We start from the raw sequence: 69962 nt of genomic DNA on the forward strand, positions 1-69962 counted from the left end.
TCTGTGCCATCGAGATGTAATAGGGGAAAATAACCTCAAGCTTGTGGAGGACAGACAGTAACTGGTAGTAAAGTAGCTAGGACCGAATTGGAGCATTTGTCAGCTTTGTTTCACAACAGTTCATTCATTTGTGTGTTTCCGTAACTGTTTACTAATAGCTGTTTAACTCTTGACCCCCGAGAGCCCGGAGAAGCCAGCCCCAGTGCACCCACAGGGAGAGGCTGGACCTTGGAGGGACGCCCAGCCTGCGCCACAGAGCAAAAGGGGGCCCTGCGGGGGGCACAGGTGTGGAGTCACCCCAGCTAAGACCCTGTCCAGGCCCTAATCCTGGAACCCGAGAGCACATTCTCTCACAGGTCAAAGGGATTTAGGTGGCAGACGGAGCTGAAGTGGTTTATCCACTGGTCCGACACCCGGCAGATTGACCTGGCCGTCCAGGCAGGCCCAGGGCCCTCGCCAGGATCCTTAGGTGTGAGACGGGAGGCAGAGACCCTGAGTGCTGTGGGTGAGAGAGACTCGGCCAGCCCTCTCCCTTGGAAGGTGGAGGAGCGGCCCTGAGCCCAGAAACGAGGGCGCCTCTGGGAGCCGGGACCAACGAAAGGAAGCCTCCCCGAAGCTCCGGGTGGAACCAGCCCTGCCAACCCAGCCCAGTGAAACATGTGGCAGACTTCTGACCCCCAGAAGTGTGGGATAATCCCACTGTATTGTTTTAAACTGCTCCAGCACCACTGGTCCGTGCCTAGCCCTGGGGGATAACAGCCAGGGCCTCGGGGGCCCAACCAGGCGGTCACTTAGCTCCACTGAAGAGGAGAAAGGACCTGGATCTCCTCCGGTAGTTCTGAGGACTCGATGAGATTGAGAGTGCAGGCTGTCTTTGCTGCTGCGGGGCCGCGGCAGGGCCGGGGGCGGGAAGAGCCGGGAAGACTGGGCTCTCTTTCCGCAGAAACGACAGAGGTTGGAAGCCAGCCCGGCCCTCAGGACGAGGGCTGCTGTGCATTGTTTCACGGCAGATGTGGCTGCGGCACCCGATTCCTGACCGTGGCGTGGCCCCGGGCCAGCGAGCGTGGTGTCAATTTGCCTTTGTCCTTCAGTGGTTTGGGAGAAAGCCATTTTGAGGTGTGAAGTCCTTCAGACCGACCAGCCAGGCAGAAAATGCCCCATTTCTCCGCGCAGCTGGGCTGGGGCTACCCGCCTTCCAGCCCACATCCCGGGTTTCCAGTTGAGCGCTCACGTGGCGGCGTCGGCCTGCAGCCTGTCCCTGTTCTCACCGGGGATGTGGCGCACAGTGACGGGTCAGGTGTTTAGTGCCACGGACTGGCTGGGGCACGGACCGGAGGACCGTTTTCACAGACACACTCGCTCAGAGAAGGAGGGGTAGAGATCACACAGCAAGACTGTTGCATGGTTTTAAGGTTCCCCCACACCCCGCCTTGACAGAATTCACCCTTCACCATCCGGTCCCTCCACGTCAGAGGTGCCAGGTTGCTCCCAGGTTCAAAGCTGTGGGCTTCGGGGTCTGGAAAACCCCTAGAACGGGCTTGCTGCTACGGGGCGGACTGAGGACAGAGTGGGCAGCTGGGTGCCAGGCTCCCCTTCCTGCCCGTGCTTCCCGCCCCACCTCCTGTCTGCTCTGGTGTCCCCACCTGCTGCCTCTCCCTCTCCAGCCCCAGCGGCATCTGGGCAGACCTGGGTGGGAGGCACTGAGGACCCGGGGCCGCCGGCTGCATGCCGGCCACCCTGGGAATGGCCCTCTCCCGGGATGTCTGGGCCACAGGGAGAGGACAAGGCCCTGTCTCTGAGGCCATCGCGAGGGTTCCCATGCGGACATCAGGCCCTGGCAGCACTGCTGGAGGCCCTGGACTGTCTGAAGTCTGGGACCCTGTTTGAGGCGTGTGGACAGGACCCCGTGCACAGTGTCCACCCACAGGCACCGGGACACTGGCAGCCTCTCCTTTCTGGCTCCATCAGATTAGGAGGACGGAGGCCCAGGAAGGAGGCTGTGAGGCCTTGTCAGAGTTTCCCAAATATCCTTAGTGGTTTTCACACAGAGTTTGCTTTCATGCTGCCAACCGCAGCTGAGTGCACACGGACAACATTTCCCTGCGTGGACCTGAACCCCTGACAGGCCACTGGCCATGCCTTGGGTGCCTCTCTCCTCTCTGGACCATGGTTTCTCACTGCCCTGGAGGCGGGGGTTCCCTTCTGCCTCAGTGGCGTTTGTCCTGTGGCTTCCCGGCCCCTCTGCCGTCTGACACATCCCTGCATTGGTCTCCTGTGCCCAGGAGTAGAGGACCTGGACCGTCTTAGCATCGCTGTGGCCCCCAAACTCAGAGTCTCTCTGTGGAGACGCCCTCCCGCTCCCCTCTTGCCCGACCTCTCGGGGGCACGGCTGGAGTCTAGTCATAACCTTACAGGTGTCAACGCAGCTCCAAAGTGGGTGGCGAGGCACGTGTCAGGGAATTGCGGGTAATGTTTCACTGGAAGTTCTGCATGCTAATTTTCTCTCACTCTGAGTTTCTTGGGGGTTTGTGCTTATGTTCCTCTCTCTCTTTTTTTTTAAATTGCAAAATCCGCAGAGAGAGGGATAGAGTTAGCTGGTGAATTTTGCACTACTTGGGCACCAACTTGGTGACAAAGAAATCCCAATGGGGGGTCTGGGCTGTGGGAAAGGAAGCCCAGCTGATGGGCGTGGTCCCAGATGGGGGAGCTGAACGTGGCCTCGGAACCCGGCCTGGGTGCCACTGACCACGACTCCTTGTTGGGCCTCGGAGATCCTGAAATGGGGACGGGCACTTGCAGAGAGATGAGCGGTACAGCTCACCAGAGACAGAGGGTTTCGATCTGGTTTGTCACCTTGCAGCCAGCCCTGGGTAAATGCTTTAAACCCGGCCTGCCTGGGGCTGTTTCTGCCCAGTGCTGAAATGCCTATGTCACCATGGTTACTTGCCTGTTTGTTGTGCAGAGCTGGCAGCAATTCGGCCACTCTAGAAGCAGTATTTATAAACACCTGGAGAGATGTGTGAGACGCGATGCAGCCTGGAGGACGGAGGAAAGCTCTCCCCGACTGTACACTCCCACCAGGGCGCCTCACTTGGCTGCGGCCGAGGAGACCCCAGCTGAGACCCTGTCCCTCAGCCCAGGTCTGCCTGGGTCTCAGGGTGACTCCCCTGCTCTGTCAGGGAATCGGAACTAGAGGTGGGCAGGGGCCGGCCTCCCAGCTACCAGGACGTCCCTTCTCGAGAACTCAGGTCCTCCAGGCCGTGTCCCCGGCTTCAGGTGCAGAGCCAGGAAGCCCCAGGAGCTGAAGACTGAGGAGGCCAGGGCCAGAGTGGACGATGCACAAACCCAGGGCAGCGACCTTGAACCTGAGGCTGCCTTCTCCCCAGCCTCTATCTCATTCCCTTTCTCCCACAGGAGTGACCTGGGTGACGCCGCAGGCCCTTGGGTGAGGGAGACACCTGGCAGAGAGCACCCCACTGGTCAGGAGGCCTGGCCGTCATCCCTCACCCAGCACCCGCCTCCCTCGGGACGTGGCGTGGGAAGTGGGTGAGAGCTCAGTGCGGGTCTGAAAACCAGGCCGTCTGGGCACCTGGGCCACCCAGGAGACCCCCCACCCTGTCCTGCCACCCCTCTGGGAGGAGGGGACAGAAGGATCAGCTTCCATGGGAGCAGGCTTCGAGGAGGGCCGGGCCCTGGAGGGATGTGGGGAGCCGACCTCGGCGGGGAGCACGGGGCCAGCCCTGTGAGTGAAGAATCCCACGGGCCTTCCTGGGAAAGGGAGAGGAGGGGGTGTCCGCTGCTCCTGCCTTCCTGTCGTGGGTGGGCCAGGCCTCTGAGGAGACGGCTCGCATTGGGGACTGGACTCCGACGTGGGTGGGGAAGCCCACCCCCCGCAGGACGCTATCTAGACTGCTGTGCCCCACTCCAGTGAGGAGAGAGAAGCAGGAAGACCCCACCTTGGGCAAGAGGCCGTCCTGCCCGCAGCGAGGGCCTCAGTCATGGGTGCTGGGTGAGCCGGTTCCTTCCCAGAGGACAGGCGGGCCCTCTGCCCAGTCCGGGGGGTGACAAGAGGCTCCAGAGCATGGAGGTAGGTGTTGAGGGGAGATGGCAGGAGCCAGAGGTCGGCCACCACAGTGACTTGACTCCATAGAGGGCATGAGCAGCGAGGTTCCCCCCTTCCTTCCTCGGCCCCCCTCCTCCCTGACCAGGGCTCCCCACTGTGGTTGGGTGACTGGAGGCCCCCGGCGCCCAAATCCCAGGAGGGGTGGCCTCTGACAGCCACCAAGAGAGACCAGGGGTTGCTGCCAGGAGGGTTCCATCCCAACCCCTGAGGGGTCAGGCCAGGCGCTGACCGCCACCCCCTCCACCCTGGGGAACAGGTCCAGGGTGAGGGCAGCAAGAGGCTCACCTTTACTCAGCTCCACTGGGGTGGCCGAGTACCACGCTCGCCTGGTGTCACGTCATTACTGTTCCCCACTGTCACCCGAGTCATCGAAACTTCCGTTCCCAGAGATGGAAAGTACAGGTCAAGCCCGCTCCGTGGCTAGGCCTGCGGTGGGGGCCAGGCCACTGCCCGGGGAAGTAGCAGGGAGCTCCTGTGACAGCCCATCTGTGAGCCTTGTTTTGCTGCTTTTCTCACGTTGTTCGTACACAGACCCCCTTCTTCCTGAACACCCAGGCACACCTGGAGGGCTGGGGTTCTGCAGCCCACAATTTGGGGAACAGTGAGGAAGCCCCGGGCTCTCCCGGGTCCAGCGCCTGCACTTCCTGCATCATGGGAGGAAGGTCCTATGTCTCAGGGCCACTGTGCCCTTCCTACAGCCTTGCCTCCCAAGACGGTGGCACCAAGAAGTGGGTGACATGTGTTGGGCCCCCAGCCCTTGGGGGCTCCCAGTGAGCAGTGTACAAGCGCCTTCATCACCTGACTCGGAGGACGAGCCTCGGAGCCTGACCTGAAAGCGTGGGTAACTGCTCAGTTACCGTGGGTAACTTCCTCAGTTTAGCCGTCAAAAGCCAATCTCAAAGGAGAACTCCTGTAGCTGACCCAGGCTCCCCCAGAGAGAGCCCCTCACACACACCCAGCAACCACGGCCGGGCCCCCCTTGTCCCTGCAAATGACTGCTGAGTGGGATGGAAGCACAAACAATGCAGTGAGAAGACATCACTTGCCCACTACGAGTCTTCTCCAGGGGTTGTCTGCCGAGGTTCTATTATTCCCCCAGTTCCCAGAGAAAATCCGGGGGAATGAAGCCCACAGAGTCTGGACCCTGGCCAGCCCAGAGGGAGAAGAGAGGGGACATTGATGCAGACTCGTTCAAACTCGAGTCCTGTCCCCTCTGCTCAGGTGCCGGCCTGGGCAGTGTGAGCCAGAAACGCGGAGCCTTCTCTTTCCTGAGAGTATTTGTTTCCTGTGGCCTCCAAGTGGCTGGAACCGACAGGCGTGATGCTTCCTCTCCCCGCCCCCCACCCACGAGGAAGTGGCTCCAGGCTGGGCTTCAGCCCGGATCCCAGCAGTCAGCCAGCACAGGACACCCTCCTGGCCCCAGTGACAGGCTCAGAACTGGGGACATGACCCAGGATGCTTCAGTCGGGAGACAATCACAGCCCCTTTGATCAAGAGTGAGGGGAGACACTGTCTTTCTCCTTCTAGACATGAATGAAGGAGCATTTAGTACAGGTGACAGCTATTTGGGGGCTGCAAGGGACCTTTTGGTTGAAGCTGACACTATAGGAGAGCAAAAGATGGATACAACCAGGGCCCTTGAGAGCAGCAGGATCCAACCTCGCCAAAAGCCCACCCTGCCTGGGGCTTTTCATTTACAAGAGACCCAAACTTTTCTTCATCTTGCGTCACAGCCTGCAGGAGTGGATGTTGCCATTACTTGCAGCCCAAAGTCCCACAGTCCATGCAAGCGCCATTTCTACTTCGTGGGCAGGGAAACTGAGGCTCAGGGAGATTGGTGTCCCATGTGCAAGAGACGGTGCCTTTAACCTCCACACCACCCTGCCTCCCAGGGTCACATGCTACATTGTGGGGTGCAAACTCCAAATATTCTGCGGTTTAAGGAGCCCCCGAACGAAGTCCTTAATGTCAATCTATCGCCGTCGGAATGACTTGGGCGTCCGGGGCCTCCCAAGTGAGATCCGTAGTCCCTGATGATGAGAATGGCCCTTCCCACTGAACCAAGTTTCCACGTCCTGAGTGTGGGGGAGGGCACCCGGCGGCAGACCATGGCTTCCCTCCATGCCCTGCAGCCCCCCGCCCTGCTCAACCCTGATTCCCAGCACTCACTCCCCCTGCAGTGTCAAAGTTGGGGCCCAGCCTGAAGCACCTCCACTCGGACACAGACGCGACCTCCTCATGTCCTTGCCCAGTCTCTCCAACCTGAGGACCCTGCTGCAAGCAGCCACCGCTGTCCCCTCCCGGGGTCCTTACTCAGGGAAACTGCCACACCCACCCAGTCTTAGGGGTCCCACTGCACACAGACCCTGTTTCCTGGTGAGGCTGCCCTTTTCCTCCCAGACACAGAGAGGGAGGGGAAGGAGCCAACTCCCTGCCCCCCATGGTGGGAAGACAACGTGGGAAAGCAGAGCCCGTGCTGGCTTTGCCTGCAGCTGGTCGCACTGGCCAGAGCAACCAATAGCGCCTTGTTCTGAAAATGCCGGGCCTGATCACCTTGAACCAACCACCAGCGTCGTTGTCTGAGCTGCTTCCAGGGTACCCAGGGCCCCTAAAGCCCTGTGGAATAACTTCAAAGTCCCCTTTGTTTGCTTACAAGAGGTCAAATTGAGCAAAAGAAAATAAAAGAAACATGGCTATGGAGGGTGTGGAAACAGAGGGACCTCCTGCCCTGGTCTGCCCCTCCATCTAGTGGTCAGAATCAGGTAGTGCAGCCTGGGTTCCTGGGCAGAGAGGAACCAGGTGTTGGAATGTGACAAGTACTTCGGACACAGAAACTCAGCCACCTGAGGCCATCTGCCTTGGGGAGCACCGGACTATCTCTCCATGTCTCAGAGGTAGTCTGAGCTCTAAGGTGCTCAAAAGCCCTCCCTTCCATTCCTCGCCTGTCGAACAAGGAGGGCTTCTTAGGAGGAGCAAGAAGAGTCCAAATCGGGAGGGAGGAGTTCTGAGTTTTCCATTCTGAGCTGCTTGGACCAGTCCTTTCAACCTCTGGCCTCAGTTTGCTTGCCTGTAAAATGGGATCAGCAACTTCTCACTGTGAAGATTGTTGCAACAATTAGATGTGCGAGGGGGGAATGTTCTTGGCCATGTTCATTGTTTTGTCACGGCCTGTGGCAGGTGGCTGAGCGGGACCACAGGCTTTGCAGCCAGACAGGCTCAGCTTTCATTCTGGCTCCTCCACTTACTCACTGACACTGGGAAAGCTGCATGGCTCCATTCGACTGTGCAGTGAGAATAATTACACATGAAGGCTTGTGATGAGGAGTAAGATCATAGCTGCAAAGTACATGCACAGCTCCTACAAAATCCCCTCCCAGGCACGAGCAGGACGGCCCAGAACCCTCTCGGCCTGTGAATGAGTCTTCCAAGACTCCCAGGGCGGTCTTACAGTGGTGCCCTGCACAGTGCTAGGGTGACAGCCGCGTTGAAGAGCAGGAACACTGCCCCACCTCTACCCACGTCCAGGCCACTCCGGACACCTCCCTTCCCCCTCCTCTGTCAGCAGGCTTTGCATTTAGTTTCTTGAGCCATGCCAGCGGGACAAGTCTAGGGTTAGGGGGCTCCACCTGCAAGCAACGTGCAGACTGAGCGTGTTCCTACACGGCAGCACTAGGGCCTCCCAGAGAAGTGTTACCAGCAGGGGCGCGCATGCGCCCTAATCTGTGTCTCTCCTCCCCTTCTGCCTCCCTGTCTGTCACAGGGACTTCTCTGCAGGTGGACTTTGGATCTATAAGGGCAAGGGCTTTGCCACATTGCTTTCGTCTTCCTAATGTCAGTGTAAGAACTGGAGCTCGGTGAACGTTTGTTCGTTAGATGAGGGCATGAGCGCATGGATGGACGGATGAGTGAGAGGGTAGGTGGACGGATGGAGGGGTGGTGGATGGACGGTTGGGCAGATGCGTGCGGGGTGGGCAGAGGGCGGGGTGGGGAGGAGAGTGGTGAACGGTTGGCCGAGTGGGTGGATGGACCAGGACAGCAGCTCCTCACAGCACACTGCATTTGTCCCTCTCAGCACTCGTCCTGGCTGTCATCATCCACCGGTCTGAGTGTCTCTCCCCCAACAAGACTGTGCTGAGGGCAGGACTCAGTTGCTCCCTCACAATCTTACCAGCAGCTCTGAGTCCAAGACCTGGAGAGTGGCCTGTGCTCAGGAAATGGCTGCCAAAGAAGGGGCTGCAGCCAGCAGGTGAGGGAAGGAGAAAGAAGACCAAATTTTCATTATTATGCAAACCACAAGTAAATAAAGGTACCACACTCCTTGAGATGGGATAAAAGCTGTAGATGAAGTTTTAAAGATGGAGTTTTAAGATGCACATTGGCTGTAGAACCCAAACCCACTCAGCCTTGGGCGTGTGCCTGGGTCCATGCCTGTTTTTTGTCTCTTCTTCAGTAAAGACGAGTCCTAGCTACTGGGCGGGTGTCAGAACAAATGGACACAGCTTGGGAAGAGCCAGAGACGCCGGCTGGTCTCCCCAGACCCGATGGCCCCGCATGGCGCCCTCAGCGGGTGCTACCCGAGCGCCTGAGCCCAACAGAGCTGCCAGCACAGCCACAGTTCAATGCCGTATGCAATTTATTCTTCTCGTTCAACGTCAGTTATCCACAAGGTCGCACACTGCAGTTCTTTACTGACTGTTCTGAGAACATCCAATAAATCAAACACCTCACTTCCCCCAAATGTCTGTGTTCGTGGTAGTCCATTATATTCAACATAATTAATCTCATATATTAAAAACTAAAGAGTATGCTATACTTCTAAGGTCATCAAGGAAAAACATACTTTCAGGTGTTAACTACCAAATACAATTGCATTTGTTTTAAATGCAGTGAAAAGCATCATCGGGTAGCATGGTCTAGTGAAGAAAACACTAAACTAACATATTTAGGTTCTAGGCCCACTGCCTCAGTAATTCGTTGTGTGACCCTAAGGAAACACGTCGCCCACTGTGTCCTGGGGCACCCACTGTGTGCGGTTACACAGTACCTCCCGTGTGGCGGAGGGTGTGTGAGACGGCCGCGAGATGTCTGGAGAAGGGTAACAGAACGATACATGGCGTGTTGTTCCTACTCATGAAGATGTTCATATCAAGAGGGTACCTTTGAGTCACTGCTGTGGGAGTAACAATAATAACCTGCTGAAGCAGGAGAAAAGTTAAAGAGTCTACACAGCTGCCAAACATACCATCAACAATACACTTGTTATTGACATAGTGTTAAAAGAACTTCAAGTGCACCGTGAGATATATCTTCGAAAACTAAGACTATTATGTATTTGACAAAGCATGCTGAATGGCAGGCTGGCTGGACATGGATGATGGATGGATGGATGGATGGATGGATAAGTGGACGGACAGACGGACGGCAATGGTGAGCGAAGCCAGGAAGGGCCATTTGGACCAGACTCGGTGGTATAGGGCCTGGGAGCTCTGGGGCTGTGGAGGTGACCTGGGTGACGGTCGAGCTGTGTCCACGCCCAGGCTGAAGATCCCTGTGTCCACACCTCCAGGTGCCCCCAACACCCGGCCCACTTCTCCAGCAGCTCCTGCTTGTCTGGACCTCCAGAGTCGCCGGGCACCTGGGAGCAGGCAGAGTGACGTTTTCATGGTCTCTGGGGCTCACCCGAGGCCTGGATGTGGGGCAGATCAGGCTTCAGTCAGCGCTTGATGAATGAGGAACCGAGCTTGAGTCAGGGCTACCTGCGCAGGAAAGGGGGTCACTGGGTCAGTTTGCAGGCAGGAAAGGAGAGGCTCACATAGGAAAACCCCTGGAGTGCGGGCGGCGGAGGCTGTGGCAGGGACCTTGGATGAGGACGTGACTTCTGTGCTGGCCAGATAGGCGGCGCTCCAGGAACAGGGCCGTGACTCCAGGAGACGCAGAGGAAGCAGAACTGCGGTGCCTGGGGTCTGGCCTCTGGGGAGCGACGCGCCCCCCAGTCAGGGTCAAATGTGCCTGGTGCTCACACCTGAGCCGGACACACACATCCTCGGGGACTGTGTTTTTGTGTCATTTGTGGAGACCCCCACCCCGCCCTGTGGATGCAGATCTCCTAAGCGGAGCACCCGCCTGGTGAGGGGGGAGGGAGGGTTGTTTAACGTGCTTCAAAGAGCAGAGTTTGGCAGGAACCTGAAACCTAGTTCTAGACGTTTCCGCTGTGGGAGATGGAAGCCGGGAGAACAACAAAAGAAGAGGGAGCGATGGCCATCTGGAGTCTCCAGTTCCAGGACGGCAGCAGCGCGGCCTCAAGGCCGACGCCCCAGATGGCCTGGGGCGGTCAGGGCAAGCACTGTTGCTGGGATTCCCATTTCAAATATTGGGTAAAATCCATGGAAATTCCTGTCCGTCTCTACAAGGAATCGGCTGGCCTGGGGTGCTGGCCCTGGCCTAGCCCTTCCATCTGGGCAGGGAGGGTCCCTGAGACCCCAGATGGGGGGTCCCTAGCTGCCAGGCGTCCTCCCAGCAAAGGGCCAGGACAAATCAGAGGCGCTGTCTCTCCTGGGCCCGCAGAACCAGCTCCCTGAACAGCTCCTTCACCTCTGGGCCAGGTGAGGTGACCCGGGCAAGGGCGTGAGCTTGTGGAGATGGGTGCTGTGACTCGGCCCCGCGGTGTGACCTTGGGGGAGGCACTTGAACACTTCAGGACCGGTTTCCTCATTTCGAGGGTGCAACCGGTATCTATCGCACTTTGCTGAGCCTCAAGAGAATAAGGAGCCAACATGGGCAAGGTGTCCTTGACCGAGGAAGCTTCAGCCCCCCTGAGGAAATGGGGAGCAGTGACCAGTCACTGTGGGGCCTGTGTGCACATCAGTATCCCTGACGGGGACAAGATGGAGCAGGGTCAGTAGGCGGAAGGGTCGTGGGCCCCCAAGCAGGGACGAAGACCCCACACCGAGGCAGGCCAGATTTTACGGTGAGGGTGTCAAGGTGAACTAGAAATGTGCTGCTGCCTATGCCCTTCTTTGGGTCTCGCGGGGGGAGGGGCAGAGGACCCCAACTAGCAGAAGGCTTCAGAGACCCCCCCCGGAAGGCTCTTTCCTCCTGCCTCTGACGCCTGGTGCCCCACCTTGTGGACATCTTAGAGAACTGCTCCCAGAACGTGTCATTCTGTTTTTTACGGTGGCTTTACTCCAGGGTTTGTTGTATTAAATCATTGGCTGTTGGTGATTGGTTCGACTTCCAGGCCCTCCACCCAGCTCCATAGGTCAGGGGGTGGGACCGACATGGCCAACCCTCCAATCACAAGGTCGGTTCTCCTAGCAACCAGCCCCATCTTTGGGAGCCTAGCAGAGGCTGCTTCATAACGTAACAGAAGACACCTTTCTCGTTCCCATCACTCAGGAAACCCCAGCGTTTCGGGAGCTCTGTGTAGGAACAGTGAACAAAGACCAAATATACATTTCTCACTACAAATCAAGGGCACTAAACGCTGGCAGCCAGAAATCTACCTTTTGTCAAAGCCACCGAGACACACTAGGCAGTCCCCACAGGAGGCGGAGGCAGGACACGCATGCGCGCCAGACGCGCCTCGTGACAGCTCCTCACCCACCTTCCGGGCAGCCGGGCCGCCTAGTCCTGGAACACCTGGTAGCTGAAGTTGTCCGGCCGGCTTTTGAAGGTGTACTTCCCCGTCATTCTCTGGTAGCGCAGGATGAGAAGGGCAGCTGCCCCAGTCACCACGGCAAAGACGGCCACCACAATGAGGACGATGTAGCTGGGTCTCAGGCCCGGATGCACACCCGGAGACTCGCCTGCAGGGGGCGGGACAGGCGTAGGTAAGAGGTCTGCCCGGGGCGAGTTGCGTGTGGAACGCAGGGCGCAGGACTGAGCCTGGGTAGAGCGCGCTGCCCGAGGCAGGGGGCGGCTCTCCTTGGACAGTGACTCATTGGAAGCACCGTTGCAGTGAGGTGTGTGCCCGTGTCCCTGTGGGTCCCCGAAGGTGACGAGGACGGTGTCCCAAAGCAAGGAGAGGCCAGCAGCCGGGACAGGTCGGCCTGCCCAGCGTTTAGGATAAGCACTGGCGTGGGAGGGAGCCACAGGCCTTCTGGGTGGAAGCGGACAGCTTGCTGGGACCATCCACACGGAGACACATGGGGCGCGCACACTCCACAGCACAGAGGCGCGCTGGCCGCCACGGACCCAGGGAGGGACAAAAAAGAAACACAGGAGAGTGTGGACCCCGAAGGCTGACAACGCAAACACACATAAACCTGCGTCCATAGCAGCACTAGTCACAGTGGCCAAAGGTGGAAACAACCCAAGTGTCCATCAAAGGATGGATGGGTGAAAATAAAGTACATTGTAGCGCACCCGTGTGCTAAAGAAAAAAAGCATTGCCTGCTTTTCCTTTACGGATATAATGAATAAGGGGGGGGGATGTATAGATGGAAGAGTGGATGAGTGGATGTAAGAAGAAATGTTGGATGGATGGATGAACAGATGACTAGGTGAGCAGATGAGTGGGAGGACAGTGGGTGGATGAATGGATGGATGGATGGATCAGTGGATGGATACAATTCAGCAGACTCAGTACATTTCCTAAGACCACGTAGCTCCTAAGTATGAGAACCTACATACAGGCTCAGGTCTCCCAACTCCAAGCCCATTGCTTTCTCCACGCTGGTTTTTACACCGTCCGCAGGGTCTGTGAATAAAGAGAGGGTGTGCGCCTAGAAATGGACATTCGACCTCCTCTGTTCTATTGCATATCAGGGCCCGGTTCTCCTGGGCAGTTTAAGAAGGTGTAGAGGGTAAGCAGAGCATGTTGTTGTCCTGGGGCACAGGCCTACAGCCGCCCGAGGTCCAGCGTGCATACCAGGGCCAGGCACCCAGCTCCAAGGACCCTGCCCTGCACTGGGGTGTGGCCTGGGGCCTGAGATGGGTTACATTTCCCACACGCTCTGGACGAGAACCAGCCGCCAAGCATCCCTGGCCAAGTCCGGACCAGCATTCACATCCCGGCTCAGACCCTGCACCCCAGACACAGGCGTTCCTGTGCCGGAAAACACCGAGAGGAAGCCAGGCCGTCCCCGTGAGAAGGAAGAACAGCAGAGAAAGAAAAGCCAGGAGGACTAGGTGCAGCTGCAAAGAAAGAGGAAACCCCAGAATGGCAGTGATGAGGAACATGGAAATCTCTAACTTTCTCGCATAAACACTGGTTAAGTCAGAACCCAGGCCAGGCTTGGCTCTTCTGCTCAGCAGTGTCCTCGGGCCCTGGCTCTCCCAGCCCCTGTCCCTGCAGGCCTCCTGGCCCGGGATGGCGGCTGGCAGCAGCGGTCTCTGGGTCAGGTCGGGCGGCAGGATGGGGAAATGGGAAAGGAGACCGGGGGGCATGGGTGCGGGTGTTTCCATGGAGGGCAGCCCTGGAAGTTGCTGCTGACAATCCCACCCGCATTTCTTTGGCCAGAACTTACTCAGAGGGCCCCACCTGTCTACCAGGTTGGTCATATACTTAAAAAGTATAGTTCTTTATTCCCGGCTAAAAACTGGGGGTTCATTACTATGCTAGAAGAGGAGAACAGAGATGGGGCGGGCAGCTAGCAGCTTTGGTCTTCCTAACCCAAAGCACACAATTTCCCCAAACTATTTTTTTACACGGGATAGATAACAAAGAAAGGAAATGTCCCGGAAAAACTAGTGGCGAGTTTCAGAAATACGGGGAACATCATCGGCTGAGGGAAGGTTCTCACTGGGAGAGGATAGCAGCACCAGTTTCGCTTTGCGTCCTGTGATCCGGCCAAGCTTGAAATGCAGCCGCGTCCCCATTCACGGCGTGTGTGCACGTGTGTGCACACACACAGAACCCGACCTGCCTGGAGCCTGCGCTCCTTCCTGACACAACCCACTACCTGCTGATTCAGGGCCAGGACCCTTTGCCTCCTGTCCAGGTCAAACACACATTATCTAACCCCCCGACTCCCAGAAGCCTTGGTCTTTTCACCTGCCAAGAGGAGACCCGACCTCATGGAAGTGCATTCTGCACCCAAAAAAGGTACGCAGCGCTGGGGGTCAGGGCTCTCCGGGGTGTGCGCTGCCATTGTTACTGCTGTTAGGAGTCTTTCCGGAAACCCTTAAGAGCTCCATGTTCCAAGGGATCGATCGCTTTTTGGTCTGCATGCTGGTGAAACGGCATTGGCCACACCTTTTCTTTAACTGTCAAAACCAAGTCACCAACTCACCATTAGAGCGGATGAGGGGTCCCCAGGACATCTGGTGTGTTTCGGATGAGTCACCACTTCTCAGAGACCGGAAGTCATTGCAATTCTGTATTTTGTTTTGTTTTTTAAGGAAGGAGAGAAACTTCAAATTAGTTGAACAATGTTCGTGAGGAATTTACCCACTCTCTGGGATCCTATTCTGATTCATGGATTTTTTTTTCCTGCCAGAGACACGAAATCATGATAAATGAGCTCAGATGGGAGAAGGGGGCACACGGAGGCCTGGACCGCTTACCTGGACTGTGGGCTCTGCCCAGTGTGACGGAGGGCCGGCTACAAAGAGGTGCGCAAGAGCAGAGAGAGGCAGCAGCGCCCTGAGCGGCCTCCAGCTCCCAGCACTTGTCCCTCTGCTCCGTCGTGGCAGCGGGAGCTTTGCTGAGAGTCACCTCTGCGCTTCCCACAGTGTGGTGCTGCACAGCCACTTGCTCTGTGCAATGCCTTTGCCTCACAGAAAGGTTTGGTGGTGGGATGGCATCCGCTTCCTACACACCCGCCACGGGTTGCCTGTGTCCCCCAGACGGCATCAAAGCCCTAACCCCCAGAAGGGGTGCCTGGGGCTTCACTGGGAGACAGGGTCCTTGCAGACGTTCCAGGTAAGGCGAGCTCACCAGGGTGGGCCCTGTTCCAATACGACTGTGTCCTCAGACAGAGGGGACGCTTGAACACAGACAGGCATGGAGACAAGACTTGGGAAGACCCAGGGAGAAGAGGGGCATCTGCCAGCCCAGGAGACCGACCCAGAGGCGACTCTCCCTCACAGCCTCAGAAGGACCTGCCACGGCCAACACCCCGGTCTTGGACTCCCAGCCCCCAGACGGTGAGACGACAAGTGTCTGTGGCTGAAGCTAACTCCTTCCATGGTGCAGTGTCACAGTAGCCACAGGAAAGCACTTCAACACCCCTCCTAAGGGGACTTGGAAAGAAGTGTGTGGCACATAAAGAGCTGGGAACTGGCAGCCCCCTGCAGAGGCGAAGGGTCCCTGTGGCTATTACTGCCCTTAGCGTCTCTGAGGGGCCCGTGGAACCAGGTGAGGCTCCTAGGTGCCCTTAGCTGGCAGCCACCAGGGGTCTGTGTTCCTTTCTCCCAGAAAATTAACTGAACAAAAGTGACATCAGCAAAACTGACTGTCATTGGGCTTCTCTCATCTGTGACCTACTGATGCTCAGAGGCGGATAACCCAGGAAAGCCTCGGGAGTTCAGAAGGAACAAACAGACGGGCTTATCCCCCAAAGGACAGAGGGACACACAGGGGCCGAGCCAACAGCCAGCAGGGCCCTCTACACTGTCCTTGGCCAAAGACAACATGTGACAGTCACTTCTCATCCTTGTCACTGGCATGAAGAAGAGCTTTCAGATTTCAGGACCGCAAAGCACACTTCGAATTCACAGGTGTAAGGAAATGAGAATGTAAAATTATTCATAATCTCAGCCGGAATGCCGCACATAGGGAAAGAACAAAACCTGATTAAATATCACAGCGGCTGTGACTCAGTGGTGTTCCACCAATGTAGCTAAAAACAGCACTAAATTAAAATAGATTTTTAACCCTGAATATACACTAAGTTGCCTTGGGGAGAAGCACAATCGCATCGTGACAAGGCAGCTGTGATGTGACGGTCAGCGAAGGGCGTGGCCTCAAGAAGGACTTAGGGAACCTTCCATCTCCATCTGTCCTCTACCCAAGGGCCGCCCGCTGTTGAGATGTCATTTCCTGCCATTTGGGGGCCATGTCTGCAGAGCCCAGCACCTCTCCCCAGAAGCCAGGCCCCAGAGTCACCCACGCCCCGGGCATCCCCAAAACGACGAGAAGAGAGGGCCCAGGTAGAGGCTGAGAACACCCAGCACCTACGATTTTGCAGGTGGTCCCGGCGGTCTCCATGCAGATGCGAAGCTTGCAGTGAAGGTAGACTATGGAGTTGTTGATGAAGGAGAAGATTTTCAGCTTGAACTGGGCCTTGTTGGAATCCCCATTCTCAATCACATTGGTGTATGTGTTGGGTATGGGGCAGCTGGGAGGAGAGCGGAGGTGGCTCATCAGTTATAAACCGGCCCCCCTGTCCTCGTTCCCAGAGGATCAAGTCACAGTACACCTGACTGCACATGGAGCGTCCCCACCCAGCTCTGTGGGAGGCAAGGACAGTTGGCCTGCCAGTTCCTGAGAGGAGAAGGTCTCCTGTGGGGTGTCACCTAAAATGCAGGTCCAGACCTGTACCAGTCTGGAATCTCCAAGGGCCCCAAGCAGGCCCCAAGTGGGGCGGGGGGGGTGCAATGGAGCCCAGGGCCCACCCACGCTCCTACCTGTTGTTGATGAACCCGAACGTGACGGGGTCGCGGGCGTTGCTGGACGGTGTGGCCCAGCACTCGGTCAGGACCACCTTGAGATTGCTTTTCTGTTTGTAAAGCCCCACTTCGATCTTGATGTCGTCGCTGGCCGACACGCTGTAGTTCTGCGGTATGGGAGAGTCTCCGATAAATAACTGCATTTCCGTGACGAAATTTCCAGCGCCGTGGAGGTCTTCAATGATGGTATAAACCCTGCAAGACGGAGCGGTTTGCAGGAGTCTGCCTCCTATCACCCCCCTCGTTCTTGTTCCTCCCTTTCAAGGAAGTGTGTGCACAAGGAAAGAATACCCCAGTGAGCACAAAGGAAGTCTGTTTGTCTCCAGCTGGCTGCAGCAGGGGCTCAGCCCCTGTCCCCTGCACTGTGAGGCACTTAAAGGACGGTGGAGGGGAGGGGCAGCTTCCTAGTGGAAAAGGGGGTCTCAGGGGTGCCCTGATGGGAGTGTCTTCCTGGGGAAGCTGGGGGTGGGCTCTCTAGAGGAGGGGTGTCCCATGTGGTTGACTAGGGAAACACACATATGGCTTTCTGTGATTGGTCCTGAGTCAGAAGTGGGAACAAAAATTAGGGGAGCTATCGGTCATGAGTCGAGTCCTGGCCATCGTCCGTTTGCATATTCAGCCTCTCGGATGGATCCTCAGGGGAGGGCACCTGAGCTGTGGAGGTGGGAGAGGGGGCTCTCCACTCACCCCCACTCTGGAGTGTAGCCCGACGAGGTCAGGAGGTCGTTCTGGAAGGCGCAGTGGATGGGGCTCAGGACCTTCGGGTGGTGGATGATGCCCTCGGGGGACAGGTCGTTCCTCAGCGTGGTCCTGACCACGGTGTTCGTCACATTCTGAACACAAACCAAGCAGGGTGTGAGTGGGACCCCAGCGTGGCTGCGGACCATGGCTCTGGGTGCTGGGGAGGGGACTTTTTGCAAAATTTCCCCCCAAAACATGAAAACCCTAATGATTTTTTTCCATCATAAGTAGTGAAAAAGAGGGTGAAGTCCTAATGCCACCGGAGTCCGTTTTCTGTGCCGGTTTCTTCCCTGGAAGGAACCAAGACAGCCCAGGTAGGGGGGCCACACGCATTTCTGAAAACGAGGGTGCAAGCCCCTCACCAGAGGGATCCGGAGCCAGGCTGGCCGAGTCGGGGGCGGAGCGAGCCAGCACTCCCTCTCAATTCTCAAGCCTGCGGAAGTGACAAGGAAGAAGCAACCTGGAGGCGGGGGCGGGGGGGGGGGCTCGGGCATGAGCCCTGGGCTAACGCTGTGCACCCGAGTCTTCTGGGGTCAGGAGAAGCCCCTTGGTGTTCATGGAGCGAAACCCTAAACCAAGGTGCGGAGCAAACCGGTTTTGAGCACCAAGACAAATCGTCCAGTGTCAGCTGGTATATTATGGTCTGGTTGCTGGGACCGTGGAAGTTAAGCAGAAAGGAGAGAAGGTTGCAGACATACGGACTAGGCCGAGAAGACAGGCCTTCCTGAGAGAAGGCCGCGGCAGGCAGCAACAGGGAGACCCCCAGATGGGCCACCCCCCGGTGTGCTTCCTGGGGAAGGGGTCCAGGAGAAGACAGGCCTGTCTGTGAAAACTCCCGTCCTTACACTGAAGGCTGTTGTTTGACAAAACACCTGAAGTGCCAACTCTTCGTGTGCAGCGCTCTGCTGGTCAGCAGCTTGGAGTCTGGCCACCGTGGTGGTGGACTTTCCAAGGCCTCTTCACTGCCACTCCCTAAGCTGTCACCAGAACAGAGCCCAGGGCCCAACGGGGGCAGCTCGGGGGCCCCCCCGCGGTGGGGCGCGCAGGGCGGGTGGTTAGCCGTGGGCGCTGCAGGACTTTCGCCTCGCCGGCCCCACCCCTTCGGAACTCCAGAAGGGAAACTGTGGGGTGGGGGGCGGCAGGCCAGAGCCAGGGAATGAGGAGGAAGCGAGGGGCAGGGTTAGAAATGGACGACAGTGGAGAAGGCGGGGCGGAGATGCTGAAAGTGGGAGTCCGGCGCAGGACACGCTGCTGGGCTTCTCGGGGGACGGGAGGGCGAGGCGGGTGGACGGTGGATGTCAGAGAAAACGTCTGACCCTGATAAGGGTCAGTTCAGCGTTTGCTGACAGTGAAAATGCTGCGTCTAACTTTATCCAGGGGACCCACAAATCTGACAGACGAGGAGTCCAGGGGCCCAGCAGGCTCCGACTAGAGGGTTTGAGAACAAAACACGGCGTGGGGGCGGGGCTTCCAGGGGTGTGAGGGGCGTGGCAGCTCTCCGGGCTTCCGCAGTCTCTTTCCCTCCTGCTTTGCTCGCTGCTTTATGTGAAATTACATAACGGGTGTACCCTCCTTGTGAATTAAACAGACCTGGACAAACTGGTGAAGCTGACTGCACGGGGCCACGAGATTATCTTTAGAAGCCGTTAGATATTATCGGTTTGGGTTTTTATAAAAATAGCACCACTTTAATGATGGAAAACCGTGTTCGTTTTTATGGTTTTTAATTGGTTTTGAGATAGAGGAAGGGGGTAGAGAGAGAAATGCCAATGTGAGAGAGAAACATCGATGTGCTGTCTCTGGTACACTGGGGCTTGAACCTGCCACCTACGTAAGAGCCCTGACTAGGAATCAAACCTGCCACCTTTTGGTACACGGGTCCATGCTCCAGCCAACTGAGCCCACCAACCAGGGCCCCATCCGTGATCATTTTTAGAAATCACTTTCCTTTGTACAGACTGGTGATACATTCGCTTCTATGAACAAACTGGTATAACTCTTCACTGATTTGTCCTCACAGCAGCCTTTACACACTTCTGAGTTCCTGCCCCTCTTTGTGTTTCCGTCTTTTCAGAAATGGCTTGTACTTGTATCTCCGTGCTTTGGAGTGACCATTGGCCTGGCCTGCACGGGCCCTGTGTCTTCTCAGCTGAGGAGCAGACCCTCACTCCAAATCGTTTAGTATCATTCTAACAGGCATGTGGCCAAGTCTCCGACGGGCCGTCCATCGCAGGCACACCAGGTCCAGTTTGTGAATTCACTGTGGTGCGGGGGTGGGGGGGGCACCTTGAATGGCTGTGCACAGTGTCTCAGAAGAACTGGAGAACCCCTCTCTGTCTTCAGAAGGATTTCTCAGGGACTTGTGATAGTGACTCTGTGCTCCAGCGAGACTTTGGGGGCAGGGATGCATTTCTGCCTCTTCCTGTCACGAGTCATTGAACAGAGATGCGACTGTAAATTTAACTTTCGTTTTCAACCCGGAGGCCAGTAAAACATAAACTTCTTAACCACGAAAACAGGGAGGTGGAACCTGCCAACTGTATGTAATCCGCTGTCTGTATAAAGAAGTCTTCAAGGCAAAAGGGTTGTGGGCAAACGTCAAAGAAGACCAAGACCTTGTGCGGATTCCAGGGCTGGCACGACTCTTGTGAGACAAAGTTCCCTTTGCTCCACCAGTTCCTGGACCGACTGAGTGTAATTGCTACACCAGGCGTTTGCCCAGCTCAGGGAAACAAAGGCAGCAAGTTGATGCCTGCGGCTTCCACTCAGGTCCTGGCCCTCCATGCTGGCACTCCCCCTGGGGAGCCGCCTGTGGGAACAGCCCAGGCAGGAGCCGGACAGCTCTGCCCACGCCCAGCCTGCACCAACACATGCCCCCCACACACACCACCACACTCACACGCACACACATCCACGTTCTCACACCTGTGCACATAGACAGCCACGTTCCCACACAGGCTCCAGGGTTCCTGCCCCTCTTCCTCCCCCAGCGGCCCTGCCTGTGCGTCAGACTCACTGAGAGGACACTTTGACCCCTGACTCTCAGACCTTCCCCAGGCCCTTTGCCCTGGGACCCGTGCAGGGCTGGGCTCTCAGCCCTAACCCCTCGCCCCCTGTTCTAGTATGTAGCCCACTCTCCAGTGAGACTGTGGCTTTATCCGGACTCCTTGGCTGGGTCCCTCACCCAGAGTCAGAGACCTCAGGGTGCAGAGTCTTCCCTGGGCCCCTCCGCACATTGGGGTGCAGATGGCTTGGACACCCCCCGCACCCAGGACTTACACTCTGCACCAGGGTTCCGCACTCGTTCCATCCGGCCACCAGGAACACATGTGTGCTGTTGCTGTCACTCACGTTGCAGGACGGGTGTCCCAGGTACAGGGAGGACTCGGGGATGGACTCCTGCTGCAGGAAGCGCCTCTCGATGGCGATGGCCACCTTCTCGATCTCGCAGAGCACCCTGACCGCGCCAGTCAGGTTCAGCCTCGGGGGCAGGCCCTGGGCGGCCGGGCGGTCGCCTTGCACGGAGGCAGCCCTAGTTTCTGCTGTGGCGGGGGGCTGCTCTAGGCTGGGGGCCAAAGGAGAATCGGGGGCCTGGGTTGTGTTGAGAGAAGAGTCACCTGCGAGGCATGAGGAGATGAAAGCAAAGTGTGGCTCTGTGTTTGGGGCTGTTATGGGAGCCTGGACAGCGAGGCAGGCACGGGGGGCAACAGGTGAAGAGCAGCTGGGGAACCGCCTGCTCTCTGCAGGAGCACCCCTGGGCACTGCACAGTCCAGCCGCGCCACACGCACACACGTGCTGCTCACGTCTGCAAGCCCAGGCAGCTGGGCTTGGCTCAACTCCCCATGGGCCCCTGTGGGCCAGGAAACCAAGGGACCCTCTGCCCTCCCAGCCTCTCCCAGGCCGATGCTGGGCATCTGCCAAGCCTGTGGACTTGGGACAAGCCATTTACCCTGGGGAGTCCCTGAGTCCTATCTCTAAGGTGAGTTAGTAAAGTTTACTCTCAGGATCCTCGAGTTCCTCGCTCCTGCTCCAGCTTCCTGCGTCCCCCAGGGCACTTGGCTGCACCCTCTAGGAGAATGAAGGAGCTCCTCAAAGGCACCCACCATTCTCCCTGCACTGCCTTGTTGTTCTGCATGAAGCAGACCTGGGATGCACCCTGGCCCACTTCTGGGTCCTCCTTCATAGGCTGGGTCCATGGCCTGCCACCCTGACACATGCCTTCTCTCATCTCAAGGTGGAGGCCTCACCCAGCACTCTGCTGCCTCACCTAGCCCCCCCAGCCTCCAGGATTCAGTCCGAATCACTGCTCCTGGAGCTTGCAGCCTTCTCCACTGGTCTCACCTACCACCCTTGGCAGTCTGCTCCCCCCCACCACCCATATCCTGCAGGCACCAACGCTGCAGCCAGGCCAGCTGCATGACTGGATCACACCTTCACAGCTCGGTACTCACCACTGCCCCCACCCACCACGGCCTGCCCCACCACAGCCCCTCTGCCCGGTGCTATCTTAGCCATCCTTAAAGACCAGCTCTAGGACACCTCTTCCAGGAAGCCCTCCCTGACCACATACATGGGGCTGAAACAACTCAGTCTCCTCTGGGCCTCCTGCTGCTACCTCAAATGGTGCCTGTTCCATATTCCTTGTGACAACTGTTTACTTGTATAAACACCTGTCTCCCTTCAGCTGACCACGGACCCCTCGGTGGCAGGCATCCTCTCTGAGTCAATGCCGAACCCACTAAGGCCCCACGGAACAGGGGCAGTGCTGGGTGGAAACGTTGCTTGTCCCGTGGGCTGCACATCTCGCAGGACCGTTTAGCATTTGAGAGAACAGGTCGTGTGTGTGCATTCTCATCTCAGTCACCGGAAAAAGCACTTGTGGATGTGGGGCGTGACCCAGAAGGCCGGAGCTAAGTGGGAGAACGTGCGGGACAGCATGTGCCCACCCACACGCACACACGCATGTGCACACACACCGCATGTAAGGAAACTAGCCCAGGGCGTAAAAATAGGCTGACCTCGTTTGGAAAAGAAGCACGTTGTTCCTTTTAAAAGAAAGGATTACCCAACAGTATTCCAAAAATTCGGCGATGAGGATATTACCTTCACAGGGCCTTCCGGAATATTCCACAGGGAAGTCAGAGGCACCGCTCACACAGCTGCAGGTGAAAGACCCAAGAGTGTTGTGGCAGGACGCACCCGGCTCACAGTCGTCCTCGCTCCTCTCACACTCGTCGTAGTCTGTTCGGCATTTGGGGAACAAACAGGGGCACTTCTGAGTCGGCTGGAGGGCTGCGGGGGAGGGTAGCCCAGCCAGCCGTTTCCAGAACACCTTCCGGAACATGCGTCTCGGAGAAAGTTGGAAATTATCAAACCAAAACAAGGACGACCACTTAGGGAGAGCTCTGGAGACAGGTATGGGGTGAAGGCAGGTGTCAGGAAGGCTGTGGGGGCTGTTCTGGAAGGCAGACTGCTAGTCCCGGGGCTGGCAGGGGACTCTGGGCAGGGTCACGTCGGAGCAGCCAGGAGGGGAGCGGGAGGGGAACTTCTGGTCTCGGGTGGGGGGACCTGGAGGGCGAGGCAGTCCTGGGCGAAGGCCCTCAGCACACCTGCCTTCTGTCCCCACGCTCCCTCACTCACTGGTGACAGTAATGCAGATTTACTGAAGAAAATGGAAATGAAGCAGGGCTCATTAAGGTCAGATGAGGTCATGAAGGCGGGGCCCGGGACTGACGGGACTAATGTCCTAATAAGGAGAGACACCCAGAAGCTCTCCTTCTGAGGACACAGGTCAGAAAGACGACCCTCATCAGAAAGCAGACCAGCCCGGCCCTAGATCCGGGCCTTTTGGCCCCAGGTCTGGGAGATAAACGTCTGTGGGTTAAGCCACCGGTCCGTGGTGTTTTGTTATCCCAGCTTAAGCTAAGACGATACGAGAAAAGAATCTACGTTGCTGTTTCTCCCTGCTTTTCTTTCCAATGATTTTCACTAGGATCTCCTTGGCAACTGTGCTTAGCAGGAAGTCTGGCCGTGGAGAGGGATGGATCTGCCCTTGGCCCACGGAAATGGGCAGCAGGGGCGGGGGTGGGGACAGCCTGCGACAAGGAAGCAGCACCCCGGGAACCTGAGTTCACCAGAAGGTGTTCTCAACCCTTAAACCTCCAAACAAACAAACAAACAAAACACACACACACAAAAGCAAGACAGTGGCAGCAGGTGAGATGTGGTCACATCTGCTCCCATCTTCATCTAAGGCAGGGAAGCCCTGAACAGGAGGCACGTGAGCGACACCCTCCAGAAACAAAGGCAGTCGCTGGGCTCTCTGGGCCTCTCACCCCAGCCCCAGTGACCCGCCCCCAGGCCCGACCTCCACGTACCCCACAGGGAGGTGTCCCCCCTGACCACCTCCAGCAGAGAGGCGTTCTGAAGGGCAGCGAGGAACGCGGCAGACACTTCCTGGACCTCCAGGTCCGCGAGGATCAGCAGGTCAAACTCCACCACCACGACACTGCCGTTGGAGATGCGGGTCACTTCCACCTGCACCCCGCCGGCGTCCAGGTGCTGGCGCATGGTGGGCGACGAGGACTCCCGCACCTGCAGAGAAGCAGAGCTGGTCTCACCCCTGTTGGGAGAGGCTGTTCCTGCCTCTTAGAGGCATGCTTTTTACTCCATCACTTTGGACAGCGCCTTACACCAACCGCAATACCGCTCCAGCGTGGCCCAGCACGTCCATGGAGACACAGGACACAGTGGTGCCCAGTAAGGAGTCCGTGCGATGGAAATCTTCTGTGGCAAAGTCCACCTCCAGGCTCTGCCCGCACAGAGAAAGCTTGGCCGCCTCTGCGCTGTAGGAGGTGCTCAAGGCACAGCCTTGGGACAGTCAACCCGAGCAAGTCCCCTGTCACCCATCAGAGGCTGCAGAGGCCCAGAGACCCCAGGAGCTGCCTGCAGGCAGATGGCTGACGTTACCACCATTCGATCAGTCAGCTCTTACCTATCATCTGTGATGTCTGTCTGTCTGTATCTATTTATCTGTCCATCATCTATCTATCTCTCCCTCCCTGTCTGTGTCTTTTTTGCTCTTCTGGGAGTCACCTAAGAGCAAAGAGTCACCTGTCACAGTCTTGGACTAATGTCACTCTCACCTTTAGCTGATTTTCAAACCAATCTCAAACCAAATTCCAAGCTCCCTGATAGAAACTTACAAAAAACAAGATGCTAAATTAAGCCACAACGTCTCAAAATTCGTCTTAAAATCCTACATGTGAGTGGCACAATTATTTGCTATCCTGCAATTCTAGACAAACAAACCAAAAAAAAAAAAAAAAGGAAAAAAACCCCTGTTCCCCAAAATAGGCAAAAGAGGAAAAGGTTTAAAGAGGAAAGATCAATCGAGAGACTCAGAGCTGAGCTCCCCCCTGAGACCACTAGGGCACAGTGGACGGGTTTCAGTGTTTGCTTAGCATCATGGGTACCGATCGTCTCCCTAAAGGAGATGGGTGCGCAAATGCATCCAACCATCCCCAACGCTGGAATCCACGCACGGGGCCAGGGTGAGCACAGTGGAATCCCAGGTCCCAGGGGCCTCGGCTGGACAGTTCCTGGAGGCGACGCGACTGTTTTATCACTTAGTGACGCTGGCAGGGTGAACAGAGCCAAAGGCGGGGACACTTGCATTGCTCGGCTGCCGCAGGGCAGGCCACCCCACCACGAGACAGTGCGGCCAAGCTCCTGCTCCTCTGGGTCGTAAACTCCCAGAATAAGGAGAAGCTGAAACACGTGGGATTTTCTCTGTGCAAATAAGATCACTAGGCTCCAACCAGTGTGCTCCCTATTCATCCAAGGACAATCTAACCTCCAACAAAAAGAACACTGAGAATGCCACCTGACTAAACTGTAGCAACACAGCGTCCCGAAGAATGCTAACGGGATGGCAGAGGACAGCGCAAGGAAGAGTAGGAAGAGTAATTTTTTTAAGGCCAGGGGGTCTGGCAGCACTCGTCACAACAGCCCAAAATTGAAAACACCCCGAATGTCCATCAAGGAGCGAATGGATAAACAAAATGTGGTCCACCCACGTGATGGAATATTATTCAGCCACTAACAGGCATGAAGTTCTGATGTTGCTGCAGTATAAACCCCAGAGACGTGATGCTCAGTGGAAAGAACCCAGACACAAAACATCACATGTTGTATGACTCGGTTTCTGTGAAATGTCCCGAACAAGCAGATTCAAGGACGGAAAGTGCATTGACGGCTGCCGGGGGGGGGGGCGTGGAAAGTGACTGCCAGTGGGTCGGGGTTGGGGGGGGGCGGGTGATGAAATGGTCTAGAATTAGAAAGTGGTGACAGCTGCACAATTTTGCAAATACCAAACTGAGTTTTGTGGTTTCTGAAAGCAATCCTGATTTTTAAAAAAGGGTTCTTGTGAGGCAGGGGCGGGGCTGTCTGCTTCCAGGGGTCCCACCTTGATACAGTTGCCCCCCACAGGGAGCTGTGTGAGCAAGGGTGCAGCAGAGGAGAGGAACGTGCCCCCTCTGCTGATGTGTCTGTTTGGTGACAGCCCCTGGGACACCCAGGCACCACGCCAGAGCTGGAAGTCCCAGCTTCCTTCCGAAGACAGGCGTCCACCTCACCTTCGAGTGGAAGTCCTGCTTGGCTGCAGGTAGGATTCCACCTGCCTCCCTTCCTCCTTCCCACCCCACAAGGAAACAAGGGCAATTTCACCGACTCACCATCCTAAAAAAGAGCGCCAGGAAATCCCGGGACTCCTTGCTGCTGGCGTTGCGGAAGGATTCTGAGTACCTGATGTTTGCTATTCTGACCTTTCCGCTGAGCTTCCGGGCGGCTGCAGGAGGAAGGGCAAACTTGTTTGCAACAGGAGTGTACTGGGGGAGAGACCATCACGTCCATCTTAATGGCAGCATTTTCAAGTTGGCCGGGGAGGACATTAAACCGAGGCTGACTTGGGCTTTGCAGAGAAGGAACAGCGCCCAGACTGGAGGACACCAGGACAAAGCTGGGGACAGAAGGAGAACCTTCCGGAGGTCATGGAGGCAGCTCAGCCCCCACAGCTCGTTCCTCCCTGCCTGTGCCATCACCTGTGCAGACAGAGCGTGTCCCGGAAACCTACCAGCGAGCACGGACAACTTGGAGGGTGAAAGGAGTCACTAGTTGCTCTTGGTGCCAGGGCCTCGGTGCACACTGGCTGTCCCTGGCAAACCCAGACATCGGTGGCCTTGCCCTGCCTCGCTCAGAGCCCACGGCCATGACAGAGGGCCCGGGGTCCTGCACTGCGCCTTTTCTTCCTCCCCTGTAGCCCTGCCTCTCGGCGGGGTCAGGGCAGCTGCTGCTCTGGCACCGGCCAGTTCCACCTGCATCTTTTCCTCCGCATTGGGCTTCCCGAAGTGCCTGTTACAGAACTGGCCCAGGAACACAGCCTGGCCGCATCTGCTCCGGCACCAAAGCCATCTCAGTTCTTATTCAGCCCTTCACCAGGGATTTGGGAAGCCCCTGCCATGGTCTGGGCTCTCCCATCGGGAACTGAGAGTCCCTTCCCCAGGAGCTCGTGGCCCCCGGTGTAAGACCAATCACAACACCGTTCCACTACGTGTTCCAGAATGAGCCCAACCCCCATATCCTTGGGATTGCTGCCACCGCGGTGTCTCAGGGCCACCAGTCCAGACTCTGGACAACCGGAGTGTGCGGCCTGATCGTAAAGCCATCTGGAGCAGGACAGGTGCATGGGTGTGAGCCGACCTGGACCCTCCTCGGGCTCCCAATGCGAGCTCCTCCCTCCAGCAGGTGAGACCTTCAGAGGGCAGACTGACGATGACTCGGGGCTGCCCTGCGTGACCGTCCGGCCGACAGTGGCCTCCCCTTGTCCACCTCCCACAAACTTGCACGACAGCACATCGAACACCTTCCCTCTGCTTCCCAGGCGTGGCCAATTAGAACGTTAAAGCACATAAACAGAAATTCTCAACTTTTCTGAGTGCACCCCTGCAGGTGTGCACCCCACCTCGGAGACGGCAGCCATTAACTCCCAGACAGCCACCCAGATTTGAGGACTGACTGGCAGCATCAGGCCTGACCTTGGCTGTGCAGGGAGGTTAGACATTCAAGAAACTCTCCAGGCGACCGATGCTGATGAGGAGAAAAGAGGAACTTTATCTGGGTATATAACCATGGTCAGCCATCAGCCGCACCTTATCGGAGCCTACACGTAACTGGCCCGATTCTACCCCCGTCCCTCTCAATCTGCGGTCCCCAGGCTCTGGGGGCGCCACTCACAGGCCTCTGTGGGTCCAGCTGTCTACTCTCACTCTTCCCGAAAAGCAGATCCGGGTCCCCTGAGAGTGACAGTGGTCAGAAGGAACAGGCGACACCCAATAGATCTGCACCACCTGTGTCTCCCCACATGCAGGACACGGCAGGTGTCTACAACCTCCCGGGCGGCATCGGGAGCTCCTTGCAGCCCCGACTCTTTGCCCACCATCACCCAACCCCTTTTCCTGAAACGAGCCACCTGCTATCTGACATCCCACGCCAGCCAAGTGTGAAGTGAGCCATCCGTGTCCACATTGAGAAGCCAACGGACACCCAGCAGCCCGCAAGTAAATCCAGCCCCTTCAAACCCTAACCCACTGAACATCTTTCCCGTGCATTTTCCCTCCCTTTAAGAGCCAATGGCGATTAGCGTTTCTGAAAGCCGTTACCTGTCCTCACTTTCAGGTGTGCCGCGGCACTGTCTCTCCCACACGCTTTGGCCACTATCTGGACCAGGTGCAAGACGCCGGGCTCCAGGCCCCACAGCTGCAGACTCGTGTTCTGGGTCTCCAGGTGCACAGTGGGGCTCCGTGTGGACATCAGTGTGAGCTGGAAAGTGGGGTGCAGGGCGAGATCTGCCGCCCACGCCACGTGAAAGCCAGTGCTGGTCACGTTGGAGACTGTGACCCTTCCGATGGGGGTGGGAACTGGGAAGTGGACATAAACGCCAAGGTTAAAAACGCACATTCTGGGGAGAAAGGAGAGGAGGAGCTTCGCCCAGTGGGAGAATCCAATGCACCACTTGGGACCTAAAACGCCCTCAGAGGGCACCAGCCCCGAACGGTCCTGTGCAGTCTCCTCGCTGCAAGCCCAGCGCATGGTGCAGGGTGCCTGATAGCAGCCCACCCTTTCGGTTTGGGGCTCTGAGGTCCCTGGACTAACTGAACAAAGGCCTCTTGAGCAGGGTGCGGGCGGTTCCTCCGGAGGTGCCGTCTCCCTCAAGCCCTGGGCAGACACTGAGGAGTCAGCGAGCTGGCCATCGCTGGCTCCAGAGCCGTTCTCACGGGGGCCTGAGGGCGCGTGAGAGCACAGGTTTACTGGGGCTTAACGATTCCATCCTGGAAGCTGCACAGCTCGGGGGAGGAAAGGGGCTTGAAGCCCCATTCACTGGGATGCCAGCCAGAGTCGGGTCAGCGAGGCAGCCAGGCCCTCTCCTGCACAGAGCTGTCGCCTGTCTCCTGAGCTGTCACCCAGAGGCCCTGGCGATGCCCTGACCCTGTCATGTAACCTGTACTGTGTCACGTGGAGCCGCTGGAGTCAGCACGGCTGGGGTCAGCGCGGCCGGGGGCTGTACAGTGAGGGGGTTGCAGAGCTGGGATCAGCGCAGCTGGGGTGGTGCAGGAATGTCGGAGGGGCCCAACACTGCTGGAGGCTGTGTCCTGCTGCTGCTCACGGTGACAGGTACCCCACATCCCCTCCCAATGCCTGAATTCCTGCCCCAGCTGTTGGCAGCTGTGAGGCTTCAGAAGGGGCGGGGAGAGCTGGAGAGAACAGAGACAGAGTCTCGTCCCTACTAGACCAGAAGTCGGCCGCCCAGGGACAAGGCTGCTTTGCACCCCAGGGTATGGAGCCCTAACACGACAAACCCGCCTGAGTGCTCCTGAAGGGGCTTTGACGCGACGAGGGCACGCGTCTGTGCCCGGCGTCTGTGCCCCTGGAGCTCATGCGGACCACGTGATTCCCTTTGTCCCCAGGACTCTGGGCACTCACCACAGGCCGGGGGCTTCCGAGACACAGGGGTAGAGGCCAAGGGCAGGTCTGGGGAGCTGGAGTGCCCAGGGTCTGTGTTCTGTGGCCAGGTGGGGTCCAGAGGTGCCGGCAGGGGGCCCCGCGTGGGGAGGCTGTCGTGCCACACGGGGCCCGTGGGGCCCTCGGCAGAGCTGGGCCAGGCGTGCGGCTCCATGGTGGTGTTTCCCCGCAGCCATCCCGGGGTGTCCAGCAGTCCATCTGTGGCCCCAGGAACGGAGCTGTGAGTCGGCCTGGGAGCCCTGCTGGCCGTCCACTCGCTGCTCCCCAGACCTGGGGCCTCACGGGGCTCACTCTCCTCCACGCCTTGCCCTGTGCGGTTTCTGTCCTGCTCAACCACGCTACTGTCCCCTCTCTGGGGCAGGGTCTCTGGGGTCTGGGCCTGGCCTGCTGCAGGGGTGCCCCATGGGTGCCCAGGACGGGGTGACGAGGCAGGAGTCTCCAGGCCAAGGGCTGCCACTTCTGTGCTGAGAGCAGGTGCTGTTACCCCTGTCACCAGGGACTGTGCACCTTCCGTGGGGCTCACCACGTCACCTGCTGGAAGACATCCACTCTCGCATGGGGTGTTTTGTCAGGACATATCTGAGCAAAGCCCACCAGACACTGCCCAGGAGCCAGAGCCGCCCGGGTGGGCCCCAAGTGGGAACCAACGCTGTCTCAGTGGGTGACTGTGAACGTTTAGTGTGGGTATCCCCCAAGCGTCCCCCGTGAAGAACCAAGAGCAGCCTCCCCATTTAGTAAATGACGACACTGAGACCCCAGGAGTGGGGGGTCCACTGGGGGCACTGCAGAACCAGGACAGGAACGCAGGCCTTGGTTTTGGCAGGCCCCCGGTGAATCCAACCAGCCCTTGGGAAATGGAACAATGTCCCCAGATGTGTGCTCGGGGTGGGCCGTGGTGCTGGCCGGGATCATCCGCCTGCTGGATGTCACGTGACGAAGAAGCAGATGGGAGAAGAGAAGCCTCGTGGATGTGAGGGGGCGGGACCACGTTGCCGGCAGGCGAGGAGCAGAGTTCCTTTCCAGGGAGCAAGGCTTGGCTACAGTTTCCAGCTGGAGGCCTTCACTGGGCTGGCAAAGAGGGCTGAGCGCCCCCACCGCCGCCCTGCGGCCAGGGTCGACCTGGCTGGTCCCCCCAAGCACTGAGCGTCTGCACGGGCCTCCTCCTGCCTCTCGCCTCAGCCCTCCAGGCAGCCCCAGCAAGTGACCAGAACTGGCCCCCCAAAAAACTCAGGGCAGAGCTTTTCGGTCCCACATCAGGGCCTTCTCCACACCTGCCTGGGCTTCTAGAGCCTCTCGGGTGCCAGACACCTGGGGAGGGACCCCCTCCTTGGGGGCTGCATTGTAACTTTCGTGAATACATTTGTCTATAAAAAAAGAAAACTTATGTCTTAAAACTACACTGGTATAAAGATTGGGTTCATTGCTGATACTCACTATTATGTTAATTTCTTTCCTCTGATTTTAAAAGAAATTAAAATGAAAACATTTCCAGGGGTTCCTAACAGTGTGGTTGGCTCCGGGGCCTGTGCCCCTCGTGCCTGATGGAGAAGCAGGCCCCACCCCACACCCAGGTCCCTGGGTGGGGGCAGAGGCGGCTCAGAGCTGGGGGAAGGGGAGGGGAGGGGAGGGGAGGGGGGGGGGGGGGAGGGGAGGGGAGGGGAGGGGAGGGGAGGGGAGGGGAGGGCGGAGTGCAGGGCGCACCTGCACAAGCCCGGCCAGCGTGGGCCGGGTTGGCGTCCCTGGCGGTCAGGCAGCGGCAGGTGTAGGAGCCCTCGAGGTTGACGCACTGGGCAGCCGGCGAGCAGTCATGCTCCAGGCTGTCTGCACACTCGTCCCAGTCTGCCAGGGAGGACAGGGAAGGACAGGAGCTGGTGAGAAAAGGGCCCGAGGCTGCTCGGAAAACAGATGGGAACAGAGCAAAGCTCCTCCTGACTGTCTTTGCAGCGAACGGCCCAGGGGATGAGGCCAGGACTGAGGGACATGCCCACAGTGTCCAAGACCTTGGGGAGGAGTCCTTGCACAGACCCTTCCCCAGAAGCCTGAACTTGAACCAAGGGCGCAAGCTAAACACCTGCCGGCACCGACCCTCGCCATTGGCTGATTTGAGAGCAAAATTTAGGGGTCGTTGGTTGCTTTTGGAGGCATTAGCACCCACAGGGGAACATGTTTCTTTCTTATTTATTCTTTGTTCTAAGACACAATTTCTCTGGTGTGTCAACATTCCCTAACAGTTAGTGTTTCGAGGAAGAAATAGGAAAATGACTGAGCCAGATGTCCAGCTGTGTGTGACCTGAGCTTTCCCCGACACGGACCGTAATGGCCCTTGAGCGCCTGCTCTGGGAAATGACTATAAAGGCCCACAGACTCCATGTCACCAGGAAGCCCTGACCCTTCTGATCTGGGCAAGGAAGAATGTGAGATAAGTCCCCACCCCTGCAAAACGCCCCACGGCCCCCAGCCCTGGCTCAGCCACCCACACCCAGTCCAGCCCCGCCTTTTCCAGACAGTGGGCAGCCAGGGCTTGCATTAGGCCCAACTGAGAAACAAAACTCATAGGGAACACAACTCCCTTCTCTCTCTCTCTCTCTTGCCCTCTCCTCTCCCCTCTTCTGGACGCCGGGACCGCCACCCCCACCTTGCTCCTGGGTTAAGAAAGAATCTGATGGGCTTGTGCATTTTCATTCATGACTCACCAGTGAAGTGCTACATGCAACAAGGATGATGGACCCAAATGAATATCTCAAACTGACTTTCAGGCTGGGAGGAGCTGGGGTGGGGGCAGTTTTCCCGCACCCCCAGAATTCCATCCTTCAGCCCAGCACCAGCTCTTTGAGTCACTGCCTGGCCCACCTCCCCTCCCCCCAAGGGAACAGGTGGCCCTGAACAGAGTCACCTCTGCTAGCAGGGCAAGCTGGGGCCCCGAAAGAGGACTGGATTCCCTGGGTGGGGGTGGGCCGCGAGCCCCTTCTGCACACGCCTCGCTGGAGCCTGGGGCTGAGGGCCTGATCCACGCCCAGCGCGCCAGAGGACTCTGGCTTGGCTGGGATTCAAGTCAAGATAAGGGACGAGTTCAGTTTTGCGCAAAGAAAACTCTGCAGCCAAGGGCTCAGAGGCCCCTTTCGTGGTTTTCAGATTTGCTTCACGTGGTCTTCATGGAAGCAGCTCCCCAGAGACCAGCAGACTCACTCATCAGCTGATGCAACACTTACACACACACACACACACACACACACACACACACACACACACACCCTGGCCTGGGCTCTTTTGCCAACAGGGCCCTGCTGCCCCCGCCTGAGATGTTCCTGGAACCCTGCCTGACCTGCAGCCTGCAGGCAGCTCCCGGGTGCTGAGGGGCTGGAAATCCGGGACAGGGGCCAGGCTTGCCCAGCAGCAGGGCCCTGAGGACAGAGATGTCCCAGTCGAGTCCTGGGCTCAAACCCGCCGAGCCCCTGATGGCTATTTTTAGTGCTGGCGACCTCCATAGCCTTTGTGCCCTCTCCCTCCACGGCACACAGTTCACCCGCAAGCCCAAGCAAGGCAGCCCCACTTTGGCCTTCCATCCAAGCCCAAGGCCAGGGGGTTCTCCAGGTCAGAGGGAGGAGGCTGGTCTTCGATCAGAGCTGCCAGGCGGCCCTGCACCTCCTGCACCGGCCGGACGAGGACGCGGGCAGGAGTCCCAGGGAGGAGGCTGTGCTCTGCTCTTGCTGCCCTGAGGCTGGGACAACGGTGTGGCTCACCTCCATGAGAAGGGGACAGCCACCTCAAAGCTTTGACTCCTGGTACACATGCCCCCACCCCCAGGAATGAGCCGGGAGGTCTAAAACCAGGCCCTGGGTCCTGGGAGGGGCAGGCTCCTCACAAGTGTTCACACTGGGGCCCAGGTGCCCCTTTGGAGGTGAAGTGGGGGCCAGAACCCTTGTTTCCCCTGGGGACCAGCAACAGATCTTCACTTGAGGGGAAATGCGGGCATGGAGAACCTGGGTGTCACAGCACCACACACCGAAGCGCGACAAAAGACAGCGCCCTTGAACGTAAAGAGAGAAAGCCCACAGCCACAGACCAGAGGGGGGGCGGAGGGAGGGAGACACTGACGGCGGCAGTCTTCGGGCCCCTCCCTCTACTCATGCGCTCCCCCCACTGCCTGTGTAAAGCAGGGATTGCAACTCAGCGCACCATTCTTCTGACGTTGTGTCTGTAAGTGCTGACTCTAATATGCAGCTTGTAGATAAATAGCATGTTTGTGTAAGAATCCTAGAAACTAACTTCAAAAGATACCGATTCTGGCCTTCCGTCATCCCAGCTCCAGGAGGTCTGCTGACCTTTGACCATAAAACCGGGAAGCCAGGATGACGCAGGCCAGGAGGGTGCACCAGACCATCGCTTGACCAGCTCCGAGGTCCTTATCGGAGTGGGCCAAGCTCGTCTGCCCGTAGAGAACTTTGCAACCCCCTCCCTCGATCTCTTTGCTCAGCTTTCCCTGTCCCTCTTCACAAAGACCTCTGCCTGCCCTGAGGTGCCAAGATGGGCTTCGAGACAAGAGTTCCCCCTCTCCCCAGGTTGCTGACATCTGCATGAATAACTTCCCTCCTCTCACCAGCACCTGGCTCACCAGTTTGGCTTTCACCGTGGCAGGTGGCGGGACCTGCATTTGGTTACAATTTTTGGCCAGCCATCTGCACAGAACCCTGAAGCACAGGGATCCCCGTAGAGGCCTCACGGAGGCCCAGTTGGTCATTGTCACTTGAGAGCAAATGCGCAGCCTGGTCCTTCCCAGGAGCAGCCCTCAAAGCACAGGGGAGGCAGGGACAGGAGAACAGGGGACGACGGGAGGCAGCAGGTAGGAGCCCCTTGAGTGGGAGGACCAGCGGGGGCTTAGGGGGCTCAGGAAGACCTTCCAGGCCTGAGAACTCACCTGTGATGTGGAAGCTGGTCCTAGAAAAGAGCCAACCTGAGATGTGGCCGTCTTCTGTAGGCCCAGCCCCGGGCTAAATCCCGCACCCACACTGTGCCTTCATTGACACAGCAGCCGAAGAGGCGGGGTGCATGGCAGTCTCCCCACTTCTCAGGTGAGTGCACAGAGGCCCAGGGAGGTGGCGTCTGCAGGGCAGGCTCCGTAGTGAAGGAGAGTCAGGGCTGGGATTACAACCTTCCCGCCTCGTGCCAAAGCCAGGAACTACCTGCCATGTCACACCACCTCCTTCGGGGCACACTGAGCAGGACCCGGGGGTGCTCAGCATCTGGGACCCCAGGAAGGGCTCACCCCTCCTGACACGTGGCCCCCCACTGACCCCAGGATGGAGGGGCCTCAGGAACACGATGAAGTCAGGACAACGTGACCCCCTCACCGTTGGGACATGCTGACTCACAGGCAGCGAGTGCTCCCAAATGACCCAAGAGCGCTCTGGTGATGCCAACAGCACCATTTCTGGACGAGCCACAGAGGAAGGGCGCCCGCTCTGCACCAGTTTTCTGCAGAACGGCAGTAAACGTGCTTGTCCCCCTGTTCCTAGGTCCCCAGCCTGCGGGGCTGGGCCTCTTGGGAGGGGACAGCGCCCTCCCCACACGTGGGCTCAGGCCTGTGCAGCAACCGCTGCAGCTCCTGTGGCCCAGGGACAGTCCTGTGGGCTCTGGTGTCAGAGGCCAGCGGTAACTGGGTCAGAAAACTGCACAGGCAGGGCACCTCCCCCGCCAATAAACAGCCAGAGGCCTCTTGGTCTGGGGCCAAGGACAATCTCCGGCACGGGAGCCTCCCCCAGCCTCCCGCAGCCCCAGCCTGTTGCGCAAGCAGCCCACTGTCAGTCAGGAACGCTGCAGGGCGCGGGTCTTCTCTGGGTCCTTCCCGTCTGAGGGGCCCCTGCAACTCCGCTGGGGGCTCCTGCAAAACAGTTTGCTGAGAACCCTAGAATGTCAGCCATGCAAGGTGCCTCTTCTTCCTCCGTGGGAGTTGTCTGAGGCTGCATAACACGTTACCACAAACTTTTACCCCGGCTTAAAACAACAAAATTCAGCCCTGACCACTGTGGCTCAGAGGGTTGGGCATCGTACCATGAAATGAAAGGTCACTGGTTCGATGCGCGGTCAGGGCACATGCCGGGGTTGCTGGTTTGGTCACGGTTAGGGTGCATAGAAGCAGCAGCCAGTCAATGTTTCTCTCTCACATCAGTGTATCACTCCTTCTGTTTCTCCCTCTTTCCCCCTCTCTCTGAACAACAACGTTATCTCTCCCGGTGCTCCAGGCCGAAGCCCAAACTCTAGACATCAGCAGGGCCAGGTTCCTGCTGACGGCGCCTACGGCGCCTGGGAGGGTCCTTCCGTCCCGCTCTGCTCTGGGAGTTCAGGGGTTCCTCGGTTTGTGACCACACCACCGCATCTTCACCTGGCCTCCTCCCTGTGTCCCTATACCCCAGTGCCTTCTGACCCTTCTAAGGACACTTGTCCCTGGACGTAGGGCCCACCCAGATGCAGATCTCAGACCCCATCTCAGAGACCCTTCTTCCAAAGAAGGTCCCGTTCCAAAGCTCTGTGTGGACGTCTCTTTCGGAGGCCGCCATTCAACACATTGCATCATTTGACAAAGATCCAGAGTAACCCAAGCCCTGGGGCATAAGGCCATCTCTGGGAAGTGGTGGGTGGCTCCTGTCTGGTCTCAGGTGGGCCCCAGGCGGAGGACCCACCCACAGCACACCCAGAGCCTGCCAAGTGCAAAGAGCCACTGTCATCTCTGTCCCCAAGGGGCTAAGTGACAGAGCAAGCCCTAGGCTTAGTAGGCAGGCGTGGCTTCAAGTGTAACACAGGGTTGGCCTTCCCTGTATTCTTGGGGGCTGGGGGGACAGCAAGCCAGCACAGGACAGTGCTCAAAGGAGATGACACAGTTCATTCTTGGATCCAGCTCCACTGGGGGCCAGCAGACGCCCCTCCCACAGCCGGAGCCCCAGACAGCTCGCTGATATAGACAGTGCAGGCGTCCTCGCTGCTCGAGGCAACCTTGTCTCTGCGATTGAAAGGCCGAGCCTTCCTTACTCTGCAGTTCTCTCTCTGCCTCTGTCTCCCTCCTTCCTAGTCCCCTCCTAGTCCCCTCTTCCCCCATCTCTCTCTGTCTCTAGGTGTCTCTCTCATACCTCCCCTTCCCCCTCATCTCTGACTCTTTCTATGTCTCTGTCTACCTCTCTCTCGGTCTCTTTTCCTTATCTCTGACCTGTGACTTCCTGCCTCAGGGCAACACCAAGTGCAATTACGCAACGTTTGGCCTAATGGAACAGATCCCTGTGTCGGTGAGTCACACATCTCGAGGTGGGGCCCTGGCTGACAGGGTCACAGTGAGCTCTGGTCCTCTTCCCCTCGTGGGCCCTGCAGCCCGGCTGCACCCGGAGCTCTGGGCCTGCAGCGACCAAGTGACACCTCTGAGGGCATAAGCTCCCTGGGCCCTTTGGGTTACTTCTCCCTTCTGGGGCAGCAGGTGTGAAGGACCCAGGCCCTGGGCCCCAGGTTTTTGGGGGTAATACAAAATAAAGATTTGAATTTCGTTAGCCTTGTCTTTCTTTTGGAATAAAGTCAATGTTGACCTCAAATACTGCAGCACGGAGGTAAAAGCGCATCTGGGTGGCACACTTGGGGCGTGGGGAGGGCACCTACCTTGCACTAGCGTCCCCATCCGGTCAATCTGGAACACCGTGCTCGCCCACAGCCGAGGGAGCATGGGGGCCAGCGTGGAGACATCCACGGGGAACTCGGGGTCCTGCACCGTCACTCGGAGCTTCACGACCACGCTTCCGGCCTGCAGGGACACAATCTGCAGCCGCAGCTTCCCCCTCCTGTGCAGGTCGGACACAGCCGGCGGAAAGGCGCTCTCGACCTGGCCAAGCAGGGGCGGCAGCCGCTGGTCAGAGCTGATCTTCCAGTGACATCATTAACGTGGCTGACAGATGGGGCACAGAATCCATGTGTCCCCTTCATGACCACGAACAGGCACCCAGCAACCAACCTCTTAGGGCAAACACCCCAACCAGGCTTCCCCCGGGACAGCAGACTGGGCGCTTGTGAGGACTTACAACACACCATCCAGCCTCCCTGCTGTGGAGCCTGGGACAGATGCACAATGCATCCCAGGTGCCCCGCAAATCGGTGTGAAGGTCATTGGTGTGACAGACAGACAGAAGCACTGCTGGGCTGCATGATGGAGGGGGCGGGTGACCTTCAGGGGCTGTCAAGGAACACTCTTGTGGCTATTTGGTGCTGCCCCCACTTACACGGCTATATCCCCCCAAGAAACACAGGAGCTGAGCCAGAGACTCAGGGTCCTCTCTGCCAGAGCGAGGGGGACACCCGCCTCGCCCCGCTTCCCTATCACACCGTCTGGCACACTCTCGAGTGCCACAGAAAAGAAGAGTGGGTTCTCTAAGGAAGTGGAGGAGCCAAGTTTCCCAGTAAGTGAATGCTGAGAGGCAACCCTCCTTCCGGCCTCCACATTTCCACACGTTTTGCCAGAAGCACTAACTGCTCTTTTGCTTCAAAATATCTTTCCAAGACGTTTATATGGTGAACGGCCTGAAGGGAGAGAGAATTCGGGGGACCCCCTCCCGAATGAAGGGCGGATGGGTTCACCATCTGATGTACTAATGGTAATGTCTCTTTATGGAGGGGGGAAGTTTGCTCGTAGCCCGTTACAAAGGTTCACGTGCCCTAAGACTGGGGATCCTCTGCTGTGATGCAGACCTACTGCGTGTGCCTCACCCCCCTGGGCCCCTCGAAGTCTCCCTGGTGGGCCTCGGGGGCCAGAAGGGGAATGGGCACCGACACTCAGGTGGCCTGCTCTGCTGGAAAAAAGTCCTTTGCCTCTGACCCGGTGTTGTATGTTTCCCACCAGCATTCAGGCCCCAGGAACAGGCTAACTTAGTAGTTCGCAAGAAGGGTAAAAATCTTAGACCTGTCATGGTTCCGACAGTTTATGAAGTCACTTTGTCCTCTAATTCACCCTCTGAGGGTATAGTGTTTGCCACCGGGCTGGCTCTCCCGGGCTGTGTGCTGATGGTTGCCTCTAGCCAGAGGGGCCAGAGGGCCAGAGGGCCAGAGGGCCAGAGGGATGCTACTATGCTTGGCCACTGGTAAGCGCTTCCTCAATAAAGCCACCCCAAAGCAGGCAGACAGGCCCCCCAGACCCCAGAGGGAAGTATGACAGAAAGCCCAGCTGTGGGACCAAGTGGTGTCCACTGTTTGAATCAAAGCCACATATTCCAAATGGTTCGGCCCCAAGCCTGGATTGATTTCCCCATAAATGGAGAGGAGAGCACTGTGCCTGCCCTGGGCTTTACCTCATGGAGCAGCTGCTGGGAGAAGTCCCGGTACTCAGGGCTGTCGCGGGTCAGCAGTGACTCGGTCAGGGTGCGGTTCAGGATTCTCACGGTGACCCCAAACACATGGGCAGCTGGGACAGACAGTCAAGCAAATAGGCTGAAATCCAGTGACCCGACGTCCCCCGGTTTTGTCCATGTGTTTCATAAAGCCTACTCTTGCAGGGGAGATTTTTAAAAAACAGCTTGAGTCCTGCATAACCCAGGTGCCGCCGTGGCTGAGCAAAGGGGACCTGGAGCCTTGGGGCGGGGCAGAAGTCAGCCGCCTGGCAGAGTCACACGGGCCACGCCAGCTGCCTTCTGCACACTGGGATCCCCAGCTCATTCCCACATGGTGTTTGTTCCCAGAAGTGGGAGGGGTCTTTCACAGCACTGATAAAGTGAGCACGACATTAGCGTGTTCACAGAATGAGGTGTGCTTTGTGAAGATGCTGCTCAGGTCTTGGCTTGGGGAGGCACACCCAGTCCTGTGCAGGTGAGTGTGACGGAAGTCTTTCAATGTGTGCAAATGGCCACCAGCCTCTACTTCACCACTCTTTCGACCTCACGCTATCTGACTGCCTTACAAGTCCTCCAGACTATAGCGCGGCGGGGGCCCCAGGGAGCCCTCAACAGTGCAGGTGTCTGGGCCGCGGCCGGACGTGGTGGAGGGGATCGAGGGAGCCTCTGACGGCCCAGACACTGCTCAGAGGACACACAGTGCCACGGCCCCATCAGGACGGAGGTGTGGGGGGCAGGCCCATGGCTGTCCCTGCCTGGGAATAAGAGGTGCACCCCTTTGAGCCCCTGGCGCCAGAGGAACCGGGATAGAAAAACCAGCTCACAAGTGGCATTCAGCGTTCAGACCAGTGCCTTACCAGTTCTGACGGTCAATGTGGCGGTGACGTTGGTCCCGCATTCCTGGTAGCTCGTCCTCACCCCATACAGCACTCCGGCCTCCAGCCCGGTCACCTCCATGGCGGTGCCCTGGGTCCTGGCGCTCCTGAGCAGCTCCCCACCCTGGTACACCTGCACGTGGAAGGTGCAGTTCTGTGTGCCGTTTAAATGCCAGGACACCTGGAAGCTGCTGCTGGTGACGCTGCGGATCATGTAGTCTCTGAAGGGAGGGCTGTCTGTGGACGCACAGGAAGAGAAGGTTTTGGGGCGTCAGAGGGAGGCGACAGAAGTGAAAATCGACAGGGGGCTCCACAAATCAAAACACTTTGTTGTGTCTGTACAGCGAAGGAAGCCAATGAGGCGAAAAGCCGACCTACGGAGTGGGGGGAAGGTATTTGCAGATCACATGTCCGCTCCGAGGTTAGTATCCGAAATATGCATGGAACTCATACAACTTCATAACAAACCCGAATAATCCAATAGACATTTCCCCAAAGATGTATCGATGGCCAACAGGCACAAAACAGATGCTCAACGTCACTCATCGTCAGGGCAATGCAAATCAAAACCACACGAGACATCGCCGTGAGCCTGTCAGAACGGCTGCCATCAGTAAGACAAGAGGTGAGTGCCGGCGAGGTGTGGAAAAGAGGGAAACCTTGTGCACACTGTCGGTACGGCCCCAGTGGAAGACAGTGTGGGAGTTCCTCAAAAAATTAAAACTAGAGCTGCCGTAGGATCAGTGATTCCGCTTCCGGGAATGTCTCCATGGGAAACGAAACGACCGTCTCAAAGCTGCCTCTGAGCTCAGCGCTCTGCAGCATCGTCCGCGAGGGCCAACGTGGGAATAGCCTCCGTTGTTTTTGCAGCTGGGTTGCTATGGTGTGTCATGGGCCGAACTGTGTTTCCCAGTATTTGTAGATTGCAGTCTTAACTCCCAGTCCCTCCCGATGTGACAGTATTTGGAGATGGGGTCTTTAAAGGGACAGCTGAGTCAAAGTGAGGTGACTGGCTGAGGCTTCCGTTTTTATACTGAAATCCGTGTTTTGGGAAGCGATATTCCCATAAGCACTCCAGTACATAATACTCAACTACAACAATTAGTCTATATTTTAACACTCCAGTATAATTACATCTCTTTTTTGGAAGGAAAATGCTGGCCTAAAGAGGTACCTGGGGTATATGAATTACGTAAAAAGTAGGCTGGCCCTCAGTCCAGGCACAATAATTTGTACATCAGAATTCGAGTTCTATAAAAAGCTAGCCACAAGGATGTTTTTAAAAAATCTTTTGCAAAACCACAGTAAGAAGGAAGCAGTTAAAAAGCGCCTGACATTCCCCAAAGTTCTTCATGTAAGAATTCATAAAACATGTTTTCTAGTAGCATGAAAAAAATCCCTTTCCAGACAAATGTGTATGTTTCCTTTCAGTAAAAAAATTAAAAACTGTATAATTCAACCCTTTTCCTTTTTCGCCTTGGCTGTCAAGAGGCTCAGAACAGGTTTAGTGCCTCACCCGAGTCCTTCCACTCAGCCCTTTGTCCTCCTCCAACTGAGCCCTGAACTGCCTTTTAAAAATGGGGACGCCCTGTGTACACATGCTTCCCTACTGTGAACCCCGGTGGGTCCCCCTCAAAGCAGGTGGAGATGAACTACTGGAGGCTTACGAGAACAGTGTGCCCAGCCCTCCCTCCCCTGCCGTACGTGGACAGGATTGGGGACCACCATCTACATTCCCACTTCTCCCTGATAACCCCCCCAGGACGGGGGCGTGGAGTGTATTTGAAGAAGATACAGCTGACCTGGACAGACTTCTGCCCTCCAGAACTATGAGGGAACACATAAAATTCTGCTGTTTTATTCTTTTTTTTAATAATAAATTCGGTTGTTTTCTTTTCCTTTTCTTTTTACCTTTTTTCTGCTGTTTTACACCACCAGCAGTGTGGCGCTTTGAAACAGCAGCCACAGGGTACGAATCCACCCCCGAGTCTCCTTTTCCTAGTTTCCAAGGCAGCCGTGGGCCGGACAGCAGCTTGGAAAGTTCTTCATGTTGGGGCAAAATCGGCCAGCTTCAGGCATATTAAGGCTAATCCCTCTTTTGTAGGGCAGAGCTTGAGACCTGTTAAACTGGAAAGAGTCCTTCTGCCCCTTATACTTGAACTTGGATTTTAATCCTTCGTTAGTCAGGAAACCCTGCTTTCAAGGCCCTCATAGCTTTTTCATGACCCTCTTAAAATGTGATCCTAGGAAATCACGCCCAATTCTGGACTCTCTGTGATCTAAGGACAGTACTGCCAGGTGGCCCTCCCCGGCCTTCCCCTGGGAACTTGACCTTCGTCTCAGTGAAGCACACCGGGTCTCCTGCCCCCGTGGGTCTGGGCTTTGCTTCTTCTGGGCAGCCCTGTCCTGTCTCTAGTGAAGTAGGAAGGGACCTGCTGGGGACGCTGCCTTTCCCAGGATGTCTGTGTCGGGCTGTTCCTCTTTTCCCTTGGGCCTGTCCCCCTGACCTCTGACCCTTGTAAAGGTAGAAATGCCGAGGATTTGAGCCAAAAGTCTGAGCGTTCCGTTGGGGATGAGGAGTCTTGGCTCCGGTGGGCTCAGGAGACTGCTTCCTGCCAACCTGGCTGCCTCTCGAGCAGGCAGCCCTGCCCCAGCCAAGTGCAAGTTCAGGAGACCTTTCTTTATGGGGCTGAAGGAAGGGGGCCATGTCTGAGGCAGTTGGGGTGACCCTGAAGACAGCTGCGCTCTGTCCTAAAAGCAGAATGTGTTCCTGGAATGTTACGTGCCAACGGAGCAACATCTCTTCTGGTTTCTGTCTTGGGCAAGAATCTCGTTGCCCTGCGTGTCACTCATTGAATGACTAATTTCACAAGAAAAGCATGTGAAATTTGTGCTGTATTTTCCACGGGCTTGTACCTCTAAACCATTCCAGCAAATTGCTCATTTATATTAGCTTCTAAATTTAAAACATGTGCTGCTTTCCTTAGCAATGTGCGATTGGAATTCACTCTTAAGTTTCTGAGCTGGCAATATGGGATTCGCCTTTTCTGCCCTCTGAGGGGTGAAGTTGGAAACGGGGGGGGGGGGGCAGCTGTCCCTGCCTGTGCTCACCTGCCAGACAGCCCTTTATCTGGAGGGAAACTCCCAACTCAGTATCTGAGCAGCATAGTTTCAGTGGCTGTATTCTGATCTGCCACCCTCCACGAGGGACCAGATTCTGCCCCTGGAGGTGCAGTGCAGGTGTTCTAAAGATGGTCTAGTAGGGGTCTGGGCAAAGCCTATGGGCACAGTGCTACACAGACCCTCTAAGTTGTGAGGTGCACAGTGGAGTGTCTTGCTGCTGGAGGTGGGCTGGTAGATGCCGCCACCAGACTCTCCCTTTTTCTTCACTAGTATCAAATATGCGTCGAGTGTCTACTGTTTACCAAGTACAGGGACTCTCTGGCAGTGACCAGGAGACCTGCCCCTTGGATCTCTGTCCTGGGGGAGGCAGAGCACTCCAGTGGATGAAGACTGACCCTGGACCCCTCCGGATCCTCAAGGGGTGCCGGGAACCAGCTCCTCCCCAGCAACGCCTGCAGCCTCCACCCTCTGCCTCCGTCCCCAAAAGCAGAGCAAGAAGGGTTGGTAAGGACCTTGCACTCAGCATCCTGCTGAGTTCTGGATCACCAGAGGAGAAGGTCCACACTCCAGACCTCTGGTCAGCTCCTGACCCTTCTCACGGGTGGGGGAGAAAAGGGCATCACGCCATGACAAGGGGCGGGGCGGATGCACTGCGGGGCAGTTGCCTGGTGGGGTCATTCTAAGGATTAAATACATGACATTGTACAAGTGCTTGTGACTTAAGTGCTAAGCAGCTCTTGGCTGTATTATTATGAACAAAGGGAGAAGGATCCTCACTACTATGGTCCTTTTTAAGGGGATACAGGACATGCAAATTAAAATAAGTGATTCGAACGTGTTTATAACAATACTCTCCATAACCACTTCATGATGTTCATGAAAGTTCTAGTTTTTGTAGCAAAATGTTGTAAGCCACCTTTATGCCCCCCATGAGGCAAATAGCTAAGATATTATATCACTGCTATACAACATCATTATTACTCAGCCATCGAAAATTAGAATTATGAAGACCAGGTTGTTTCTTGGAAACCTTCATATGACGTAATGGGGAGTGGAGAGAGCGGCCTACATGACTGCATGCAGGGCAGGACTGGATGGGGTAGGAACCCTGGGAGGGAACGAGGGAGAGCAGAACAGTTGGCCAGCAGAACAGTGCTGAGACTGGTGTGACTTATCTCCCCACCATCATTAGAATGATGCTAAAGTGATAAAGCAGAATCTGCGGTGACCAGAGAAACTGTTGGTGGCTAAATTGATGAAGTGGTGTCTGCTCTAGGTCCCGGGTCCATCAGAGTCCCATGCGGCAGCCTCCTTTCCCACCAGCCCCCTGCCTGGGGTTTGCGCCCAGGCGACCTCAAGAGGCCTGGTGTTTGTCTAGCAGAAACCGTGCCCCAAGTCACTTGGCTTGGGATCGGCTGCTCCATATAACAGGAAACCCCTTGCATAGGGAACATCTATGGTACATCAGGCCCAGGGCCCTTTGCTGTCTTTGCTCCCCCACCACTAGTGCCTGAGCCTTATCCTCAAGGCCATGCCATGACTGAGATGGCAAATGAGACCTCGGCCATCACAGTCCTGTGCCCAGCCTTGTCTCAGTAGGGCCTGTAACCATTAAGCAGGCCTTCCTGAGGCTCTTGGAAACTTCTGCTACACCTCATTGGCTAAGGCAAGTCACATGACTGTCCTACCTGCAAAAGAGGTAGGGAAGTGTAGTCTTTTCGCCTGACATATTTCCACACAAAACTCAGTGTAAGTTCTGTCACTGAAGAAACAAAAAGTGGGTTTGGGGTTTGCCGTGATCCTTCTATGCTATTCTTTTTTAAAAGATTTTATTTATTTATTTTTAGAGGAAGGGGAAGGGAAGGAGAAAGAGAAGGAAAGAGAAACATCAGTGTGTGAAAGAACATTGACTGGTTGCCTTCCACACGGGCCCCAACCAGGGACAGAACCTGTAACCCAGGCATGTACACTGATTGGGAATAGAACTGGTAACCTTTCGTTTTGTAGAATGATGCCCAATCAGCTGAACCACACCGGTCAGAACACAGTCTATTCTTCACCCAGCATAGTAGGAATAGTACCTGGCGCATAGTAGGCACTCATCAAAATATGTCCCGTAAGTGACTGAATGAATACACGCCAACCTGATACTCCCTGCCCACCTGTGCTCGCTGGAAGATTCCATCCGAGCATCTCCTGCTCACCACCCCAGCTGCAAACAACCCTGCGGTCTGTGGGCACTGACCTTCCCCTGACCACATGCTGGCCACTGGAGCAGTTGCAGGTGACTGTCACCCCTAGCTGGCGAAGTCTTGGGGTCAAGGGAGAAGTCAAGAGCAGCCTCCCAAAAGAGGGAAGGCTTGACTGGGCCCTGGAGCTGTGAGAATTGGCCAGGGTCTCTCCCGACAGCATGTAAGCCTGCTTTGGCATCACTCGTGTTCCCAAAGACCCTCCTGGGAGTCTGTCCCTCCTCTAGGCTCTGCCTGATCTCAATGCCTCCTCTTTGCACACAGACTCCCGAGGCTGTCTCTCCTGCTGTTCTTCCCCCCACTTGTCTCTCTGCCACTTGTCTCTCTGCAAGCCCCTCCTCCTGTACTGACCTCTAAATAGGGGGGTTCTTCAGCCACAGGCCTCACTCATGCCATCCCCCAACCATGCCCACAGTGAAATGCCACCTGCATGCCGATGACCTCAGACCGCAGCCCAGCCCCCCTCAGAGCCCCAGCATCCAGTATCCACCTCAGTCAGCATCCTGGCCTCTCCACCCAATGTCATCCCTTCTCAATCTAAAATGTGATAGTCAAAAATCAAAATAACAACCCTAGTCTTCCCCCAACTCATTCAGGAACCGCCATCGATCCCATTGCTCAGCCAAGACTTCTGCGTGCCGCCTCCTTCCCCTCCTCCTCTTTTGCATCTGACTAATCGGTCATCTCAGGTCGTGCCGTGAACGCCTCGTACGCATCATGCCTAACAAGCGTCGATCGCATGTTCTCCACTGAGTTTCCTGAGAGCGGTGACGATGATCTATTCACACAGGTCTCCACTGCCAGCATCTCACCCAGTGGGCGACGCATCAATAAACATTGGTTCAAAGAACGAAGGCGAGAAGAGCCTGGCGTGAGATTAAGAACCATCTACAGAGCCAGGTGGCGCTTCTCCGCCCACGAGCCAGCCCTCCCCCCTCTGCCAGCAGAGAGGGCCTCTGTGGTCTGTGGGCCATCGGGCCCGAACAGGTTCCTCGTGCCCCCTTACCTTCACAGGTGCAGTTCGGCTCCTGGGGAGACAAGGCTGGCACCTCGGGGTGGTGGGCGCACTGGTGTGAGCCTTCCATGTTCAAACACAGTTCCCTCTCAGAGCAGGTGTTGAGTTCCTCGTGGAAGCACTCATCTACGTCTGTGGAAAAGAGCAGGTGAGTTGTAACTAGCTGGTCATTCTCATTAACCTCCAAGAGTGTGTCCCATGAGCCAAGGAACTGGGCCAGCAGCAGCCCCCAGCTGGCCTTCGAAGTCCAGTCTCAGAGTCTCAGAGTCCGGATTCCCTGGCCGCCTCCAAGCTCATGTCTCTGGGCCCACGGCTCAGGGCCCACGGTGCACTCGCCGGCAGCCATCGCATGCGCCCGGGTGGCTGCTGTTGCCTGAGCCAGTTGCTCTGGGCTGCACTGAGTCTGACGGGTCACGACACGAGAGGGTCCAAACACCCTACCCGAGAACTAATCTGGTGGATAGGTACCTTTCTGCTCTGAGAAGGACAGCAGAGCAGCCCCTGACGTTCAGAAGCGGGGCCTTGGTCACTCTCCTACCAACAGGAACAGTCTCACAGAACTCACAAGGCAACGCCCGGGCCAGGGTCACGTGAGACAGAGCCATGTCGCCACACAGTTCACCAAAACCAGACAGAAAAAGACCCCTGGGTCACCCATGCAGTGTCACCACCCGCCTTGGGCAAGATGAGTGACTCAGTTTTTACTCATTAGAGCTTATCTCTGGGCGAGTTTGCCTTTCTCCATAAATAAACGTTTTGGGATACCCAGTCGGAGACGCCTCACCTTCTAACAGCTTGCGATCCAGAACACAGCCCCGGGTCTAAGCTCCCCAGCCCCACACTGCCCGGCCGAAGCCCACATTCTGTAGCAGACTCTCCCCAACCGCCCACTCCTGCCCTACAGGCCGCGGTCCCCCCAAGTCACCCAGCAGCTGGGCACTTGAGACAGAGGCCATGTGGCCCGCAGCCCAACGTGTTTCTCGTAAGTTTAAATATTTTATTTTTTAGGTTTAGAGAGTGAGAAGGAGAGAGAGAAAGAAACATCAGTTTCTTGTTGCACGTATTTATGCACTCACCGATTGCTTCTTCAGTGCCCGTGCCCTGACCGGGGATCGAACCCACAGCCTTGGGGTAGTGGGACAGTGTTCTAACCAACTGAACTATGTGATCAGGACCCACAGCCCGAAGTATTTACTGTCTGACGCTTTTCAGAAAGTTTATTGACCCCTGCCATAGAGAAGAAAGACCGGAAGAGGGGGAGAGAGAAGGAAGATAGGAAGGAGGGAGAAAAGAAAAAACAAGAAAAGGTGGACCAGGTAATGTCTTCCAGAAACAAGGCCACATCTGTGTGCTTCATCAAATTCATCTTTGTACAGATTCTGCTGACAAAGCCTTCTAGGTACCGAGATGTCCTTGTGAGGGTGGGAAAGGGGCAGGAGGTAAACACAGGACCCAAGAACTGACGACAGAAATTCGTGTCCTGCTCTGGGCCTTGTCCCCCAGCGCCCACCTGGACGGAAGGAGAAACCCTGGCATGAGGCTGTGGAGGAGACGCGGGTGTAAACTTGGAGACTAAACTTGGTTTGGGCCAGAAGGAGCTAAGACGGGTCAGCCGCCCCGCACCTGCCAGATCGTTTCCCCACTCCTGCCCCCCCCCAGGGAGGGACCAAGGGAAAGCATCACCTTGCACCTGGGTGTTGATCACTTCATAGACGCGCTTCACGATGCCGTCCAACATGGCCGAGACGTTGGCCACGGGCACCGGCTGCGGCAGGCCCAGCAGCAGCCTTGACACTGTGCTCGAAGTGTCCCCACAGGCCGAGTGCAGGTGGTGGACAGCAGCGTCCATCGGCTGCAGGGCACTGGTGACCTGTGAATCCAGAGTGAGAGCATCACCCAGGGAAAGTGCCCCCATCAGACAGATGGGGAGACTGAGACTTGGACTGGTGAGTTCATCGTGCATATGCCAGTGTGGTCTGCAGCTGAGAACCTCTATGATAGTTTATTTCTGTCATCACCCCAGTAAAAGTCATAACCACAGTATAGATACTTCTGCGGCACCAGTTGTCATGAGCTGAAGGGTGTCCGCCCCCAAACCTTATAAGCCCTACCTACCCCCAGGACTTCGGCACGGGTCCTTATTTGGAAAGAGGGTCATTGTGGATATAATTAAAGTTGAGGTCATCGGGATGGGCCTTTGCCCAGTCAGACTGGTGTTCTTACACAAAGGACAGCTTTGGACACAGACAGACACCAATAGAAGGAAGTGCTATGGGGACACAGGGAGAAGACAGCCACCTACAAGCCAAGGAGAGGGGCCCTTCCCTCACAGCCTCAGAAGGAGCAGCCCTGCCTGTACCTCGCTCTCCAGCCTCAAGCCCGCAGACCTGTGGGAGCTCACGTCTGTTGTGTATGGCCCCCAGTCTGACGCCCTCTGTCACAGCCACCCCCAGAAGAACACCCCAATCAACCCCTGGGCCCCTCAGTTCCCGCCCACCCTCACGGCTCACAACAGAGAATCAGATCAGAACCTGGAGAACTGGACATCAAGCCATGGTCTCATGTTGCACATCAGAATTTTTTTAGCTTCAGTGATGCCTTATCTAATTTCATACGAATCCTTTTTGCTTCAGCCTACTCTCATCTCTTTAAGTTCTTCCCACGTGCTGTTTAAACCTCACAGCCACTGTCTCCGGTAGGATTATAACTGCTTGAGTTCACAGAAGTGGTATCTAAGGCACAGAGAGGCTAAGTAACTCGCCCAAGGCCACACAGCTGATGAGTGACAGCACTGGGATTTGAACCCAGGCAGTCTGGCTCCTGAGCTCTCACTGGCAAGGGGGCCATCTTCCTTTGCCCCCAACGAGCTCAGAGGAGACAAAATCGCTGCCAGCTGGGGCAGTCAGGGAGGCTTCCAGGGGACAGTGACCTTTCGGAATACCTCTCGAGCCGCTTTATTGGACGGCCCAGAGCAAGGAGTGTGTGTGCCACTTGTCCTGTGGGGAAGGGCCCCAGCCACGTGGTACATGAGGCCCAGTACGGAAGGAAAGTAGGGGCCGTGGTCAAAGAGTACGAAGCATTTCAAGAGGCAACGGCAGAACATAAAGTGTGGGGCCCTGGTGAGCCTGGGGAGACTCCACAGGACACTCGCCCGAGAAGTGGCCCTGAAGGCGGACCACCACCCCGGGGAGATGCCCATGCGGTGAGGAGGAGCAAAGCCTTGTCTACCACTGGGTGAAGACGTCCTGGCCGGAAGGCTCTGAAGTGTCAGAAGGTGTGAGCTGTGTCTACAGCGCAGCTCAGCTCTCCAGCTGGAACAGGGGACATGTGGCCACATCCAGAGACATTTCTGGTTGTCACTGCTAGGCATGTTTCTGGGTTTTGTGCAAAGAGGCCAAGCATGCTGTGAAATCCTACGATGACAGGCAGCCCCCGCAACAGAGAGCCGCCCTGCCCCGGACCTCCACAGTGCTGGTTGAAGGCCCCCAACCCAGGGCTTCCCAGGATGTGGGGGGTCTGCATGAGGCCAGGGAGGGCAAGGCTCTGGGTCCAGGCCATGGACGCTGGGGCACCCTTGGTTTGAGCAACAGGCTATTAAAAGATGAGGGTGCCATGTCCTGTACCGTGATGGGGGTGGGGCTCAGAGCTGTGTGTGTCAAACTCCAAGCTGCACACCGATATGCATGCATTTTATTTGTGTATAAATTATACCTCTTTGGAGCTTTGATTTTTAAAATAAGAAATCACATTTGCTTCAGAGTTAGGCATTCTGAGGTCATCTGGGTTCCCGCCGTGTTCCCCCCCCACCTCCCCCCCCACCCCGTGCACCAGCAGGGCAGCCTGCGCCTCACTCTCCCCTCACCTACCATAGAGTGCAGAAGCCGCATGTGATTCAGGAGCTGGGGGTCCACCTGCTGGAGTTCCCGGAAGTCCATTTTCACCAGGACGGTCACATTGTACCAGGAACTGGTTAAGGTCCTCTCTGCAGCTGGAAGAGGGCAGATGCAGATGAGCTACAGGCCCAGGACCAGGCGGTGCCACCAGAAGCCCTGGGGTGAGAAGGCAGACAGGAGGCCTGCAAGGCGGGAGGCTGGCCCTTCTGCATTTATTCTCCTGCCGCCTGGCCGGTGTGAGAAACTTCCCCCACCTCCCGTCTCACACGCCTCTCACCTAATATATGTAATCCCATACATGAGGGGGACCCAAAACACTGAAATTATCTTCCGAAGGTGGGCCCCTTGTACTACCAGCTTCCTCCACTAGGTGAGCATTCTAGGAACCCATCAGCATCAGTGTACCAGCTGGTGTTGTTGTGAGAGGCTGCGTTTGACTTCAGTAATTTTTTTAAGAGTCTTTCAGCGCATTTGCCCATTTCATGACAAGTGATTTATGAGCGTAACTGCCCACACTGCACTGAGTGTTCAGCAGTTTTTGACCAAAAACGGCATGACCCCTGTGTCCCACCTCCCTATTCACCTGACTTTGCCCCAAGTGATTTTGTTCCCCTATGAAACAAAGTCCTCAAAGGGTAACACTTTGCTGATGTGGAAGATGTGAAACAAAAAGACGGCAGAAGCACTAAAAGGAATCAAAATCAACAAGTTCAAAGACTGTTGATAGGTGTACTGCATCAAATGGAGAGGACTTTGAAGGCGATTGAAGTTTAAACATGTAAGAATAAACACACAGATTTTTAATAAATAAATCCCAATTTGGGAGGTTCCCCCTCATATGCTATATATTACTGTAGATAACACATACTAGATAATATTGTATGTGATACAGATCTTTTAGAATATGGATACTGTGATGTTTATAGTAAAATAGCGTGATTAATATATGTGATATGTAATACTTCGCATTATTTATAATAATACTAGAATATATTGTGATATATGTACGATTTTTTCCCCCTAGCTCTGAACCTTGACCAACCAGGTCTCCTGGAGGCAGCCATGGTCAAGCCCAGAGCCTTTCAGACCAGCCAGACGTGCCCTGAGGGCTGGGCCACTGACCCGACAACCAGACGCTGCCGGCAGGATTTCAGGACCCTGTGGTGTTTCAGGAGCGGCTGCACCCCTTCCCACTACAGAACAGGTCAGCTTCCAACAGGGGCCACCCAGAGCTCTAGGGCTCCCCAGGCGACTTGGAAAAGTTGGGCTGCTGCTCTGCCAGGAACGTGTTGCCACTCAGGGCACCTGTGAGCACCCCTCTCCCCCCGACACGTCAGAGACCAGATTTTGGCAGAGACGCTGCATTGAGCGGGATGTGTTTGCACACAGCTGTGGACTCCCTGTGACATGGTGACATCGGCTGTTTCCTGGAAATTGCTCTATCCCCCTTCTTCACCAGACCAGCGAGGGACCCCAGCCCACAGGTGGCTGCCTAACTGGACACCTCCTTCGCTGCAGGGCTCAGTCTTACCTTGGGGTGTGGGAGCCACGCAGCGGCGGCCCCATGACAAGGGGCAGCATTTCTGAAGTCCTGGGCAGTCAGTGTCCAAGATGCAGGGAGAGGTGGCCGCTTCCTGCCCGACCTTCGGGCAGGCCCCGGGTCTTGATGCAAACTCCTCAGACCGATTCAGGGCTGGGGGAAGGTGTTAGCAGTTAACAACATTAGCAGTAAAAACCCGGGTGAGCCGCTCGGGCACCCCATCTGGGTGCCTCCCAAGGCCGACTCCCCCTGCAGTTCTTGGAGGCGCACAGTGCAGCCGCTCACGGGCCGTGCCAGGGCCTGGGCAGCACCATTCCGATGGCTAATGTCCTGAAGAAATTGCCACACAGGGACTGGCTTTGGGGACGTAAAAAATGGGTGAGTGGTGCAGCCTGCCAAGCCACTGGGACGGAAATGATGTTTACAGCATCCCCGTGGGGCCACCAAGCGAGGATCCCGAGGTCTTTGCTTCCTCCCGTCTTGTAAAACCAACAGCCTCAAGGCTAAGGGGACATAGAGTAAAGGTGAGGTGGCGCCTGGGACAGAAAACTGACCTTAGAAGAAAAGAAAGTCCAGACAGAGTGTCCGGGTTGGACTGACAGCAATGCACCAATGTCGGCTCCTTAGCAGGGACACGTGTACCATGGTGACACAAGACACTGACACTAGGGGACACTGCTGAAGGGGGTGCAGCAACTCCCTCCACACCTTTGCAACTTGTCTGTTTAGTTTAGTTTAGAATCTAAATAATTCTGAACCAAAGGCTTATATAAATGAAAGGGAAGTGCAGGCCACCAAGAAAAGTCACCTTCCAAAAATGGTTGTCAGTCACAACAGACATGTTTTCAAGTTCAAGTTCGTCTTGATCTGACTACTGCTGGGAACCCCCCCTCCTTCCCATAGGGCTGGGCACTCACTGAGAACCCAAGAGAACAGTCAACAGTTCCAACTCAGTGGAAAGTCAGAAATCTGCTTCTCCTTCCACTGTCTCAGCACAAACAGTGAGACGGGACCGCCCATGCCTGGCAGCCCAAGGTCAGTCCCCATCCTAGGGGATGGCCCACCAGCGAGCTCCGCGAGCAGCAACACAGAGGGCTCCTGGGCTCAGGAAAGTGATCCTTCTGGAATAGCATTCCCTCTCCTGCCTCCTGCCCAGGCGTCCTCCTTCCCCAAAGGGGCCCTGTTCTCAGCCTGGGGGGATGGAGATTTGGGGGAGTCTCTGGGTGCAGTGGGGCCCTTCTGCCATGATGACCAGCCCGTGGTAAGGACGGGCTCAGTGGAAACCAGGGGCCACCACAGTGGGTGAGCGTCTGCTAAGATGCTGTTAGTTCCACCCCCAGGAGCTCCTCCTGAGAAAATAACCCGGCTTGTGCATAGCACCACAGGACACTCATCGCAGAGCTTTGTTTAATAACGAAAACTTGGAGCCAACTGGACGCTACATAGCAGGAGATTGCTCCGTGCCGAGACATCCACATGAGGTAATGCCATGTGGCCGCTAAGTCCTGTGGCAGGACCATATTTATTGACATGAAACATGGTCCAGAGACACTGCCAAATGGTAAGAAGCTGCAGAAAAGCCTTGAACGGGACCGCCACACTTTTGTGAGACGTCTGCCCTGAGTATAGAAGAAAATGTGTACGACACCTAAGTTTGCGGGGGCGGCTTATGGGCGAAGTTCCTGTGCTCACGTCTGCCTTTCCAGATTTTCTGCACGGCTCGTATATGTTTTTGTAGTGATAGTACAGAGATACATCTAAGGGAAATAAGGTATGAGTTACTGCATTCCAAATGCCAGACTTTCAGAAAGTGAAAGTCATTGAGACTGAAGGGCACGTTCTCAGAACACCCTTCCCTTTTTAGTTACGTGGCTGTTGAGTGGGAGGGGAAGGAGGAAGCTGGTCTGAGGCCTCGCTGCTGCCTGGAGGTGAGACCTGCCAGCTGAGAGCACCGAGGTGTCAGGACACAAGTCACCCCCTGCCCAGAGGCACCCGAAGGCCCTCCTGTCCTCCCCAAATGCCTATGCTGTCCCTGTAGCTACCACACCCAGGGGTCGGCCTTTGTCCCATTCTGTGCAAACCCACCAGTGGGCTGGGGGTCTCTTACAGAGACTTCCCTCTGCCAGTTCCAGGAGCCAGCCTGTCGCCAGGCTTCTCTAAAGCAGCTGTGATCGAACAGTCGAACCCTGCAGACGGAGCCCTGCCAGCGTGGGGACGGTTGTGCAGCCAATGATCGAGGAGTAAACGTGTTTACCACAGGCAGTTCCAGCTGCCAATGCACTGACCCTGAGCACGGGGGCAGGAAGAGGTGCTGGGCGTGACCCCCATGTCCGCGCTCCCCCTACTCCAGCCACTGCCCCACTGCAGCTCCCCAGGGCAGCCCCGCCCAAGGGACTCTCTAACAAGAATGCTCTGGCCCTCTCCCCACCCGGTGAGTTCCTAATTAAAGGTGCCAACGCTTTAAAAGTGGGATCGATGTCCCACGAGAGGCACTTCTTGGAGGCTGGTTTGTTGACGGGAAGAAAGAGGAGCAGCAGGTGGCAGGGAAGGGACACCAGCCCTCCCTGCCTTCTCTCCTCTGGGACTTTACTTGTTTAGCTCAGCAGGCCAGCAGCCATTACAGAAAGGTCACCCTTAGTGGGTTCGGCTGCTGTGGCCCAGCCAGTCTCGGGTCCTCCTCCGGGCTGCTGGGCCTGGGACCTCACTGGCCCTAACCACAGCCAACAGGTCTTCACCCGTGTGGCCTGCACAGGGGAAGACAAATGGAGCAGGGCCACACCTGCCTTGTTTCCCCGGATTCTGATGCTCCATACCAAGCTGCCGTGGTCTCCACAAACAATGGGACCCCCGCATCCTCCAGGAAGAGAGGTGCCCCCGGCTCGGGGTGGCAGCTGAGCTGGCCGCCCCTTCATGCGTGTGCATGTGCCCTTTGAAGACAGGGAAAGCAGGGAGGGGGCTGTCACAGCACAGGCAGGGACTCCTTGTACCCCCGCACCTGGGCAGCCCCTCCAGGGGCCAGCCCTTCCCTCCGAGCACCCCGTTAGAGAGCCAGCAGACATGTACAGTTGACGCCGAGCCGTGGTCCCCAGCTCAGCGGGCCCTGTCTGGTCTTACGGGTGGTGGCGGTGTTAGTGCTAATGGCATTATTTTAATAGGCCACCCTGAGTGGACAGACAGGGCAGCTCCATGCCCTGCCCTCTGAACCAGGTCTCCGGGGAGTGTCAGGCACCCCTGTCTGCTGGGAGTCCGCTCTGTCTCCAGACCTTCTGCACGGCTCATGTGTCCCTCTTTGTAATTGCAGTAAAACGATGCATCATTAAGCAAAATAAAGTAGGAGTTACCATTGCAATCCCAAAGCATGAGTTTTTTAAAAGTGGAAAAAGTCATGTAGAGTAAAAACATGATCACACACGTCCTCATAAAGCTCTTCCCATTTGAGGTTGTCGGCTGCTGCACTGTGTGGGGGACCCGAGGAGGGCAGGCTCAGGGTGACTCAGTGTGCCGAGCCCACACAGCCCCCCGCAGGGCCTGCAGAGCACAGGCTACATCCTGTCGCCCCCAGTTCTGGAGGAGGTGGGCACCCCTGGTGTGCGTGTCCACGCCTGGGCCTCAGGCCGCACCTGGACGCCCGAGCTGGGGCTTTCTGCCCGCTGGATGCAGCAGCCCTCACAACTCAGGGTGACCCCCGCACACTCCCCGGAGCCACACCCTACCCACTTCCCCTCCGTGACCGTGTGGGGGCAGGGGGACCTTCTGACTGCTCAGAAACTCAATTCTGAGATCTGGTATTGACTCAGATGTCACAATCACCACCACCCACACACGCTCCTCCAGGCGCCCTTTCCCTGGAAGAGGCCTTCTGGAAAGTTCTTTTCACATCAAGAGGCTAAGCCCTGAACCCACAGAGGGTACGGCCTCAAGCACTGCCCCACACAGCCTCCCCAGTCTCCCTGGTAACCGCCTCAAACATCTTTGGAAGGACACGGAGGAAATGAGAGGACGTGGGGCCTCTAGGCAGTTAGAGGGGACTGAGGGGACCCCTTCCCTCTCTTTCACATAGTGGAGTTCAGGTTAGGATTTCAGATAAAGAAAGCATCCACTACAACTTTTTAAAAGAAAAGGGGGACCCCCCCCCAACATAGAAGGGACTGAAACACTGGTTCTCCAACTCAGCCATGGGTCAGTGTCTTGGGAGCTTTCAAAGCCCCCCCACACCCAGGCTATGCCCCAGGTGCAGTTCATTACAACCCCTGATGGCAGGACCCAGGCATCGGCATTCTTAAAGCTGCCCAGGCCCTTCTGTGTGCAGCCAGGTCTCCAGCTGCGGCCGCAGGGCCCAGTCTGAGGTCTAGGGGTAGGGGCAGTGATCTGTGCTTGGACAAGCCCCCCAAGTGATCCCAATACTCAAGACTAAGAATAGTGTTCCAGAAGGATCTAGGAAGTTCAGAGCTAGTTGGTGCGAATGGTGACTCTCCTGAAGCTCAGCAGGCCTCCCAGGGAGAAGGAAATAGAGGGTGGTCCACAGTCCCCACCCCTCATACCCCCTGCAGCCCTGAACTCACGCAGGACGCAGTAGAGGCCCAGCTGCTCGAAGCCCTGGCAGCAGTCGGTCACGTTCCGGGGCTCCGGCGCGTCCACTGCCAGGTACCGGGTCCTGTAGATGGTCTTGGGGCACCGCCTCCACGGGATCCATCCGCCGCAGGGGGCGTAGGTCACGTGGGACACTCGGACGGTCTCCACTTTCTGGACACTTTGGGTCACGCTGTAGTTGCACAGCTGGTAGCTCAGCAAGGACAGGCCTTTCTCTAGGAGGGAGGAAGGGGGTCGGCGAACCAAAAAAGGAACCCATGCCGGGGTCCAATGGCTGCGAAGGGTGGGTTCTCTTCGCCTCCGCAGAAACGAGGGAACCAAACCCCGCCGCACTGGGGCAGACCCTCAGAATCCGCCCACCAGCCTGCTGGGAGGTCAGTGCAGCAACGTGAACTTGAAGGGAGAAGCGTCAACAGAGACTCTCCTGCAAAGAAACACTCCTGTACAGAACGCAGCGCTGCCACCAGGCGGAGCCGCCACCAAGTGGAGCCGCCACCAAGCGGAGCCACGCTTCCTGCAGCCCCAGGGGTACACAGAAGGGAGACATGGAAGAGTCACTTCTGGGGCTTGGATCCCCATTTTCTGCTGCAAGCTCTGCGATTCTGCAGCCAGAGTGCACACCTCTTAATCTCCATGGGGCCCGGCTTGTCACATGGGAAATGCATCAGTGACAATTCCCACGATGACTACGTACTGGAAGCCTACTGTGTCTCAGGCTCTGGTGGCAATGGCCGATTTCTATGGGATGAATGGAAGATAAACAAACAAGTCTTGGGCAAACTGGAGGTGTTAGAGATGGTGAAGTGAAGTCCAACCCTTACCGTCACCATGGAGAGATGAGGGTATAGGATGCCACTGTAGGTTCTTGTGACACCCATGACCACCACCAACCCCGTGTCTCTTTGTCAGGGACCCTGTGTCCCTATGGCACCCCATCTGCCCAGGGAGCTTCTGTTGTCTCATATAACAAGGACTGTTACGGGCTGAATTGTGTCCCCCGCCCACCCAGAATTCATGTGTTGAAGTCCTCACTCCCAGTACCTTAGCATGTGACCTTATTTATAAACAGGAATTTTGCAGATGGAATGAGTTAAGATGCGGTTCTACTGGAGCGGGGTGGCCCCCACCCAACAGGGCAGGTGTCCTTACAAGAGGAGAAAGTTGGACACAGGGACAGGGTTGCAGGCAGGGGGAAGGCCATGCAAAGATGAAGGCAGAGTTCAAGGTGATACTTCTACAAGCCGAGGAACCCTAAGATTGACAGCAAACCAGCAGGAGCTGGGAGAGAGGACGGGACAAAGTCTCTCACAGCCACCAGGAGGAAGCAGTTCTGCTGACACCCTGATCTCAGACTTCTGGCCTCTAGAACTTTAAGGGGTTAAATTTCCACTGTGCAAGTGCCCAGCTTGCGGTGCTTGTCCAGCTGGGCCCAGGGAACTCACGCAGCCAGCATGGGACGCTCAGTGCAGGATGAAGGAATGCATGGCCTGAATACACTTCACACCTTCAGATTCTCATCCTCTGAGCTCCCAGCCTTAGAAGACTGTCCAGCCTATGAGTAGGTGTTCGGTTTTATAGTGCACACCCCACAGATAGAAGCTGGGTTTCTGGGATAGAAGCTGGGGGGGACTTGGGTTTGGCCACAGAAATCATCCTCACCCCCGTCACCAGGCAGCACCCTGAAGAGTCCTGCATTTGTCCTTGCAGCAGCCCCAAGTGTGCAGAAAGTGAGACTCAGGGCGGAGGTACTAGTGATTCCCCAGGAAGAAGTGGACTGAGCCAGCCCTCAAGCCTGGGCTGATGAGAAAGCCTGCAGCCTTACTCTGGGCTGAGCAGAGTGCTGAACCACCCACCCAGAGCAAGCCCACCCCACACCACGTGAGCCACGTGGCTGCCTCCCCATCACCACCGTGGGTGTCAGGGCCTCTGGGAATGGAGACGCCGGCTGCCAGTCTGCACTAAGGGGTGGGTCACAGTAAGTTTTGGGAAGGGGGGAGGCCCCCTGTTATGTGGATGGGGCAGGAGAAATTAGCCTCTGAGACCAGAGTTACTTGGCCTAGAGCTTACAGGTGAGCTGGATGAGGGACCGGGGACAATGGCCCCCATGACAGCGGTCAGTAACGGAGTGACCGACTGACAAGACAAAGCACAAGGAGGTCCCGCATGAGGAGTTTGGCCAAGCGAACCTAGATTTTGTTTTCGTCTTAACCTAAGTCAAGGTGCCAACCACTAATGAAGGTTACACGTCCCCATCTCTGGAGAGTCACCGGTCCCCATCTGATCAAGGCCCCAGCTGATTGTTAGCACACACACCGCACACACAGCGCCTGCAAAACTGCACTCAGGAGCGGCTTGTTTTGCTTTGCACATTCCCCCGGAGGCCACGGGATTCTCTTCAAGCTGGCTTCTTGGCAGAGCCCCAAGTAGAACCCTCTGAGCAGACCCTGCTGCTAATAAACCCCTTCAAGAGCCATCAGTGTGGGAGCTGGGGGTCCTGGGTTCCCGTCTCAGAAGTGGTAGGTACATCCTCACACTCCAGGGCGAGCCTGGCCCTGGGGACAGAAGACCCAGGTTCCCACCAGCTTCACAAACACCAGCTGTGTGGTTCCGAGCCCATTTCACACCCTCCCAGGGCCCTGGTCTTGTCACTTATACACACTAGCTACGCCCTGGGTCGCAGATTTAACTGAAACGACGCCTGAAAAGGCAACAGCCAGCCTATAGGACCAAAGAGGTGTGCGACCCCAAGCATCCCTGAGCTTCTGTCCCCGGTGTCCCCACTGGTACAGCAAGGGGCTCATGAAATCCCTCCTGAGTTCTCCCCTCCAGATTCGAGGTAGTCCCATTGGTTCTGCAGCTGAGCCGTGTGGTTTACCCATTCTAAAGGAAAAACCATGTAAAAACCATCACAATTAAACCAAGACCCTACTGTTTCATGGTGGAAAAACTTGAAACTGGAACAAAACTGAAGTTGATTATAGGAACACATGGATCTGTTTGAGTTCCAACTGAATAAGATTTCAGGGGGGAAATGGCTTAAAAGTTTTCCCATCTCAATTCCCTAAAATCTGGGGATTCAGAAACCCAGTGTTTTTGGGTTTTTTTTTTTTAGCAGCTGACCATGTGCCTTGCAAAGGCCTTGGACAGGTGCCCTCGCTCAGCCCCTCACTCCCCCAACCCCGGGGCCGCTTTCATCCTCACTTACCACTGAGGACTTGGGGGCTGGCAGAGCCCAGATGGAGGGGCAGCTGGCTGGAGAGCCACCCCTTCAGGGTGGCCCTGGTGGAAATTCTGCCCCACAGCCAGCTGTGTGGCCTTGGGCGAGTTCCTGACCACCTGGGCCTCCGTCTCCTTCTCTTTAAGTTAGGACACTAAGTTTTGGAGACCTCAGTTCTGCATCTGCTCAGCCTGGTCTGTGGACCTGCATCACCCACACGCCCCCTGCAGAAAAGCATGTAGTTCCAGGCACCGCCCCCCAAACCCGTAGACTCAGACTCTGCACTGTAACCCTGCAGACACCCCGGTGATTCAGAGGCACACACGCCACCTCTTCTGTGGTTACAAGAAAGTTTGGTAAGAAGCAGCTGATGCTACCTCTCCAAGCAGAGACATCTCTGCCTGCTCAGCTCTCAGCAAGTCTGCTATCCTTACTCACTGGGGCTCCCTCCCAGGGAGCCCCTCCTTCAGCATCCCCCACACGGAGCCTGGACCCCTCACCTGTGAAGCCACTGGCCTGGCTGGAGCCGACGGCACTGAGCAGGGGCAGCAGGGCCAGCCCCAGGGTCCTGAGCATGGCTGGGCAGGGGTGGCGGCTCTGGGCCTCTCCTGAGCAGAAGCACAAAGGGGCCTGGGCCACCCGGGCCGGAGAAAAGGCCCTTCCGTTCCCTGTGCCGCTGACAGTGGCAATGGCTTGATGGGGTGCGTTCTCAGGGAGCAGTCCCTTATGCCTGCTCGTTAATGCCTGCCACCTCCACGGCCCCGTGTCCCCGGGGGCGCCTGCATGTCACAGCCCATTCTCACTGCAGGCAGATGGCATCTCTGAGGAAAGATGAGTCCCCAGCCGCCAGGCTGCATCTCTGGGCCCCATCTCACTGTTACGCAGAAAACACATTTCAGACCTGAATCTGACTCCCTCATCCAGTCCAAAGCATTCTCTGAACCTTATCATTGTGAACTGGCAGGAGAAAACAGCATCAAATCAAAGTGGTCCATCAGATTCAGAAAAGCATCCTTCCCATGAGTGGGCGGAACAGATCAAAAGCCATAAAAAAATGTCCTGAAACCTTAACCCAGAGCAGGCTGCTGAGGCTCTGCCTGGGGCCAGGAAGATGCTCATCAAGGTCAGGATTGAGCACGGAAACCCAGTGAGCGAGCCACTACCAGAGAATGGGGCGGCACGTTACGGCCGAGCAGCTAGCCATGACATCCCACGGACCAGAACAGGCTCGCCTGAAGACTTCTAGCTGCAGGAAAACACAGTGTCACAGTGCAAGTCAACGCAGAGCTCACACAGGCCTATCCCCAGAGAGACCTCGACTCTGTATGACCATGTAACAGTGGGCACGATCCCGAAAGGCTGCAGGATTGAAGACCAGCACCAGGAGGGGTGACTGCATGACAGCTGATATCTGCTTTACTGCAGTGGCTGTCATGTTGTCTGTGGAATGGACTTTAAAATTTTGCGTGAGGTGCTGCCCAGCGCATGCTGTCTTCTCATTGCCCCCGTTGGGTTGGACTTCAGGGCTTGGGGCTGAAAACTGAGGGACGACATCTAACGTTAGATGAACATCTCATTAGTTCTGCTGCGAAAACTTCCAAATAGGGCAACAAAGACCTGTGTTGGCTGTTGGCTAAGAAGTCTAAGTCCCTTGTGTCAGAAATTCTAAACAGGTCTTCCCAAAGGGAGCTCAGGGCCTAGCTCCTGCATCCACGTTGCCATGTCTTTTATCCCCAGTGGATTAACCTCCACGATGATTAACTGCTGCATTTGCATGGTTGGTTAATGGCTAAGTGGTGCCTGCTGGGCCAAGAATACCAAAGAAACCAGAGCTGGGAATCAATAATTGTTCAGTTAAGGGGCTCGGCAGGAGTCTTCCGGAAGGACAGCACCCTTTCTAGGGAACCGGGAAAGCAGGCTCCACTCACCGAGTGTGCTGGAATGGAAGTTAAAAAACGTTTCACTAAGGGAGGAATACATGTCAACGCTATAATATAATATTCAAGAAAATAAAAGTTAATTAGCACTAGCAGAAAATATAATTTAGGTGAATTTATTTACAAATGTGAGCTGAATCTGTATTATGACATTCTGTTATATCACCTCTTAGAACTTTTTGCTTCTTTCGTGTCTGACCAATTCTAGAAAATATGAAGATGACAGACATCAAGGATAATAATACATTTTAAACTGAAAATCGGTGTTGTGCCCCATTTCCCTTCCTCTTCAGGACCCCCCTGTGGAGGAGGTGCCTTGTCCCCACTGCACAGAAAAAGAAGCCGAGGGTCAGAGAGGCCACACGGCCAGTGAGCGGGAGCTTCGACCCCGAGCCTGAGTCCTTCGCACTCCACTCCTTGTCTCTCACAGGCCAACCAGGAGAACAGCCAGCCACAGCCCCGGGGAGGGGAGCAAAGCCAAGACATCCAGCCAGCTGGGCACTTCATGCTAATTTGGAATGATCCCTAAAATGTCATCGAACATATTTTCTCTTTATGTTATAACTCCTATGACCAAAAAAACCCCCACAAGGCCTCCAAATTGGCAGTCTGGCTCCAGCTTGGTCCTCCCTCAGCCTCCCTTTTGTTCGGGCACAGAAAGGATGGGTGAGTAAGTTTATTCCGCAGTGAGGTCTCTTCCTCCAGCTACAATGGAGGCGTGTTTGTCTGCATGACTGTAGTAGGGATTTTCCACGTCTGCCCTTTTCGTGGAAACACTCTGAAGAGAAAATAACCATGCGCTGTAACCCCGCGGGGAGAGGGAGTCCCCCCAGGGCATCCTATCACTTCCAGGGTGTGCCCAGCAGAGATCCCCGGTTCGCTCCGTGTCCAAGGCTGGAAACTAGGGACTGCCACCACGGTGCAGTGCTCACACACACATACTCACACTCATGCATGCACACAGACACATTTACACTCATACTCTCATATGTATAAGTATGTACAGGCTCATCACACATGCCCACACTCATGCATATTCGCACTTGTGCGCACATTTACACACTTTCATTCTCACATATACACACGTGCATTCACACGCTCTCACTGAAATGAACACATAGATATGCGGACACACATACTTGCACACTTATACTTCTGTGTATAGGTGCGTATACGCAGACGCACATGCTGCACACACATGTGGGCACATGCATACTCACACACTCACGAGTGCATGTGCAGATGCACGCTCCCCTGCACACTCACACACAGGCACAGGCACAAGCACACAGGACGCACATGCTCCCTGTCCCCGGAACCAGTATCTTTGTGGCGGTGAACCAAACTGTGCTTTCTGCTTCCAGTGTCGGTACCCAAGCTGAGCTCTGCCTGCTGTTTCCACCTCTGGACGGAGGAGGCCTTTCTCACCTCAGCTTCTGAGCTCTGTCGTCCTATGAACAGAGATGCGACAGACTCCACTATAACATCACGTCTGCCGTTACCCGCTAAGCCAAAATGCATACGCCCTCAGTGCTCTCCTGGGGCGTGGTAACAGTGTCCTGGAGGACAGAGGTGCATGGCTGGCCATTGCACGGCTCATGACAGTCGTCTAGGGTAGACAAGGTACATGTGACATTGCTTGTTGCTCACAGCCTCCTTCCTGGAAACCTGTTCAACACCCAGCCCTGGCAACCACCATCTGTCAGGTGGAGCTGGCCCGGAGGGGCTGTCAGTTCTCCTGCTTCACCTGAGCTCTGGTTGGAGGAGGTGAGCACAGGAAGAGGCATGAGTGGCAGAAACACACAGCCAGGGGCTGTCCTCAGGCATGGCAACCCGCAGTGAGACCACCACCAGGTGTCCTGGCTTCATGGGCATTTGAGAACAGGAAGGGGGGTGGTTCTGGGTGGGAATAGCATGAGGTCTGGTGACCACTCTGCTCCTTGCCAATAGATGCTGGTGATGCTGCAGATGGGCTGGGGGGGCGCCTTGACCTCCAAGGGGCCTCCCAGGCCCGGTTACTTCCAGGGAACACTGGCCGTGATAGATGTCATGACAAAGAGCCTCAGAGGAGCTGCACAAAGTGTAAGAATGCTGGACTTGGGAGACACAGTAAGTAGTCTTGTCCCCCTTCCCACACAATCCAAGCTGCCCTCTGAACCTAAAACAGTGCCTCCTGGGGTGAGGTGAGGACCACCCCAGTCGGCATCACAGGGAGGGGGGCTTACCAGAAATGCACATACCTTCCCAGGGCAACCTGAGCCTTTCTGCACCTCGGTTCCCTCATCTACAGAATGGGGGCAGTGTGTCTTCCAACATACCGGGGTGCTAATGCCCCCAACTCTGTGAGCGCCAAATAGAATACCGTGTTCACGTCTTCTGCAACCACAGAGCCCTTTTACAGTGTCCACCTTCCAGGGTCAGTACCTGTAGAAGCGGTATTCTTGGGGGAACGTAACAACAAACTCTGCCCCCATCTCAGAAAACCTCTCACAGGGGTGCAAAAGAAAGGAGGCACTTTTATCCCTGAATCAGTGTGAGCGTCAGACCCCCAACGCCATGGGCTCCAAGGCCATCCGCCAGGAGGTGACAGAAGCAGACAAAAGTCTCACCTTTTCTATGACTGAGCAGACACGGCCCCTTACATCCAGGCTCTCCAGCTACATGGTAACGAGTCTCTACGTACAAGGGGCTGCCGGTACCGTTGGTCACACGGGTTCCCCCTAAGTTCACTCTGGAAATGGGGGTGACCTTCTGTTAGCTCAATGGCTTTATGGAGAGGACACATAAACTTGTCACCTCTTCAGGACAGGAGGTCGTTTTGCAAATTAAACAAGGGGCCACCCAAGCTTGGCTCCTGCCCTCCCACAAACACTGGAGGGTGGGGCCCATCGCCCATGATTTTGGCATCACAAAGAAATGCTCCCAGGCCTGGAGAAAGACAATAAAATGAGTCTTCCTAACGGTTTGTATACATTGAAAGGGAGGAGCAAGTTCTTGGGTTACAAGTTTTCTCAAGTACAAATATGCTCCAAGAGAAAGGAGGGAGGGGAAGTCTCTCCCCTCGTTTTCCGCAGGGAGAACGAGGCCTCTGGTTTTCCTTGTATCTGCCCTCACGGAGGGCAGGTCAGAGTGCAGTCTGCTGGGGCCTGGGGCCGTGCACCCGACAGGTCAGGACTGGATGCCTTGCCCGGCCCCTTCCACTCAGCTTCCCAGCACGACGGAGGAATTTTCACATTTTTTAATAAGAGCACAAATAAGGAATGACACTGCTCATGATAAATAGTGTGAAAATATAGACTTAATGGTTCTTATAGAAACGAATGCAAGTGCAGAAACAAAACTGCTTCCAAATGCGAGTCCTAGAACATGGCAGTGGATGCGGGCTGGGCTGAGACAGGGTGTCCAGGGCTCCGGCTGCTCTCTGTGAGTTGGGGATGCCCCAGCTCTGGGACTTCAGCTGTGGACTCTGCGCCGTGGGAGGATGACGAGCTGTGTGAGTCCCTGTCCTCGCCGGCACATCCTGATGGCATCGTCTCCCTCAGGACCCATAGAGACAGTGTTTCTAGAACCACCTGAACTGTCCAATAATGGGTTCCACTGCATGGGCTTAAAATAATAAAACAGGAGCAATATCACCTGTATGTAACCACAATGACAGCAAGAGCAAGGCAGGCCTTCCAGAACCATCTTCCATAGCAACTAAGAAGTCAGACCCCTGGGCTTTTCCTGTTCACAGCCCAGCCCACGTTCTCCGCCGGCCACCCCAGGAAATCCTTGTCTGCGGTCCAATGCTTCTACAATGTCTTCATCCCACTAGAAACAGAGTGCCTTTTCCTTGTCTCCCCAGAGTGCGGTTCTGTCCTGAGGCCTCTCTTTGCCATGACTAGACAGTCCCAGGGTCCAGCACACCGGCCTTAGCAGGACCGAGGGGGAACATGCCAGGACACCCAGCCCTGGGCTATCCAGGACCCCCACCCAGACTCCACCCTCTCTGCCTCCACGGGTCCCGGCCGCAGCGCGCTGTCCACGCAGCGTTTCTCTTCATGCTTCACGGGAGAAAAGGAGGCTTGTCCTGAAGAAGATTAGTGTGTACACTTTGGGCTGAATGTTGGTGTCCCCTCAAAATTCATGTGTTAAACCCCCACTCCCCCTGCCCCCCCTCACCCAGTGTAATTATATGAGGGGTAAGGAAGTTAGGGAGGTTAAATGAGATCATAAGATTAGAGCCCTGATCTAATAGGACTGGTGCTCTTATAAGAGGTGGTGCTCTAGAGCCCACCCCCCCCTCGCTCTCTCTCTTCCCTTGGGGACTCAGTAAGAAGGTGGCCACATGAAAGATAAGAAGGACCCTCACCAGAAACTGACCATACTAGCACCCTGATCATGAACTTCCTGTCTCCAGAACTGCAAGGAATAACTGTCATTTAAGTCACACGGTAGGTGGCATTGTGTCATGGTGGCCCCAGCTGACTAAGACAGTGTTGTTGGAGTTGGTGGCAGTAAGCACCCAGCACTATCAGTCTTGCCAATTTTCTGAGACAAGGTCAGAGGTGAGCTCAGAGCCTCCTGGGTGAAGGAGAAAGCTCCCAAGATCAAAGCCAGAGCCGTCCCGCCAGACGCCTGGGCAGGGTTTTGCCCTGTAGGCAGTAGAACTAAAACAGGGCATGAGAAGGGGCTGCCTGGGCCCTGAGGACCATGGTGGGTCTGTGTCACACCCAGGGAGCTCTTCCTGCAGTGGTTCTCAAGGGCTCGCGACCCAGCATGACACAGGATGACACAGGAAGCTGCTGGGGACGTGTGCGGGGTCAGAGCACAGCAGAAAGCCCGTCACTACTTCGTATTCGGGAAGAAGCGTGCCTTCTCTGGTGGGCACGTCCAGCCCTGATGGTTTCCACTTCTGAAACAGCTCAGACGAGAGGCAGGAAGCAGGAAGCGAGGTGGAGGAGGGGCGGTGAGGGCGGGAGAATAAAGAGAAGTTGCAGCTGGGGAGGAAGAATCAAAACAGAGAAGAAAGGAGAGGAAGAGAGAAAAATCAGCAGCACAAACCGCATTTTTTGGATGCCCAGACTTTTTCTTTCCAGTCTGTTTGCAGGGTTGGCTCTCGGCCCGCTCATTCGTCCATTCCTCACGTGCTCACACGTGCCTTCCGGGGCCTCGGAAGGTGTCACGTAGTTGGGATGGGGTTGCGCTGGCCCCAAGTCCAATGCGACTCGGCTCCCTGGGAGAGGGAAGTCTGGGTACAGACGCACAGGGAGCCAAGGCCGTGTGAGTGGGGGACGGAGACCGCAGAGCTAACAGCTGCTGGCCACAGGGTGTTGGCCACCCCAGAAGGACGGTGGCCCCGCTGACACCTGGATCCCAGACGTCTGGCCTCCAGACTCTGAGAGGACACATTTCTGTGGTTTCAAGCCTCCCAGTGTGTGGTTCTAGATTAGAGCAGCCTGAGGAATCTGACAGTGCAATGGAGAAGGCTGACATTACCCCTCGTCTCACAGCCGATTGGGACCGAGGATAAAGCTGAGACCTGCAGGTGGAGGGCACTGGGCCTCAGTCCCTGGAGAGACTGGTGGAGGGGAGGGACCCTGAGGCTGAGAGAGAGCGAGGTGTGGCCCCGCCCATCACATCTCTGCATCCCTCCAGCCGCAGCTTGGGGCGGTGGGCATCAGGCATTGGGGCAGAGCGCCGGTGAGGGTGGGCCCGGCCACCTACTGCCCCTGATCCCTCAGGCCGGTGTGACGGGGCCTCGGTGTCACTTGGGGCCGGGGCCGCAGAGGTCGACTTCAATCACAGCAGGAGCTATTTGGGTCAGATAGTTAGGGCTGTTAAGGGCTGGAACGCCTTATCTAACGCTCAGTGACGAGGAGAAGCTGGCACTGGGTAAACCTGCCGGAGGCAGGTGGGGCTCCCCACCCACGCCCCATCCAGCCTCTGTGTCTGAGATCAGGGCCTCAGAGCAAGATGCCCTTCACGGGTGGGCGGCTTCAGTGGAGAGTGAACAGGCTTTTGGCTCTCGAAAGTCCTGGCCCTAGAAGGGCAATGCTAGGGGCCATTGTAAACGGGGGGGCCAACCCTGAGCAGACCACCACAACCAGAACACAAACGGAGGCCGAGCTGAGTGGAGGAGGTAGGTCCAGGGTCCAAGCCAGCCTGAGGTCGGAGGCCAAGGTCAGGTATCACCACTGGTCTTGGCCTGAGAGGCTAATGCTTAGGAAGGACCCTGGGGCCACCCAGTCAGAACTGGACCAACAGGGAGACAGACACTGGTCCAATCAGCACCGGCTCAAGTATTACTTTACCCCCGAGCCTTCTGGCCATCATCCAGCCCCAACCTTCTGCCCTTGACCTCTCTGGCCCCTTTATTTTTTATATTCATTCAATCAAAGGAGTCTCTTCCTTGATAGACATAGGCCAACACAACTGGAGGAATTGTGGCTGAGCCATCCCTCCTGGTACCCAGCCCAGTGTCTGGCATACAGTAGACGCTCAATAAGTGCTTGTCGACTGAATGGCCTGGGGTCAGCCTGCATGCACTTCAGGATATCACCAAGCCAAGCAGGCAGATGAGAGGCTCCATTGCCAGCCCACCCCACCCTCTGCCCCAGGACATGTCCTTTTCAGGTAAATAAGCGGGCATCACAGAACGACAGCCACACCTCCCAGAACGAACACCAGCCATCAGGAAAATGCTCCATTCTGGTTTGGAAGGCTCAGACTGGTGGCGTCCTCCCTCCCACGGGGATTGCCAAGGGGCAGAGCTACTTTTTCGGCAGCTTTCTCCACTGACCTCTTGGCCAGGGAATCCAAGAGTGAAAGAAAGTCGTGCCAGGTGAGAAATGGGTGCCCCATGGCACACTTGGTCTGGGCAGCACATTTACATTTAGTGCTGTTATAGATTTAAAATTTGTATAAGGGCAGCAGTCCCCTTTGATTCAGACCATTTTCCAAGTCACGGACCAAGAAAAGACAGAGCATCTCACCACAGGGTGGAGGGTGGCTGGCAGGTGGGCCTGTCACTTCGTTGCCGGCCCTTCGGACGTTACAGGACCGGCTCCGAGGGGGCGGTGCCTGGCGGGCAGAGGCCCCACTGGAGAACCGAGGCTGGGCATTCAGACCCGTGACGGCCTCACAGCACAGTGCTTGGACCGCCTCCCTGGTAGGCGGAGCCACGGAGAGCACTTTTCCATCCCAGAAGGCAAAAGGCAATGCAGCGCTTCCAGCGCCACTTCGGGGATCTGCTGAATGAGGTGGGGAGAAATCGCATCTGCATTGTCTGGGGCCGCTGCTTCCTGTGAGTGTCCCTAGAGTGTCCGGAGAGAAAAGGAACCAGCCAGGGGCACCCCAAGGAGGCAGAGGTACAAGAAAGGATAGTAGTTGTAGTACGTTAGACCATGTCTCCCCAGAATTCATGTCCACCCAGAAATTCAGAATGTGACTTTACTTGGAAATAAGACTGTTGCAGATGTAATTAAGGTGAAGCTGCAGGATGCCATCATCCTGGATTGGGCTGAGCCCAGAGTCCTTAGAAGGAGGCAACAGACGCTGGGGTGATGCAGCCACAAGCCCAGGAAGGTCAAGGACACTAGCACCAGCTGGAGTGGAGGAGGTAGGAAGGATCAATGCCTGGAGCCTTCAGAGGGAGTGAGGCCCTGCCCGCAGCTTGATTCCAGAATTCTGGCTTCCAGGACGACAGCGAGGGAATTCATTTCTCTTGCTTTAAGCCACACATTTTGTGGCAATTTTGTTAGCAGCAGCCACAGGACACTGTTACAAATGGAAAGGACAGAAAGAATCACACAGGACTCAGGCCGGGGCCTTGCCCAAGCCTTGGCTTGTCCTTCCTCTGGAGACATCAGAACGCGGCTGCTGGTTTAACGTTCGCTAGAGGCAAACCGCAGAGAAGGAAATTATTATCCTGCTGAGACCCATTTGCTCACCATGAAAATGAGCCCCGTGGATGCTAAATCTGGCACAAAAATTTTAAGCAACTTGCTCTGAGACTTCCCAAGCTATTTTGAGCAAATTAGGTGAGGAAACATGCTCGGGCAGGACGTATTCTGAAAGCAGCCCCCACTCCCACGCTGCCGTGTCTCTCCCTCCCTGGCCTGTGAGCCCCACAGAAGAGCAGCGCCTGGTCAGGAAGCACCAGGGAAGGGCAGTGTGGCCAGGGGACCAGGCCATCCAGGCCAGACCTGGCTGTGCCACAGCCTGAAGGGGCTTAAACCGGAACACTGCCAAACAGGACCAAGTCCAGGTCAAGTAGGCTTGTCAACCCAGGGAGTCGGCCACACCCTTCAGGGCCTTCCAGAGCAAAGCCCAGAGACACACAGGAATTTCCAATTCTCCTTTCTCAACTTGTGTTTGCATTGATATTACTTTCTTTGGTATTGTTATTGTTATTCCATTACAGTTGTCCCAATTTCCCCCCCTTTGCCCTCCTCCACCCATTTCAGGCCGCACCCCCCCCCCAGCCCTACCCCAACTCCCACAGGCAGTCCCCACACCCCTTATCCATGGCTGTGGGTCCTTCACTCATGTTCTTGACTAGTCCCTTCCCCTTCTTTCTCAACTTTTATAAACTAGAAAGAATATAACTTTTTGTTCTTCAATTTAGCCTCTGA

General features: G+C 56.3%; 1 protein-coding gene across 1 annotated transcript; it reads right to left on the reverse strand.

Moving 5' to 3' along the window:
• Window positions 1–8738: 8738 nt before the first annotated feature.
• On the reverse strand, window positions 8739–59983 carry UMODL1 (uromodulin like 1). The gene is made up of 22 exons (XM_053658050.1): window positions 59908–59983; window positions 56163–56405; window positions 51592–51753; window positions 50034–50155; window positions 47851–48037; window positions 46159–46299; window positions 39763–40017; window positions 38867–38979; window positions 37191–37410; window positions 31257–31394; window positions 29517–30086; window positions 28196–28453; window positions 26213–26325; window positions 23855–24071; window positions 22581–22718; window positions 20756–21093; window positions 17423–17568; window positions 16694–16930; window positions 16245–16404; window positions 14356–14440; window positions 11727–11928; window positions 8739–9879 (listed from the first exon to the last, which is right to left on the reverse strand). The coding sequence occupies exons 1-21, from the start codon at window positions 59981–59983 to the stop codon at window positions 11747–11749; spliced, it is 4101 nt and encodes a 1366-aa protein (XP_053514025.1). The 3' UTR covers window positions 8739–9879; window positions 11727–11746.
• Between the last annotated feature and the right edge of the window lie 9979 nt (window positions 59984–69962).

The sequence above is a fragment of the Artibeus jamaicensis genome, unplaced genomic scaffold (genome assembly GCF_021234435.1).
Source record: "Artibeus jamaicensis isolate MK-2021 breed Jamaican fruit bat unplaced genomic scaffold, CSHL_Jam_final scaffold_474, whole genome shotgun sequence".
NCBI lineage: Eukaryota > Metazoa > Chordata > Mammalia > Chiroptera > Phyllostomidae > Artibeus > Artibeus jamaicensis.

Bases quoted from the DNA above. Each gene is read 5' to 3' on its own strand.
- UMODL1 (XM_053658050.1), bottom strand. From the start codon at position 59,983: ATGCTCAGGACCCTGGGGCTGGCCCTGCTGCCCCTGCTCAGTGCCGTC. The intron at 51,754-56,162 runs GTGAGTTCAGGG...ACCTTCCCCCAG, and splicing joins GGGCCTCTACTGCGTCCTGC to CCCTGAATCGGTCTGAGGAG. The intron at 28,454-29,516 runs GTGAGTGCCCAG...TCCACTTCCCAG, and splicing joins TCGGAAGCCCCCGGCCTGTG to TTCCCACCCCCATCGGAAGG.